We start from the raw sequence: 60,948 nt of genomic DNA on the forward strand, positions 1-60,948 counted from the left end.
CTCATGGGTTTCATGAAATTGCTGCAATTGGGCATTAATTGCTAATTAAACGCGTCACAAATAATTAGGGTTGGAATTTAACAGTGTAGATATCTGTTTAATTGCAAGATTTATGTTGCTGTTTTGCCACTTAACCTCTCCAGCCCAGAAAGGGAACAATTTAAACAATGGAGTCTAATTCTTACAGATAGTAATTTGTTACTGGAGATTTTTAAGATTTAAAATTATACATTTTTTTTTTACTTTTCCTTTCTGTCTCTTTTTTCTCTCTCTTAATCCAATCTTTCTTTCCCTCGTTTTATTTCACTTTCTGTACCTGATGTGACTCTATGTCATTCTATTTCCTTCTACGTCATTCCTCTGTCTCTTTCTTAATCCTTAAATGTCATTGGTTAAGGAGACAGACTGTCGATTCCATCATTCACCAAGGTCCGAGATGTCCCATTGTCCTTGCCGTGTTATCAGCTAACACTTCTAGTAACTTGCAGGGCAAATATTCTTTGAGCTAAAGGGCAAGGGAAAAGTCTAACTAACGGGGCACACCACAAGATATACGCCCCAGCAAAACCTGGGCCCATATCATTTCTGCACTGGAATCTAGCTTTTGCAGAAATTTCTGACTAATTTGCCATCATCAAAAAGCATGTCCATAATCAAACCCAACAAACATTCCATTTTAATAGTCATCATTTACTCATGTACTCCTGAATCCAATTCAACATCAATTCAATATTTTATTATTATGTGTACTATTACTCTAATTCCTTTGCTTCCATGCATACCAGTAATTGTTTCTTATTTCACCAAATGCAGTCATGTAATTTTTTTGAGTGTGGGGTGGGGGGGGGGGGGAAGTACAGTAATCTTTTTAAAATTGTAATTTCAATGCCTTTGATTATACTAGTAGAGCTCCCAATGCTACTCACTCTTCCTCATATTTTTCTTGCTCTATTTCACCATGTTTTAGGTGGGAGCGCTAGCTGCCCATTTCCAAGCTTGTATGAAAATTGTATCAAGCGGCCTTGGATGGCCAATGGACGGGCGATTTATTTTCTCAATTTTCAACTGACCTCCACCCTGTTTTCCAGTATAAATGGGATGGATAGCAGTTCACAATCAACTCCACTATCTTATTAAAGGTCTCAGGTTCTTTGCTGGTATTTCTTGGGCTTATTATTGATTTAATTTCTCAACCTCTATTGCTTTCTTACAAACCAGTAATGGTTTCTTTTCCAAAAGCAGGAGTTTATTCTTCAAATATAAATTATTTTTGACTGCAATTTCAAATTATTCACTTCAATATCACAAATGGTGGTCTTTTAAACTGCAGAGCAGACTTACTTGTTGTCGTTCCTGAATTCCCTATACAATCAGCTCAGTGAAAATAAAATGTGTCCTAAATAGATGGTCTTTATCAGAAAATGATTCCTAATGATAAACACACTGGGATAGAATTTTCCTGGGGTTCTCCTGGTTTTTTTGCTACACTTTTGTGGAAGATCTGCAGGAAGCCCAGGAAAATAGCATAAACAGCAAGAACTTGGGAAAAACCCCACATAAATTGCCGCTGTCTACTATGGCACAGGGCTCTCACCTTTCCTCACAGATCTCCAAGTGTTGATATAGTTCATGTCTATTTTCATTGTTTCTATCATTGATTTGTCTCCTGCACCCTAACACAAATGTAACTTCTGTCCTGTGAATAGAAGCTCTAACAGCACAGTCAGCAGTCCTTTTGTCACAATCTGATTTTGAAGTCTTGAAAAATGATGTTGATTGTTTAGTAGATTTTGTATTGAAACTCTTTCCCTAATTCTCCTCACGGTCAAAAAAAAAGTTCAAGTGCTGTATATCCTACCAGCCAACAGCTTTATTTTAAAATGGCATTGGCTGAGTTTTGTCTCACGCCCTGCTTAGGTTAAAAAAAAAAAGCCGTTGGACAGACGAAAATCTCCTGACGACCAACCTTCCAACTCAATTTTGGAGCAGGTTTTGAAAGGGGTGGGCAGTTCTCCCACCCAAAACAGGCAGGAGCCTAATTTCAATATTTAAATTGGGGTACAATGCAGGTTGGAGAATCCCAATATAGTGAATACCCCTGGTCCCACAAAAATCTTTGGAAAAAGCAATTAGTTTCCTTTCTTGGGAGTGGCCAACAGTAGTCCCTTTGAGAACCGCAGGTTTGGCAGCTCAGTGCTCAATTTCACTGGGTGGAACACGTGCATAAAAAATGTCCTCCCAATTCAGTGGACGTACAATGTGATTGGCATCACGGAGACATGGCTCCAGGGTGACCAAGGCTGGGAACTCAACATCCAAGGGTATTTAGGAAGGATAGACAGAAAGGAAAAGGAGGCGGGGTGGTGTTGCTGGTTAAAGAGGAAATTAATGCAATTGTAAGGAAAGACATTAGCTTGGATGATGTGGAATCGGTATGGGTGGAGCTACGGAATAACAAGGGGCAGAAAACGCTAATGGGAGTTGTGTATAGACCTCCAAACAGTAGTAATAATGTTGGGGAGGGCATCAAACAGGAAATTAGGAGTGCATGCAATAAAGGTGCAGCAGTTATCATGGGTGACTTTAATATGCATATAGATTGGGCTAACCAAACCGGAAACAATATGGTGGAGGAGGATTTCCTGGAATGCATAAGGGATGGTTTTCGAGACCAATATGTCGAGGAACCAACTAGGGGGGAGGCCATCTTAGACTGGGTGTTGTGTAATGAGAGAGGATTAATTAGCAATCTCGTTGTGCGAGGCCCCTTGGGGAAGAGTGACCATAATATGGTGAAATTCTACATTAGGATGGAGAATGAAACAGTTAATTCAGAGACCGTGGTCCAGAACTTAAAGAAGGGTAATTTTGAAGGTATGAGGCGTGAATTGGCTAGGATAGATTGGCAAATGATACTTAAGGGGTTGACAGTGGATGGGCAATGGCAGACATTTAGAGACCGCATGGATGAACTACAACAATTGTACATCCCTGTCTGGCGTAAAAATAAAAAAGGGAAGGTGACTCAACCGTGGCTATCAAGGGAAATCAGGGATAGTATTAAAGCCAAGGAAGTGGCATACAAATTGGCCAGAAATAGCGGCGAACCCAGGAACTGGGAGAAATTTAGAACTCAGCAAAGGAGGACAAAGGGTTTGATTAGGGCAGGGAAAATAGAGTACGAGAGGAAGCTTGCAGGGAACATTAAAATGGACTGCAAAAGCTTCTATAGATATGTAAAGAGAAAAAGTTTGATAAAGACAAATGTAAGTCCACTGCAGTCAGAATCAGGGGAAGTCATAACTGGGAACAAAGAAATGGCAGACCAATTGAACAAGTACTTTGGTTCGGTATTCACTAAGGAGGACACAAACAACCTTCCGGATATAAAAGGGGTCAGAGGGTCGAGTAAGAAGGAGAACTGAGCGAAATCCTTATTAGTCGGGAAACTGTGTTCGGGAAATTGATGGGATTGAAGGCCGATAAATCCCCAGGGCCTGATGGTCTGCATCCCAGAGTACTTAAGGAAGTGGCCTTGGAAATAGCGGATGCATTGACAGTCATTTTCCAACATTCCATAGACTCTGGATCAGTTCCTATGGAGTGGAGGGTAGCCAATGTAACCCCACTTTTTAAAAAAGGAGGGAGAGAAAACAGGGAATTATAGACCGGTCAGTCTGACATCGGTAGTGAGTAAAATGATGGAATCAATTATTAAGAATGTCATAGCAGCGCATTTGGAAAGAGGTGACATGATAGGTCCAAGTCAGCATGAATTTGTGAAAGGGAAATCATGCTTGACAAATCTTTTGGAATTTTTTGAGGATGTTTCCAGTAGAATGGACAAGGGAGAACCAGTTGCTGTGGTGTATTTGGACTTTCAGAAGGCTTTCGACAAGGTCCCACACAAGAGATTAGTGTGCAAAGTTAAAGCACATGGGATTGGGGGTAGTGTGCTGACGTGGATTGAGAACTGGTTGGCAGACAGGAAGCAGAGAGTCGGAGTAAATGGGTACTTTTCAGAATTGCAGGAAGTTACTAGTGGGGTACCGCAAGGTTCTGGGCTGGGGCCCCAGCTGTTTACATTGTACATTAATGATTTAGACGAGGGAATTAAATGTAGTATCTCCAAATTTGCGGATGACACTAAGTTGGGTGGCAGTGTGAGCTGCGAGGAGGATGCTATGAGGCTGCAGAGTGACTTGGATAGGTTAGGTTGATACAATGTGGATTCTTTTCCCTCAATCTGGTTCAGCGAAATTACTGAGTCGAATACCGTTTCTGCCTTAAACAAAGCAAGCTTTTATTTCAAAGCAAGTCTCGATCGAGGACTCTATCAGACAGAAGGAATGCATTCTGATAGATTGCACTCACTTCCTACGGACAAAGTGACGTTACATTGTAAAGGGACGACGGTTATACATTTTCGGTAAAAGATAACAAGGTACAATTAGAGTGACATCCTAGTTCAGCCTATCCCCTTTGATCCCTCTTTCCCTTTGTCCACTCATAAGCTGACCTTAGTATGGTCTGATTTTACACAAAGGCCCATTATGAGCTAATAAGACCTTGAGGTTTTTTTTGCAAGCTGTGGGTTTTGTTTCAAATTGTGTTAGTGTTGTAACAATTTGCAGTCTCGAGTCTGAGATGTCATGGCTATTCCTCCATGAATTCTTTGTTAGCTTATACTGTCCACATATAATTCCCACGATCTCAACTTCTCGACTTTAATGTCTGTATACATTTAATATCCATGTTCAGTATGCATTCTCAAGGTGAGTGGGCAAATGCATGGCAGATGAAGTATAATATGGATAAATATGAGGTTATCCACTTTGGTGGTAAAAACAGAGAGACAGACTATTATCTGAATGGTGACAGATTAGGAAAAGGGGAGGTGCGACGAGACCTGGGTGTCATGGTACATCAGTCATTGAAGGTTGGCATGCAGGTGGTTAAGAAAGCAAATGGCATGTTGGCCTTCATAGTGAGGGGATTTGGGGGGTGACGGGGGGCGGGGGGGCGGTGAAAGAGTTGTTTTTTACAGAAATGCTGATGATTTCAGACAACTGTTCGATTTAAGCGTTTTTTATTTAACAAAACCTTGTTGCGCATTGGCTTAGATAGCTGCACTGTTACACGCTGGTGATTCCTGAACATCAAAGGGTATAATTACCCTTAACTTCAATCATTTTAAAGTTTAACTGTCACCAAGGTGATGCCCACCATTGATGTATGACCTGCACACCCAGCAGTGTGTCAGCCTTGTAAATACCACCAACATTCTATCAGGCAAAGCGCTCATTGATGAGCTCCTGACTTAATGCTCTTGCAGCTATCATGCCACCACGGGCCCTTTCATGCAGTCTACAGGGGGTCAGGGGCATGGCTTCAGCGTCATCCTGATTGTCTGGGCTGATGTTAGCAACCACCTCCTCGTCCTCCTCTTCCTCTCTCTGGTGAGGTGGACTGTCAGACTCATCAGGCAATTCTTGTCGCCTCCTGATAGCCAAGTTGTGCAGCATGGAGCACACCACCACGAATTGAGCTACCTGCTCAGGGTGGTATTGGAGCACGCCTCCTGAGTGGTCCAGGCATCTAAAGCGCTGCTTAAGCACTCTAATGGTTTTCTCCATGATATTGAGAGTGGCTCTGTGGCTCTCATTGTTTCGCCTCTCGGCTTCAGTGTGGGTGTCATGCAGGGGGTCATCAGCCAAGTGGTGAGGCCATATCCTTTGTCACCAAGCATCCAACATTGATCTTGTGGCTGATTGTTACACAAGTCAGATACAGTGCTCTCACGCAGGATGTGAGCATCATGGATGCTGCCCAGAAATTCAGCATTCACTGCCATTATAATTTGCTCGTGGTCGACAACGAGTTGGACATTCAGGGAGTGGAAACCCTTGTGGTTCCTGAAAACCTCTGCAGCCTGAAAAGGTGCCCGCATCACGATGTGCGTACAGTCTATTGCTCACTGCACCTTGGGGCAGTTAGCAATTCTGGAGAATCCTAGAGCCCTCTCACTCTGTGCCTCCCTGGTCATACGGAAGCTGATCAAATCCCTCCTGCATGCGTACAGAGCTTCAATGACCTGCCAATGGAGCAATGTGTGGCATGCTGAGACAGACCGCAAATATTGTCAGCTGAGGCCTGAAAAGAACCCGAGGCGTAGAACGACAGTGCCGCGGTGACTTTGAATTCGACGAACAGTGCAGTACTGATGGTGCTGGCAGGCTGTAGATGTCCCCTGATGAGCTGGCATACCTCAGTGATAACCTCTTTGTGGAAGTGCAGTCTCCGAAGGCAGGTGGTGTCGGGCAAGTCGAGGTAAGACTGCTTCTCCCTGTACTTGCGGGAGGTGTAACATCTGGTCCTCCTCATCAATCTGGCATGTCTTACATTGGGCACGTAATGCTGTGGAGCGTACCTTTGGCCATCTCGAGTCTGCAGCATGTAATTGGTCATCAAGAGAGAGTGAGAAAGGACAGACCCCATTGCAATAGCTCTGTTTTCCACCGATTGGTCACAAACAATGAATGTCCCGACGAAGACACCTATTAAATTCCAATCGGTCACAGTATGGTGAAGATGTTTGTACAGATGTTCACAACGACCTCCAGAGTGCATCCGAACTCCCCCGAGGTTGAAGCACAGCAGTCTTTTAAAGGATGCGATATGTGATGTAGAACATGGCGTCCATAACATAGTTCCGGTTAGTTCCACTTTTTCTGGGCGTTTCTTTTGGGCGAGTGATATTGTGGGCGATATGTGTGCAAGATGGTGAAAGTGACGCTGGGCGATCACATAGCCACTAGTTTTGCCAAATGTGCTTTTTACGACATAAAAAGTTGGCGGGCGGTATTATTTTTTCCCAGCGTTACGCACATGGGGAAAGTAACGCTCGGCAATAAGTTTCCGAAAAATGCCTGTCAGTTTCCCATTTTGTGGCTAAATGGGCGATATATGGGCGTTATACGTCATTTCAGCGGTAAAATGGACGTTAAGTGGGCATTAAGCATGCTAAAAAATGAGGAAATTCTAGCCCTATATCTATACAAAAAGATTCTCTAAGCTGTCTCTCTACCAGTAGCACAAAACATGGTAACAAGGGACTTCTAATTGACAGCGGTAAAAATAAATGTTTTGCATCTAGAATGGATCCATCAATCTTACTGCATCGTGGTACATTAAAAAAATCATAATTGCCTCAAATGCAGGAAACAATCAAAACTCCATTAGAACTCACTTTACTGTCTCTCATTTGTCTCTCAAATTGCTTTCCACATGTTTGCTCAGTTATGGTGTAATTTTTATTGCAACTTGTGGTTGGGCTAGAAACAGTATTTAGGGTTCAAATTAAAAACATGGGAATATACAGCACCAGAAAATAACTTTTCTATCAACTGTATGGCTCCACAATTGAACCAAATACCACAGTATACAGTAGCCTATAAATTGCTGTTATCAATTTATATGATATTCCTCTGTCTGTAATTTTAGTAGAACCATTAACCCATCTATTATATATTACAAATGGTAGGTGCGTCACAACATTCTATTTCTAAATGCAATGAATAATGCTCGGTTAATGTGGTCCGAAAGAAAGTCTCGTCTTTCGGATGAGGCATTAAACCAAGGCCCCATCTGCTTGCTCAAGCGGATGTAAAAGATCCCATGGCACTATTCCGAAGAAGAGCAGGGGAGTTATCGCCGGTGTCCAGGCCAATATTTATCCCTCAATCAACACAACAAAAAAACAGATTATCTGGTCATTATCACACTGCTGTTTGTGGGAGCTTGCTGTGCGTAAATTTGCTGCAGCGTTTCCTACATTATAACAGTGACTACACTCCAAAAGTACTTCATTGGCTGGAAAGTGATTTGAGAGGTCTGGTTGTCGTGAAAGGCGCTATGTAAATGCAAGTCTTTCTTTCTACTTATCGGCAATACCTGTTATGCCTGTAGTTGGCACTGTGATGGGGGTATTAGATGTTAAGCTTTGCAAATATTAGTAACACAGGCGTAGAAATTTGTCTCGGGCGGTGGCCCCAAACGGGCGGTATTGGATCGGTCGCCCGTTATACACAGCGCCTGATATTCAGTTCTAATGGAATTTCCAGGCCATAGTACCTTATACCATAGGAACAAACCTGGAAAAATTGGTGCCTGTTCAGAAATGAAGAAATCTTGCCAGTACAGACATCTTTCATCTTTTTAAAAAATCGAGACCTCTTTAACCATGACATTTTTGAATTTCTTCATTGTTTGAGCAATCAGGAGCTACTTAAAAAAGCATGACATATTAAAAGTAATTAAATAATGTTGAGAACATTATTAAAACCGAAGAATGCTGTGTTCGATTGCTTGTCAGCTAGATTCAAACTTAAATTTTTATTCTTAAAGAAGCACTACCTGTTGTAAGTTTGGCACTTTCTTTGAACCTCGATTGTTTACAATTCTAATTAAATTGGCAGGTAACTGGAGATTGACAGAAAGGGTGTATTGACGGGTCTAACTTCCAGCTTGTGCCCATGGAGGAAATTCCAGGCCCCTGAATTCAACAACACAAAGTTATGAAAGACAAAAAAAATCACCCAGGAAAAAACAATTAGTACATTCATTAATAAAATAATGGCCCGGATTTTCTGGGGCCTGTGACCACGTATACACAGCAGTTTCCGCTTACGATATGCGAAACCCCAGAACTTGTGATCGGTCAAGTTCCAGCTTGGCAGATCATCCGCATGGCCGGGAAATGAACATGTGCTGGTGGAGATTCGGGCTATTTGCCCAACTACTGCCCAGTGAATGCCCACAAAACCCTTAGGCCTGGTAAAAGCTTTTACCAGCCTCAGGGTTTAAAGAGTATTAAAATAGCTTTTTAAAATAATTTAAACTTTTAAAAATCCTCTTAAATTATTTCAGGTTATTTTGGATCTATTAAAAATCTTTAAATTTATTTTTCAAAATATAACATTTTTGTCTGAAATGTTTAATTATATTAATTTTGACCATGTAAAAATGATTTATTTTTATTGAAGTTGTGCGAAATTATATTTTTAGGGGATTGCCATTGTGCGCATGGGGATTCCCTTTGTGATTGGTTGGGCCGGCCCACGTGATCCCAGGGACACTATGAGCCGCATGCGCACACCTGCCGGCCCCGGGAGCACGAGTCATCAGGTGGGTCCGTGCTTTTCACCGCGGCTCGGAGGCGTTGACCCGCGGGAAGCGTCGCACCCCAAACTCTGGCCCCAAGTAATGAGTGGAGGAAACAGTCCAACTCACCAAAGGTTAAGCGGCGTCCTTTCCCGCCTTCCATTGGTCAGAGCTGCTTTTTTGGCGGGCTCCGCGGCAGTGGGGGCTTCTGGTCGGACAGTGTGAAGAAAGGGGGTGGGGCGGGGCGGGGCGGGCCGCGCGCTGCGGCGGTTGGCTGTGTGGGGGTTTTGGCGGGAGGAGCCGTTGGTGCGGCGCGCGGCCTCCATCAACCGCCGGGCGGTGGTGCAGTGTGGGGGTTTTGGCGGGAGGAGCCGTTGGTGCGGCCGCCGGGCGGTGGTGCGGTGTGAACCAGCTGCAGACAGGCGGCCCTCCGGGCATGGCGTGTGTTCAGGAGACGGCAGTGATCCGCCCGCAGGTACCTCGCACACCCACGGCCGAGATCCGCAGTCCATCGTTGATTGGGATGATCCCGGGGTGATACGGGTTTGACGATGGAGTGGCAAATATTGCCTTTTGCAAATGTAATTTGTCTGATGGCGTTGATGAAGTGCCCGAGCTGTCCTCGTTGTCTGTGCAACTCGGTTGTTGCTGAGATTTTATTTTCTCAGCAGTTTTTCTTCCAGCGCCAGACGTTGCCAGAGTGCCCCCCCCCCCCCCCCCCCAAGGAGGGCTGCTTTGAAGCACAGCACACCTTTCTCCAGGACCGAGAGGCTCCTTCAGTGAGGGGCAGGACCAACGCCTTCGCTGCCTGTCATTGTGATATAACCCACTTTTGGGCAACAGCTGCCTTATTTGCACCTGGCATGGCGCGGCTTTGTGTTCAAGGGATACATTTCCAGCAACAATTGGAAGAAAGGAGAGTCCAGATTGGAGCACTAAGTGAGCCCGGCTGACTAGGTCAGAGGACAAGTCGCATGTGGTCACAGTCTGCCTCCTCAATCCCGATCTCCCGCCACCAGTCTGGGCAGGCGATGGGCATCGGGTGAACTTGGTGCTGACCAGTCGTGAGCCCCGGTGCGAATTGTTGGTGCTTATTGAAGCCAATTGGTTCTCCTCCAATGGTAGACCTGTTCCTACCTGCCAGCAGGCATTGGTGGAGTTTCTCGCTTGCGCTGCCCAGTACAGGTTGAACCTCCCTTATCCGGGACCCTTGGGACCTGGTCGGCGAGAGGTGTGTGGAGAGGCGTTGGGCGTTCGTTGGTGAGGCTTATAAAAGGCACAGCAGGGAGTCCGGGGCCCAGCGTCGGTAAGAGGTGCGTGGAGAGGCGTCGGGAGTTCGTTGGTGAGGCCTATAAAAGGCACAGCAGGGAGTCCGGGGCCCAGCGTCGGCGAGAGGTGCGTGGTGAGGCGTCGGGAGTTCGTTGGTGAGGCCTATAAAAGGCACAGCAGGGAGTCCGGGGCCCAGCGTCGGTGAGAGGTGTGTGGAGAGGCGTCGGGAGTTCGTTGGTGAGGCGTACTTGTGCAGCTGTAGGGAGAAGGCAAAAAAGTAGAAAGAAACAAAAAGGTGACGTCACAGCCAAGGGGGTAAGTGATTGGTGAGTAGTTTTTCTTTTTTCTCTTCTATAACAGTGAGTAAACTTTAGCATTATTGTTGCTTATCTAAGGGTTAAGTCATGGCAGGACAGCTCAGTCATGTGTTATGCTCCTCCTGTACCATGTGGGAACTCAGGGACGACACCAGTGTTCCTGACGACGACGCGCGGGAAGTGTATCCGCCTCCAGCTCCTGCCGGTCCGCGTTGCGGAGTTGGAGCTGAGGGTGGATTCACTCTGGAGCATCCACGATGCTGAGAATGATGTGAGTAGCACGTGTAGCGAGTTGGTCGTACCGCAGGGAAAAGGTCCACAGCCAGATAGGGAATGGAAGACCAGCAGGAAGAGCAGTGCAAGGAAGGTAGTGCAGGGGTCCCCTGTGGTCATCCCCCTGCAAAACAGATGCACTGCTTTGGGTACAGTTGGGTGGGGGGGGGGGCAATGACTCATCAGGGGAGGGCAGCAGCAGCCAAGTTCATGGCACCGTGGCTGGCTCTGTTGCACAGGAGGGCAGGAAAAAGAGTGGGAGAGTGATAGTGATAGGGGATTCAATTGTAATGGGAAATAGATAGGCGTTTCTGCGGCCGCAACCGAGACTCCAGGATGGTATGTTGCCTCCCTGGTGCAAGGGTCAAGGATGTCTCGGAGCGGGTGCAGGACATTCTAAAAAGGGAGGGAGAACAGCCAGTTGTCGTGGTGCACATTGGTACCAACGACATAGGTTAAAAAAAAGGGATGAGGTCCTACGAAACGAATTTAAGGAGCTAGGAGCTAAATTAAAAAGTAGGACCTCAAAAGTAGTAATCTTGGGATTGCTACCAGTGCCCCGTGCTAGTCAGAGTAGGAATCGCAGGATAGCGCAGATGAATACGTGGCTTGAGCAGTGGTGCAGCAGGGAAGGATTCAAATTCCTGGGGCATTGGAACCGGTTCTGGGGGAGGTGGGACCAGTACAAACCGGACGGTCTGCATCTGGGCAGGACCGGAACCAATGTCCTAGGGGGAGTGTTTGCTAGTGCTGTTGGGGAGGAGTTAAATTAATATGGCAGGGGGATGGGAACCAATGCAGGGAGACAGAGGGAAACAAAAAGGAGACAAAAGCAAAAGACAGAAAGGAGATGAGGAAAAGGGGAGGGCAGAGAAACCCAAGGCAAAGAACAAAAAGGGCCATTGTACCGCAAAATTCTAAAAGGACTAAGGGTCTTAAAAAAACAAGTTTGAAGGCTTTGTGTCTTAATGCAAGGAGTATCTGTAATAAGGCGGATGAATTAACTGTGCAAATAGATGTTAACAAATATGATGTGATTGGGATTACAGAGATGTGGCTCCAGGATGATCAGGGCTGGGAACTCAACATCCAGGGGTATTCAACATTCAGGAAGGATAGAATAAAAGGAAAAGGAGGTGGGGTAGCATTGCTGGTTAAGGAGGAGATTAATGCAATAGTTAGGAAGGACATTAGCTTGGATGATGTGGAATCTATATGGGTAGAGCTGCAGAACACCAAAGGGCAAAAAACGTTAGTGGGAGTTGTGTACAGACCTCCAAACAGCAGTAGTGATGTTGGGGAGGGCATCAAACATGAAATTAGGGGTGCATGCAATAAAGGTGCAGCAGTTATAATGGGTGACTTTAATATGCACATAGATTGGGCTAACCAAACTGGAAGCAATATGGTGGAGGAGGATTTCCTGGAGTGCATAAGGGATGGTTTTCGAGACCAATATGTCGAGGAACCAACTAGGGTGAAGGCCATCTTAGACTGGGTGTTGTGTAATGAGAGAGGATTAATTAGCAATCTCGTTGTGCGAGGCCCTTGGGGAAGAGTGACCATAATATGGTGGAATTCTGCATTAGGATGGAGAATGAAACAGTTAATTCAGAGACCATGGTCCAGAATTTAAAGAAGGGTAACTTTGAAGGTATGAGGTGTGAATTGGCTAGGATAGACTGGCGAATGATACTTAAGGAGTTGACTGTGGATGGGCAATGGCAGACATTTAGAGACCGCATGGATGAACTACAACAATTGTACATTCCTGTCTGGCGTAAAAATAAAAAAGGTAAGGTGGCTCAACCGTGGCTATCAAGGGAAATCAGGGATAGTATTAAAGCCAAGGAAGTTGCATACAAATTGGCCAGAAATAGCAGCGAATCCGGGGACTGGGAGAAATTTAGACCTCAGCAGAGGAGGACAAAGGGTTTGATTCAGGCAGGGAAAATGGAGTACGAGAAGAAGCTTGCAGGGAACATTAAGACGGATTGCAAAAGTTTCTTTAGATATGTAAAGAGAAAAAGGGTAGTAAAGACAAACGTAGGTCCCCTGCAGTCAGAATCAGGGGAAGTCATAACGGGGAACAAAGAAATGGCGGACCAATTGAACAAGTACTTTGGTTCAGTATTCACCAAGGAGGATACAAACAACCTTCCGGATATAAAAGGGGTCAGAGGGTCTAGTAAGGAGGAGGAACTGAGGGAAATCCTTATTAGTCGGGAAATTGTGTTGTGGAAATTGATGGGATTGAAGGCCGATAAATCCCCAGGGCCTGATGGACTGCATCCCAGAGTACTTAAGAAGGTGGCCTTGGAAATAGCGGATGCATTGACAGTCACTTTTCAACACTCCATTGACTCTGGATCAGTTCTTATCGAGTGGAGGGTAGCCAATGTAACCCCACTTTTTAAAAAAGGAGGGAGAGAGAAAACCGGGAATTATAGACCGGTCAGCCTGACATCAATAGTGGGTAAAATGATGGAATCAATTATTAAGGATGTCATAGCAGTGCATTTGGAAAGAGTAGACATGAATGGGTCCAAGTCAGCATGAATTTGTGAAAGGAAAATCATGCTTGACAAATCTTCTCGAATTTCTTGAGGATGTTTCCAGTAGAGTGGACAAGGGAGAACCAGTTGATGTGGTATATTTAGACTTTCAGAAGGATTTCGACAAGGTCCAACACAAGAGATTTATGTGCAAAGTTAAAGCACATGGGATTGGGGGTCGTGTGTTGACGTGGATTGAGAACTGGTTGTCAGACAGGAAGCAAAGAGTAGGAGTAAATGGGGACTTTTCAGAATGGCAGGCAGTGACTTGTGGGGTACCGCAAGGTTCTGTGCTGGGGCCCCAGCTGTTTACACTGTACATTAATGATTTAGACGAGGGGATTAAATGTAGTATCTCCAAATTTGCGGATGAGACTAAGTTGGGTGGCAGTGTGAGCTGCGAGGAGGTTGCTATGAGGCTGCAGAGCGACTTGGATAGGTTAGGTGAGTGGGCAAATGCATGGCAGATGAAGTATAATGTGGATAAATGTGAGGTTATCCACTTTGGTGGTAAAAACAGAGAGACAGACTATTATCTGAATGGTGACAGATTAGGAAAAGGGGAGGTGCAAAGAGACCTGGGTGTCATGGTACATCAGTCATTGAAGGTTGGCATGCAGGTACAGCAGGCGGTTAAGAAAGCAAATGGCATGTTGGCCTTCATAGCGAGGGGATTTGAGTACAGGGGCAGGGAGGTGTTGCTACAGTTGTACAGGGCCTTGGTGAGGCCACACCTGGAGTATTGTGTGTACAGTTTTGGTCTCCTAACCTGAGGAAGGCCATTCTTGCTATTGAGGGAGTGCAGCGAAGGTTCACCAGACTGATTCCCGGGATGGCGGGACTGACCTATCAAGAAAGACTGGATCAACTGGGCTTGTATTCACTGGAGTTCAGAAGAATGAGAGGGGACCTCATAGAAACGTTTAAAATTCTGACGGGTTTAGACAGGTTAGATGCAGGAAGAATGTTCCCAATGTTGGGGAAGTCCAGAACCAGGGGACACAGTCTAAGGATAAGGGGTAAGCCATTTAGGACCGAGATGAGGAGAAACTTCTTCACCCAGAGAGTGGTGAACCTGTGGAATTCTCTACCACAGAAAGTTGTTGAGGCCAATTTACTAAATATATTCAAAAAGGAGTTAGATGAAGTCCTTACTACTAGGGGGATCAAGGGGTATGGCGAGAAAGCAGGAATGGGGTACTGAAGTTGCATGTTCAGCCATGAACTTATTGAATGGCGGTGCAGGCTAGAAGGGCCGAATGGCCTACTCCTGCACCTATTTTCTATGTTTTGGATAAGGGATTTTTCTGGACGAGGTGTGGTCATGTTAAATTGGAAATTGGACAGTACAAGTACTGAGCAAGGAGATATTGGGGCTGGCTGGCTTGGGGCTGGGAGTGCGGCAGAGAAATCGTGGGGGGAGGACGGTGGATCGCGGGGTCAGATCAGCGATTGCGGGCGTTGGCAGCAAGGAAGGACTTCAATTTGTTCTTGTCGGAGTTCTGTGCATGCGTCACCTGACGGCCGGGGGTGGTTCTGGATGAGAGAGTTTCAACCTGTAATAACCAACCCGTGAAGAGAAAGGTTTCTGCATCAGTTCATGGTGCCAAAGGATATTCTTGGTCACCAATAGCCACTGAGGGCTCCATGCCCCCAAGAGCAGTCTGGAGCTCTTTCTATACCCTCCCAGGAAGTGCATGATTGCTCTTTCCTGGGTCTAGTAATACCGAGTCACCTTCTGGAACGTATAATCTTTGAGCTTCACCAGTGCTGATGGCAGTGATGAGCCTCTCTTTGCAATGTTAGCATCTTGGAAATAGAGGCTTTTTGCTCTTTTTTCTGTTCAGCCCTGTTTTATAGGTTTTGGATGGGCCTTCGATACTGTGGTTGCTATGTGGCCAGAGCAACTTGCATTCAGGAGTGTGCTTGTACTGTCCAATAGCTTGTATGATAGCGTGACCCAGCGGTGGTAACAATACAACAACAACTTTTATTTATATAGCGCCTTTAATGTCGTAAAATGTCCCAAGGCGATTCAGCAGTGTAATACAATATTTGTATGATCTGAACTGGATATCATGTCATTTGCGCATGCCCTGCCATCTGCTTTTCCAAGCATGTGAGAAACATGTTAGTGAAGCAAGGCTTGATGTGAATCATTAAGCTGATTTATTTTACAGACAGCAAGTGTACATAGTAATAGTAATGCTTTTTTACTGAATCTCTCTTTCCTCCTCAAAATATTGGAAAAGTAATAAACCGTGCATTGTCCCTTTCATGGACTGGTTGAATTTTTTGGCATTATCTTTCTTTCTAAATAACTTCGAGCAAAAACTGGCTTCCAGCATTTTAGTTTCCAGCTCTGGACCCATGTCTGTACCTTGGAATTTCCTGTTGAAAATCTCACTGCTATATGTCTCTCCTGTACTCTTGAGTATTCACAGAAAGAGGGCAGACAGAGAGACTCCCATCTCCTTCCCTGTTCATGGATTCGCTTGTGAAGCAAATCAACTATCACCTCTCCTAAGATTGAACTTAATCGCATTTTTTTAAATGAATTACACTAAGTAATTCCTTTGTTAGCATAGTCAGGAACTCTTCCTAAAGTTGCTAGACATTAACCAGCTGCCCTCTCCTACACCCCATGTGATCTAAAGGGCTTGGTTTCCCTCCAATCTCCTGAGTCAAAGTAGCTGATAACCGTGTTTTTCCGAGTCAACAACTGAATAATGGGCCTATTAAAGAGCATCATTCAACTTTATAACTATGAGAGAAAGAGGGCTAGCAATGTTGTGGATAATGCTGCAGTCTAGACTTAGCAGTCAATTGCTCTAAGAATTTTGACTACTGTTTGAGTCAACAGCTTGTTTTTCTGATACTTCACAGCTTTCAAAATAGCATGCAAATTTTCTTCACTGCTGATGCGCTGACAGCAAATTGATATTAAAGGAGAAATATATTTTATTAAATTGCTCATTAGTTCTTAAATGATACAAAGGGATCTGTACATTTACTGCCTGATCTATCATTCCTTATTACATTGTATTATTGTTTAACCATCATTTAGACAGTCTACAAATGTAAGATTTTGTTCACAATTGCCCCTAGTGACATTCCAAAATTATGCTAAAATGAAATCAGGAATAGGATTGTTGCCTAACTAACTGAACATGAGGAATGAAATTGTGAGTAAATAAATAAATAAATAAATCTGCTTTAGCCAGGGGTACTAGATATGCTGGATCGCAGTACAGTATGTGGAAAATGTATGCATCAATACCACGCTGCTGCCACTGAGGGCTCTATGCCCTCAAGAGCAGTCCGGAGCTTTTTCTATACTCTCCCAGGAAGTGCATAGTTGCTCTTTCCTGGGTTTAGTGATGCCAAGTCACCTTCGGGTACATATAATCTTTGAGCTTCACCAGTGCTGAAGGCAGTGATGAGCCTCTTTTCTTTGTAATGTTAGCAATTCAGACCTTTGTTGTAATTAATGAGGTAGCTGCTTTCATAAATTGAGCTTTTGACATGGATAGGGCAGGGACAGCTTGTTCAGTAGTATGGTAATATTTCAAGATACTCACACAATGAAGCAAGATATGTGTTGCAATCTATCTTTTTGTGAGACAAATGACAAGATGATCTGGATGGATTAATGAACCTGGATAAATGAATGTTCAGAAATATCTGCAGATAACATTTCTGAAATTCGTATTGGTCAAACTTGTGAGAAAGAAAAGGTGAAGAAAATAAATTTAAGATGTATTCATTTGTTGATCAACATGAATGGAAAAAAAGGTAAGCAGCAAATATCAGATTACCATCGTTTTCAAGATAATTTTAGGATTTCATGAAAGGAAAGTACTTGACTCTAGAGCTTGTATCTCACTGGCTACTAAAATGGCCTTCAAAAGAAGCAGTAGACTCAAAATACGTTTTTTTTAATTCATTCTCAGGATGTGGGTGTTGCTGGCGAGGCCAGCGTTTATTGCCCATCCCTAATTGTCCTTAAGGTGGTGATGAGCCTCCGCCTTGAACCACTGCAGTCCCTGTGCTGAAGGTTCTCCCACAGTGCTGTTAGGTAGAGAATTCCAGGATTTTGACCCAGCAACGATGAAGAAACAGTGATATATTTCCAAGTCAGGATGGTATGTGACTTGGAGATGCTGGTGTTCCCTATACGCCTGCTACCCTTAACCTTCTACGTGGTAGAAGTCCTGGGTTTGGGAGGTGCAGTTGAAGAAGCTTTGGCGAGTTGCTGCAGCGCATCTTGTAGATGGTACACACTGCAGACATGGTGCACCGGTGGTGGAGGGAGTGAATGTTCAAGTGGGCTACTTTGTCCTGAATGGTAAGCTTCTTGAATGTTGTTGGATGTGCACTTGTTTAAGCAAGTGGGGAGTATTCCATCATACTCCTGACTTGTGCCCTATAGATCGTGGGAAGGCTTTGGGGACTCAGGAGGTGAGTCACTTGCTGCAGAATGCCCAGCCTCTGACCTACTCTTGTAGCCACAGTATTTATGTGGCTGGTCCAGTTAAGTTTCTGGTCAATGGTGATGCCCCCCCCCCTCCCCCTCCAGAATGTTGATGATGAGAGATTCGGTAATGGTAATTCCATTGAATGTCATGGGGAGGTGGTTAGACTTTCTTTTGTTGGAGATGGTCATTGCCTGGCACTTGTGTGGCACAGATGTTACTTGCCACTGATCAATGCAAGCCTGCATGTTGTCCAGGTCTTGCTGTATGCGGACATGGACTGCTTCATGATCTGCGAATGGAACTGAACACTGCAATCATCAGTGAACATCCCCACTTCTAACCTTATGATGGAGGGAAGTTCTATATCAATTAACTGGGAATGAGCAAGGGTTGATATTTCCAGGCTGACCAGAGGTACTGGGAGGGAAGAGAGAATGTACAAGAGTACTTCTGAGGAAACTGTGATTGATCCTTCAGGTGGACATGGCAAGTGGAGGTATCCAACACGTGAATGTTTAGTGAACTCATTTTTACCTGAGTTGTAATAGTACTGAAGCTGAAAGAAACTACTAGTAAATGGGACTGGATGATGAAGCATGTTAACTTTTGCTAGGGAAAGAAAGTCTCATTACGAGGAAGATCACAAAGGGAAGGTTCGTCAGCAGATCAATATAATTTTAGAAACTAGACTTGCACCTGATATTTAGAAACTAGACTTGAAATGATTATACAGAATTTTCCAGAATGGGGAAGGAACTTTGGGAGAAGGCACTGGGCAGGGTTTTTTAATTGGGGCTCTCCTTTCAGTGCCTATTTGATAATGACATTATGACATCACAAGGATGGAGGACGGTGATTAGTTCTTCCATATTAATTGAATCACTGTACAGGGAATGAATCTTAAAGAAAGCTAATAAGTGATTTAATTTGCTTCAATTGCTGATTTTCTAATTTTAACTTAATTTATAATTATGATATATTATTTAATTTTGTTTAATTATAATCTTTATTGTACTGATTTTACTATTGCATGCTCCTTATTGTATTATTTACAATGTAATTTGAATTCTAGTTTTTTCACCTGTCTATCTGCGTCCGCGTTTTGGCTGTCGCTTCAGACCCAAGCCTTTAACCTCTCTTTCACTTCCTTCTCCCGCTTTTTCTCTCTTTCCCTCAATGGTCAATATCTAACATGTTGTAAAATTGTTGTGAAGCACCTTGGGACATTTTACTATGTTGAAGGCGCTATATAAATAAATATTATTATTTCAAATTAGAACTGTGAGGCTGGAATCCTTCGCAGGCACTCAAGTCATATGGAAAGACCTCAAATATAAATTTGTCTTGGGGTCTTAATAAGCCTTGCGTATAGTTTGTCCATTGGCTTTGAGTGCCCTTCACACTAACTGGCTGCATTGGGGCACACTCAGTGCCTCAGGTGCATTGTAGGCTCAAATAATACAGGTAGCAGGCGCCTGATGAATTTCAGTATGTTGTATATCCACCATCATATTAGCAGCCCCAGATATGTTTGCTCGGGAGGAAAATACAGTGCCTTGTGATTTTTATTCACGATTGCTTCCTTGTGACAATTATTTAGAGGTCCCTTTCACCTTGACATGAAATTGCTATACATTGAAATTCTTCAGAACTGAAATAATGTCCATCAGAGTTGTTGCAATTTCTGAAGAACAAATCACAATATTACATTGTTGCTTTGAATAGAGGTAAGTTGTTATGCACAATATATAACCTTGTTTAAAAATATTTGATAAAAATTATTATGCTTAATTTTTTTTTAGATGGCAGAAGCTATACCATGCACTCATGAAGACCTCATAAAATTGCTTGAAGACACACGTATTGAATTGGAAGAAAAGTTAAATGATTCGGAGATGTTGTCAGGTGCAGTTTGTTACTGCCTATGGTTAGATTTTAGTATATTTTGCAAGAAACTAGAAAGATCCATTGAGGGAGTTCCAGTTCTGAGAGGAGAGTTGTAGGAACATGAGTGAGAGGTTCAAGGAATACTGGATCAGGATCCAAGGTGTGGCATCACTGAGGAAGAGGTCCACATCGAGAAGGGAGGTCTCTGGGTCTGAAAGCATTGGGAGCAATCCTGGGGGCATTAGAAATTATGATTGAGGTGTTTGTGAGCATTTAGAGAGTGTCTTAGAATCTGCAAGTGAGGTGGGAGAGTCTGAAGAGGGAATCCTGGGATCTATCAAATGGGAATGGGTGTGTTGGAACTTGGGGGTGGGGTGGTGCAGGGCGGGGTAGAGGGAAGAGACTGGCAATACAGGTTGAACCTCTCTTAGCCGGGACTCCCTTATCTGCCACCATTTCCGGGTGGCGCATGCGCAGAACGCAGCCGGTCAAAATCCTTCCCTGCCAACTCCCGCGATTGTGATTATTTTTCAAAATGATATTTTTCTGTTGTTTATCATTTAGTTGCAGATGCTCCCCTGCGGCCTTCCTTGCTGCCGCACTTCCAGCCTCCAGCCAGCCAGCCCCGATACACCGCCAGACTCTCAGACCACCGGGCCGCATGCTCATGCCGCGCCAACTCTTCGGAGCCCGCCGACACTTCAGGGGCCGCTCGGGCCACCGACCTCCTCCCTTCCCGACCCCCCCCCCCGGACCTTGGGCCGATGATCTCCCCTCATTCGGCACAGACCAGGTCCTGAGGGTGCCGGATAAGGGAGGTTCAACCTGTATTGAGAGTTTTCTGGAATCTGGTATCCTATGGGGAGGGGAACTCAGGTAAATGAGACCAAAAATGTCCTTAGCTTCTTTCAGACAGCAAGGTGCCACTCCCCCACAACCTTTCTCTTCATATAAGGACATAAGAAATCGGAGCAAGAGTAGGCCATACAGCCCCTTGAGCCTGCTCCGCCATTCAATAAGATCATGGCTAATCATCAAGCTCAACTTTACTTTCCCGCCCAATCTTCATATCCCTTGATTCCCTGAGAGTCCAAAAATCTATCTCGGTCTTGAATATACTCGAAGACTCAGCATCTACAGCCCTCTTGATCAGAGAATTCCAAAGATTCACAACCCTCTGAGTGATGAAATTCCTCCTTATCTCAGTCTTAAATGGCCTACCCCTTATCCTGAGACTATGCACCCTAGTTCTAGCTACGTCAGTAAGGGGAAACAACCTCTCAGCATCTACCTTGTCCGATCCCCTTCAGAATCATGTATGTTTCAATGAGATCATCTCTCATTCTTCTAAACTCCAGAGAGTATAGGCCCATTCTGCACAATCTCTCACATAGCACAGCGCTCTCATCCCAGGAATCAATCTGCACTGCCTCCAAGGCATGTTTATCCTTCCTTGGATAAGGAGACCAAAACTGTGCACGGTACTCCAGATGTGGTCTCACCAAGGCCCTGTACAATTGTAGCAAAACTTCCTTACTCTTGTACTCCAACCCCTTTGCAATAATCGCCAACATGCCATTTGCATTCTTTATTGCTTGCTGTACCTGCATGCTAGCTTTCTGTGTTTCTTGCACGAGGACACCCAAATCACTCTGAACACCAACATTTAAAAGTTTCTCATCCTTTTAAAAAAAATATTCTGTTGTTCAGTTCTTCCTATCAAAGTGAATAACCTCATATTTTCTTACATTATACTCCATCTGCCACCTTACTGTCCACTCACTTAGACTCTATATCCCTTTGCAGATTCTTTGTATTCTTCTCATAGCTGACTGTCGCACCTAGCTTTGTATCATCAGCAAACGTGGATACATTACACTCGGTCCCTTCATCTAGGTCATTAATATAGATTGTAAATAGCTGAGGCCACAGCACTGACTGATCCTTGCAGCACCCCACTAGTTACAGCCTGCCAACCTGAAAAAGACCTGTTTATCCCTACTTTGTTTTCTGTCTGTCTAACCAATTCTCTATCTATGCTACTATATTTAACCCCCAACCCCATGAGCCTTTATCTTGTGTAATAACCTTTTATTTAGCATGTTATCGAATGCCGTGGATTAGTAAATCCAAATATACTACATCCACTGGTTCCTCTTTATCAACCCTGCTGGTTACATCCTCAAAAAACTCTTAATAAATTTGTCAAACATGATTTCCCTTTCATAAAACCATGCTGACTCTGCCTAATCATGTTATGATTTTCTAAGTGCCCTGAATGGATTCCAGCATTTTCCCGATGATTAATGTCAGGCTAACTGGCCTGTAGATCCCTGTTTTCTCTCTCCCTCCTTTCTTGAATAGTAGTGTTACATTTGCTACCTTCCAATCCGCTGGGACCATTCTAGAATCTCATCATCATCATAGGCAGTTCCTCGGAATCGAGAAAGACTTGCTTCCACTCCTGAAGTGAGTTCTTTGGTGGCTGAACAGTCCAATACGAGAGCCAAGACTCTGTCACAGGTGGGACAGACATTCGCCGAGGAAGATCAAAACCAATGCATCCACTATCTCTGCAGCCACCTCTTTTAGAACCCTAGGATATAGGCCGTCAGGTTCAGGGGATTTGTCGCCTTTTAGTCCCATAAGTTTCTCTAGTACTTTTTCTCCACTTGCATTAATTTCATTAAGTTCCTCACCATCATTAGACCCTTGGTTCCCCACCATTTTTGGTGTGATTTTTGTGTCTTGCACTGTGAAGACAGATACAAAGTATTCATTTAACATTTCTGCCATTTCTTTATTCCCCATAATAATTTCTCCTGTCTCAGCCTCTAATGTTTACTTTTGCTGCTCTCTTCCTTTTTACATACTTGTAGAAGCTCTTACAATCTGTTTTTATATTTCTTTTTAGTTTTCTCTCATTCTATTTTTTTCCCTTTTTATCAATTTTTTGGTCATCCTTTGCTGGTTTCTGAAACTCTCCCAGTCCTCAGGCTTTCTACTATTCTTTAGAAACATAGAAACACAGAAAATAGGTGCAGGAGTAGGCCATTCAGCCCTTCTAGCCTGCACCGCCATTCAATGAGTTCATGGCTGAACATGAAACTTCAGTACCCCCTTCCTGCTTTCTCGCCATAACCCTTGATCCCCCGAGTAGTAAGGACTTCATCTAACTCCCTTTTGAATATATTTAGTGAATTGGCCTCAACTACTTTCTGTGGTAGAGAATTCCACAGGTTCACCACTCTCTGGGTGAAGAAGTTTCTCCTCATCTCGGTCCTAAATGGCTTACCCCTTATCCTCAGACTGTGACCCCTGGTTCTGGACTTCCCCAACATTGGGAACATTCTTCCTGCATCTAACCTGTCTAAACCCGTCAGAATTTTAAACGTTTCTATGAGGTCCCCTCTCATTCTTCTGAACTCCAGTGAATACAAGCCCAGTTGATCCAGTCTTTCTTGATAGGTCAGTCCCGCCATCCCGGGAATCAGTCTGGTGAATCTTCGCTGCACTCCCTCAACAGCAAGAATGTCCTTCCTCAAGTTAGGAGACCAAAACTGTACACAATACTCCAGGTGTGGCCTCACCAAGGCCCTGTACAACTGTACAACACCTCCCTGCCCCTGTATTCAAATCCCCTCGCTATGAAGGCCAACATGCCATTTGCTTTCTTAACCGCCTGCTGTACCTGCATGCTAACCTTCAATGACTGATGTACCATGACACCCAGGTCTCGTTGCACCTTCCCTTTTCCTAATCTGTCGCCATTCAGATAATAGTCTGTCTCTCTGTTTTTACCACCAAAATGGATAACCTCACATTTATCCACATTATACTTCATCTGCCATGCATTTGCCCACTCACCTAACCTATCCAAGTCACTCTGCAGCCTCATAGCATCCTCCTCGCAGCTCACACTGCCACCCAACTTAGTGTCATCCGCAAATTTGGAGATACTGCATTTAATCCCCTCGTCTAAATCATTAATGTACAATGTAAACAGCTGGAGCCCCAGCACAGAACCTTGCGGCACCCCACTAGTCACTGCCTGCCATTCTGAAAAGTACCCGTTTACTCCTACTCTTTGCTTCCTGTCTGACAACCAGTTCTCAATCCACGTCAGCACACTACCCCCAATCCCATGTGCTTTAACTTTGCACATTAATCTCTTGTGTGGGACCTTGTCGAAAGCCTTCTGAAAGTCCAAATATACCACATCAACTGGTTCTCCTTTGTCCACTTTACTGGAAACATCCTCAAAAAATTCCAGAAGATTTGTCAAGCATGATTTCCCTTTCACAAATCCATGCTAACTTGGACCTATCATGTCACCATTTTCCAGATGCACTGCTATGACATCCTTAATAATTGATTCCATCATTTTACCCACTACTGAGGTCAGACTGACCGGTCTATAATTCCCTGTTTTCTCTCTCCCTCCTTTTTTAAAAAGTGGGGTTACATTGGCTACCCTCCACTCCATAGGAACTGATCCAGAGTCAATGGAATGTTGGAAAATGACTGTCAATGCATCCGCTATTTCCAAGGCCACCTCCTTAAGTACTCTGGGATGCAGTCCATCAGGCCCTGGGGATTTATCGGCCTTCAATCCCATCAATTTCCCCAACACAATTTCCCGACTAATAAAGATTTCCCTCAGCTCCCCCTCCTTACTAGACCCTCTGACCCTTTTTATATCCGGAAGGTTGTTTGTATCCTCCTTAGTGAATACCGAACCAAAGTACTTGTTCAATTGGTCCGCCATTTCTTTGTTCCCCGTTATGACTTCCCCTGATTCTGACTGCAGGGGACCTATGTTTGTCTTTACTAACCTTTTTCTCTTTACATACCTATAGAAACTTTTGCAATCCACCTTAATGTTCCCTGCAAGCTTCTTCTCGTACTCCATTTTCCCTGCCCTAATCAAACCCTTTGTCCTCCTCTGCTGAGTTCTAAATTTCTCCCAGTCCCCAGGTTCGCTGCTATTTCTGGTCAATTTGTATGCAACTTCCTTGGCTTTAATACTATCCCTGATTTCCCTAGATAGCCACGGTTGAGCCACCTTCCCTTTTTTATTTTTACGCCAGACAGGAATGTACAATTGTTGTAGTTCATCCATGCGGTCTCTAAATGTCTGCCATTGCCCATCCACAGTCAACCCCCTAAGTATCATTCGCCAATCTATCCTAGCCAATTCACGCCTCATACCTTCAAAGTTACCCTTCTTTAAGTTCTGGACCATGGTCTCTGAATTAACTGTTTCATTCTCCATCCTAATGCAGAATTCCACCATATTATGGTCACTCTTCCCCAAGGGGCCTTGCACAACGAGATTGCTAACTAATCCTCTCTCATTACACAACAGTCTAAGATGGCCTCCCCCCTAGTTGGTTCCTTGACATATTGATCTAAAAAACCATCCCTTATGCACGCCAGGAAATCCTCCACCGTATTGCTTCCAGTTTGGTTAGCCCAATCTATGCGCATATTAAAGTCACCCATTATAACTGCTGCACCTTTATTGCATGCACCCCTAATTTCCTGTTTGATGCCCTCCCCAACATCACTACTACTGTTTGGAGGTCTGTACACAACTCCCACTAACGTTTTTTGCCCTTTGGTGTTCTGCAGCTCTACCCATATAGATTCCACATCATCCAAGCTAATGTCCTTCCTAACTATTGCATTAATCTCCTCCTTAACCAGCAATGCTACCCCACCTACTTTTCCTTTTATTCTATCCTTCCTGAATGTTGAACACCCCTGGATGTTGAGTTCCCAGCCCTGATCATCCTGGAGCCACATCTCCATAATCCCAATCACATCATATTTGTTAACATCTATTTGCACAGTTAATTCATCCACCTTATTACAGATACTCCTTGCATTAAGACACAAAGCCTTCAGGCTTGTTTTTTAACACCCTTTGTCTTTTTAGAATTTTGCTGTACAATGGCCCTTTTTGTTCTTTGCCTTGGGTTTCTCTGCCCTCCACTTTTCCTCATCTCCTTTCTGTCTTTTGCTTTTGCCTCCTTTTTGTTTCCCTCTGTCTCCCTGCATTGGTTCCCATCCCCCTGCCATATTCGTTTAACTCCTCCCCAATAGCACTGGCAAACACTCCCCCAAGGACATTGGTTCCGGTCCTGCCCAGGTGCAGACTGTCCGGTTTGTACTGGTCCCACCTCCCCCAGAACCGGTTCCAGTGCCCCAGGAATTTGAATCCTTCCCTGCTACACCACTGCTCAAGCCACGTATTCATCTGCGCTATCCTGCAATTCCTACTCTGACTAGCACATGGCACTGGTAGCAATCCCGAGATTACTACTTTTGAGGCACTACTTTTTAATTTAGCTCCTAGCTCCTTAAATTCGTTTCGTAGGACCTCATCCCTTTTTTTACCTATGTCGTTGGTACCAATGTGCACCATGACAACTGGCTGATCTCCCTCCCTTTTTAGAATGTCCTGCACCCACTCCGAGACATCTTTGACCCATGCACCAGGGAGGCAACATACCATCCTGGAGTCTCGGTTGCGGCCGCAGAAACGCCTATCTATTCCCCTTACAATTGAATCCCCTATCACTATCACTCTCCCACTCTTTTTCCTGCCCTCCTGTGCAACAGAGCCAGCCACGGTGCCATGAACTTGGCTGCTGCTGCCCTCCCCTGATGAATCATCCCCCTCCAACTGTACCCAAAGCAGTGTATCTGTTCTGCAGGGGGATGACCACAGGGGACCCCTGCACTACCTTCCTTACACTGCTCTTCCTGCTGGTCTTCAATTCCCTATCTGGCTGTGGACCCTTTCCCTGCGGTACGACCAACTCGCAACACATGCTACTCACGTCATTCTCAGCATCGTGGATGCTCCAGAGTGAATCCACCCTCAGATCCAACTCCGCAACGCGGTCCGTCAGACATAAGGGCACCCCCACAATGGTGGAGTGTGAAAGGAATGGCTTGGGCATTGCAGGGATGCTTTATCGTGCTGGTGTAGGGTGCTGCCAACCTGGCGCATCATGTGGCAGCAAGGGTGTACAGCATCAAGTGAAGTAAATCTGGCCATGGTGAGGCCATCCCCAGCCGCAATGTGGTCGTGTACTGATGTCCTGTGCAGCATCAGGTGATTGCGGAGAAGGTCGGTGGTGTTGTTGGTGATGTTGGTCTTGGGGCTGATCGTGGTGGGAATCTGAGGACCAAGGTGAGATTTTTTTCAAGGGCAGCGATGCTGATGGAATAGATGACAGCTGAAATTGAGATAACAAGCGATCTGTCAGTGGTGAGAGAAGTTGCTCCAAGGAGATAAGTATATTGAGAGCTCACTGCAAACACTTCCAACCTGCATACAGCTCAGAAGTTTCTTCCAAATCCTGAAAGCTTCAGCTTGAGATTGGAAAGTAAACAGCTGTGAAATGGCAGTTTTTATACTACTGCCGCTGTCAACAGGTCAAAGCAATGGACAGTTATTGAGAATCTGACGCACTTATCTGGTGTGTTCCCCATTGGACGTGAATCTTGTTAAAAAAAACTTGGGAAAATGATAAGTATCTGGTAAAATTATTTTGAAATACCCTTAAAGTACCTCTACGATGTTAATTGGCTGGTCTGCCGCTTGGTGTCGGGTCTGTGAACAGCAGCTAGACCCGGCACTTTGAAAACTGACAAAGAGGCGGGTTCCTGTCCCGCTGTCAAATCACAGCCATTTTGACAGCGGGCCTACCTCCAAACCCGCACTCACAGGGCTGGTAAGGTTCCGGCCATTGAGTGAGCTTTAATACCAAGTAAAAGTTGCAACTGCATTAAGCCATCAAGCAATCCGTTCTCCACATCCTCTATGGCCTCCATCTCCATAATTTGTGGGAAGGATTCTTATGGTAGTCACTGTGATGCAGATGGGCTGGGTATCCATGTGTTGGTTCTCTTCTGATTTTTGTGGACAGCCTACTCTTTTGGGGAAAAAAAAGGCTTCAGTACTTCTGTGTTACAGGAGATTCATCCCAATACCCAGCCTACACTCCAATTGTGTGTTTAGCTGATAAAGCATGCAAGTAGTTTGAGGTGCTATATGGACTTGGCAATAAAACATGCAAGTTATGTGAGGCAAAGGGAGCTTTTCCTTTTGATAGTCATCAAGTTGCCTCTACAGCTTTATAAATATGGTAGTTAGGAGACGCAAAATATGAGAGGTAGAGCCAGTGGTTTCCATGCTGCGATCGTGAAGTAGCACCATGTTGCTTTGTGTATTCGTAACACACGCATTCTTTTCAGCTGGCACACTTTAGTCAACTGTATCTTGGCACCCTTCCTCAGTACAGAGACTTCTTTCTGCCCCACTGGATTAGTGTTGCAGAACCATTATGCAAGGCTCCTCTACCCAAGCTACCATCTGCAGAACACTACTTGACATGGTCTCCAATGCCAGTACCAACCCTTGCTCAGAAAAATCATCATCATAGGCAGTCTCTCGAAATCAAGGAAGACTTGCTTCCACTCTAAAAGTGAGTTCTCAGGTGGCTGTACAGTTCAATGCAGGAATTACAGTCTCTGTAACAGGTAGGGCAGTCGGTGGTTGAAGGGTGGGTGGGGAGCCTGGTTTGCCGCACGTTCCTTCCGCTGTCTGCGCTTGGTTTCTGTATGCTCTTGGCGATTAGACTTATGCCTTCTTGCCTTCTAGATGGTGGAAAGACTTTGGGAAGTAAGGAGGTGTGACACTCGCTGCAGAATACCCAGCCTCTGACCTCTTGTCGCCACAGTGTTTATGTGGCTGGTCCAGTTAAGTTTCTGGCCAATAGTTACCCCCATGATGTTGATGGCGGATTTGGCGATGGTGATGCCATTGAATGTCAAGGTGCGGTGGTTAAACTCTCGCTTGCTGGAGATAGTCATTGCCTGACACTTGTGTGGCATGAATGTTACTTGCCACTTATCAGCCCAAGTCTGAATGTCATCCAGGTCTTGCTGCACGTGGGCATGGTCTGCTTCATTGTCTGAGGGGTTGCGAATGGAACTGAATACTGCAGTCATCAGTGAATATCCCAGCTTCTGACCTTCGAGAGAGAAGGTCATTGATAAAGCAGCTGAAGATGGTTTGGCCTAGGACACTACCCTGAGGAACTCCTGCAGCGATGTCCTGGGGCTGAGATGATTGACCTCCAACAACCACAACCATCTTCCTTTGTGCTAGGTATGGCTCCAGCCGGTGGAGAATTTCCCCCCTGATTCCCATTGACTTCAATTTTACTAGAATTCCTTGATGGCACGCTCGGTCAAATGCTATCTTGATGTCAAGGGCAGTCACTCTTGTCTCCCCTCTGGAATTCAGTTCTTAATTGTCCATGTTTGGACTAAGGCTATAATGAAGTCTGGAGCCGAGTGCTCCTGGCGAAACCCAATCTGAGCAACAGTGAGAAGGTTGTTGATAAGTAAGTGCCACTTGATAGCACTGTCGACGACACCTTCCATCACTTTGCTGCTGATTGAGAGTAGACTAGTGGGACGCTAATTGGCCGGATTGGATTTGTTCTACTTTTTGTGAACAGGGCTTATCTGGGCAGTTTTTCACATTGTCTGGTAGATGCCAGTGTTATAGCTGTACTAGAACAGCTTGGCTAGAGGCATGGCTAGTCCTGGAGCACAAGTCTTCAGCATGACAGCCAGGATGTTGACGGGGCCCATAGACTTTCCTCTATCCAGTGCGCTCTCCAGCACTGTCTTTTGCACTGGCGTGCTGGGCTTCGCCATCATTGAGGATGGGGATATTCATGGAGCCTCCCCCTTCCATTAGTTGTTTAATTGCTCACCACCATTCATGACTGGATGTGGCAGGACTGCAGAGATTTAATCTGATCCATTGATTGTAGCATCACTTAGCTCTGTCTATAGCATACTGCTTCTGCTGTTTAGCATGCAAGTAGTCCTGTGTTGTAGCTTCCCTAGGTTGGCACCTCATACGCCTGATGCTGCTCCTGACATGCTCTTCTGCACTCCTCATTGAACCAGGGTTGGTCCCCTGGCTTCATAGTAATGGTAGAGTGAGGGATATGCTGAGCCATGAGGTTACAGATATTTGGTGGAATACAATTGTGCTGCTGCAGATGGTCCACAGTGACTCATGGATACCCAGTTTTGAGCTGCTAGATCTGTTCTGAATCTATCCCATTCAGCATGGTGGTAGTGCCATACAACATGATGGAGGGTGTCCTCAGTGTGAAGACGGGATTTCGTTTCCACAATGACTATGGTGGTTATTGTTACCAATGCTGTCACAGACAGATGCATCTGCGACAGGTAGATTGGTGAGGACGAGGTCAAGTATGTTTTTCCCTCTTGTTGATTCTCTAACAACGTGCCGCAGGTTCAGTCTGGAAGCTATGTCCTTCAGGACTCGGCCAGCTCAGTCAGTAGTGGTGCTACCAAACCACTCTTGATAATGTACATTGAAGTCTCCCACCCAGAGTGTTGTGTATCTGTAATGCATGCACTCCCATGTTCCGCCACCAGGGAGTGCATCCCCTGAAGTCCCAAGGAATCCCAGCATCCCTTGGGAGCACTGTATATAAGCCTGTTCCTCACTCTAGAGAGTCTTAATAAAGACTGAGGTCACTGTTACTTTAGCCTCCCTGTGTGCAGTCTCATCTATGTTAGGAACACAACAACTGACGACGAGTATACGAATCCCAACGCAAAGATGCAGCAAACTGTGGGCATCCTGGAGAAGTTCTCTGAGAGTGAGGACTGGGAAGCCTATGTCGAACGGCTAAACCAGTACTTTGTAGCCAACGAGCTGGACGGAGGAGGAAGCGCTGCAAAAAGGAGAGCGGTCCTCCTCACGGTCTGCGGGGCACTGACCTACAGCCTCATGAAGAATTTTCTGGCTCTGGTGAAACCCACAGATAAGTCGTATGAGGAGCTGTGCACACTGGTTCGGGAGCATCTTAACCCGAGGGAGAGGGTGCTGATGGCGAGGCATCGGTTCTACACGTGCCAGCAATCGGAAGGTCAGGAAGTGGCGAGCTATGTCGCCGAGCTAAGGGGACTTGCAGGACAATGTGAGTTTGATGGCTAACTGGAGCAAATGCTCAGAGACTTTTTTGTTCTGGGCATTGGACACAAAATCATCCTACAGAAACTTTTGACGAGAGACACCGACCCTCAGTAAGGCCATTGCGATAGCACAGGCATTTATGTCCACCAGTGATGACACCAAATAAATCTCTCAGCACACAAGTGTTAGCGATGTTCATAAGTTAACTGGAACTGTGTTTGCGAGCAGAAATGTACAGGGCAGAAACCACGAGTCTGCAACTGCCAACAGGCCTCAGGTGACCCAGGTGACTGAGTCCATTCATGCCGCTTCAAAGGGTATGTTTGCAAGAGCTGTGGAACAATGGGACACCTCCAGTGAGCTTGCAGACGAGCTGCAAGCTCTGCAAAACCTGCTAAACACCACGTGGCAGAGGAAGATCGGTCCATGGTGGATCAAAGCAATTTCGAGCCTCAGAGAGGAGGTAGATGCTGAAGTACACGGAGTGCACATATTTTCGACGAACTGTCCATTTATAATGCTAAATGTAAAATTGAATAGCTTACCTGTAGCCATGGAACTGGACACTGGCGCTAGCTAATCCATCATGAGTAAAAAGATGTTTGAGAGACTGTAGTGCAACAAGGCACTCAGACCAGCCCTGAGCCCCATCCACACGAAACTGAGAACGTACACCAAAGAGCTTATCACTGTCCTGGGCAACACCATGGTCAAGGTCACCTACGAGGGCATGGTGCATGAACTGCCACCCTGATTGTCCCTGGCGATGGCCCACACTGCTTGGAAGGAGCTGGCTGGGCAAAATTCGCTGGAACTGGGATGACATCCAAGTGCTATCACATGTCGATGAGACCTCGTACCCAGGTTCTCAACAAATTTCCTTCCCTTTTTGAGCCAGGCATTTAAAACTTTTCTGGGGCGAAGGTGTGGATCCACTTGGTCCCAGAGGCACGACCCATTCACCACAAGGCACGAGCGGTACCTCACATGATGAGGGGGAGAGTGGAAATCGAGCTGGACAGGCTGCAACGCGAGGACATCATCCCCCCAGTGGAATTTGGCAAGTGGGCCAGCCCGATTGTTCCAGTACTCAAACGTGATGGCACGGTCAGGATTTGCGGCGATTATAAAGTAACCATTAATCGTTTCTCGCTACAGGACCAATACCCGCTACCTAAGGAAACGACCTATTTGCGACGTTGGCAGGAGGCAAGACGTTCACCAAGCTCGACCTGACTTCGGCTTACATGATGCAGGAGCTGGAGGAGTCTTCGAAGGGCCTCACCTGCATCAACACGCATAAGGGACTGTTCATCTACAACAAATGCCCGTTTGGAATTCGGTCGGCTGCAGCGATCTTCCAGAGAAACATGGAGAGCCTAGTCAAGTCAGTAACACGCACGGTGGTTTTTCAGGACGACATATTGGTCATGGGTCGGGACACCGTCGAGCACCTACAAAACCTGGAGGAGGTCCTCCAGCAACTGGATTGCGTAGGGCTGCGGCTGAAGAGATCGAAATGCTTCTTCATGGCAACAGAAGTGGAGTTTTTGGGGAGAAAGATAGTGGCGGACGGCATTCGGCCCACAGACACCAAGACAGAGGCTATCAGGAACACGCCCAGGCCACAGAACATCACGGAGCTGCGGTCGTTCCTGGGACTCCTGAACTATTTTGGTAACTTCCTACCGGGATTAAGCACCCTCCTTAGAGCCCCTACATGTGTTATTGTGTAAAGGTGAGAACTGGGTATGGGAAAAAAAAACAAGTAATTGCTTTTGAGAAAGCCAGAAACATTTTTATGCTCCAACAAGCTGCTTGTATTGTATAACCCATGTAAAAGACGTGTGCTAGCATGTGATGCGTTGTCGTACGGAGTCGGGTGTGTATTACAACAAGCTGACGTTGCGGGGAAGTTGCAACCTGTCGTCTATGCCTCCAGGAGCTTGTCTAAGGCCGAGAGGGCCTACAGCATGATCAAGAAAGAGGCATTAGCATGTGTGTTCGAGGTAAAGAAAATGCATCAGTACTTGTTTGGCCTCAAATTTGAGCTGGCAACTGATCACAAGCCCCTTATATCCCTATTCGCTGAAAACAAGGGGATAAATACTAATACCTCAGCCCGCATACAAAGGTGGGCACTCGCGCTATCAGCGTATAATTACACCATCCGCCACAGGCCAGGCCCAGAGAACTATGCAGATGCTCTTAGTCGGCTACCATTGCCCACCACTGGGATGGAAATGGCGCAGCCTGCAAATTTGTTGATGGTGGCGCAGCCCGCAGACTTGTTGATGGTCATGGAAGCGTTTGAAAATTGATACATCCTTACTATGCAGTATAAATGCACACGAGGCCCATGCTTGAGAGGTCAGTCTGTGAACTGTCCTTTATTCCTTAGCACTCAAGTGATGGAAGTGGGTGGAGCTTCCCCTTTTATACCTGAAGGTCCAGGTTAGGAGTGTCTCCCACAAGTTCACCACCTAGTGGTCATTGTTCTCTCAGTGTACAACTTAGGTCAGTTTATACATGGGTTACAATGCTGGTTGAATACATGACAAAAATGATACGTCACCTGTCACGGCCCGCCAGATTAGGACTTGGACCAGCCAAGATCCTCTGCTGTCCCTAGTAAAAAAAACTGTACTGCATGGGAGCTGGGCCAGCATCCCCGTTGAAATGCAAGAGCTAATCAAGCCATTCCAGCGGCGAAAGAACCAGCTGTCCATTCAGGCAGACTGCCTGTTGTGGGGTAACCACGTAGTGCTACCCAAAAAAGGCAGGGAGACGTTCATCTCAGATCTCCACAGCACACCCAGGTATAGTAATGATGAAAGTGATAGCCAGATCCCACGTGTGGTGGCCCGGTATTGACTCTGACTTACGAGTCCTGTGTACGGCAATGCAGTGTGCGTGCTCAGTTTGTGGTCCTGGCCCTCCAGACCATGATCGAGGATCCATATTCAACTTGGTAAAATGTTCCTGGTGGTGGTGGATGCTTTTTCAAAATGGATTGAATGTGAAATAATGTCGGAAAGCACCGCCACCGCCACCATTGAAACCCTGAGGGCCATGTTTGCCACCCACGGCCTGACTGACATACTGGTCAGTGATAATGGGCCACGTTTCACCAGTGCCGAATTTAAAGAATTCAGGACCCGCAATAGGATCAAACATGTCACCTCGGCCCCGTTTAAATCAGCCTCCAATGGGCAGGCAGAGCGGGCAGTACAAGCAATCAAACAGAGCCTCAAATGAGTCACAGAAGGCTCACTCCAAACCCGCCTGTCCCGAGTACTGCTCAGCTACTGCACGAGACCCCACTCACTCACAGTGGTGCCCCCGGCTGAGCTACTCATGAAAAGGACACTTAAAACTAGACTCTCGCTGGTTCACCCCAACCTGCATGATCAGGTAGAGAGCAGGCGGCAGCACCAAAATGTAAACGATGGCCGTGCCACTGTGTCACGGGAAATTGATCTGAATTACCCTGGGTATGTGCTAAACTATGGACATGGTCTCAAGTGGATCGCGGGCACGGTGATAGCTAAAGAAGGGAGTAGGGTGTTTGTAGTCAAACTAGACAGTGGACAAATTTTCAGAAAGCACCTGGACCAAACAAGGCTGCGGTTCACAGACTGCCCTGAACAACCCACAGCAGACACCACCTTTTTCGAGCCCACAACACACACCCAAAGAATGAACGACACCACCCCGGCCCAGGAAATCGAACCCATCACGCCCAACAGCTCAGCAAGGCCAGGGTCACCCAGCAGCCCTGCAGGGCCAACAACACGCCAGGCCAGCGAGAGCACAGCCAACACACCAGAACAGACATTTGTACCGAGGCGGACCACCAGGAAAAGAAAGGCTCCCGACCGCCTCACCTTGTAAATAGTTCTCACTTTGACTTTTGGGGGGGGCGGGGGCGGAGTGATGTGTATCTGTAAAGCATGCGGTGGGCGTGGAGGGACATTTACAAGCATTAAACACTTCACTTTTACAAATAGAGCCATCATCAATACTAAGTGATAAATAAATCAAGCAATAAATCAAAAAAAAATTTTTAATTTAAAAAAAATGAATCAATAAATAAAAAAATTTAAGTTTTTACTCACCTGCTGAAGCACCGGGAGCCCTCCAACAGCCTGCTGGAACGGGCCCACCCCCCACAGGAGATGCTGGTCGGGCGGGCCTCGCTGCCGACGAGGACTTCGGGTGGGCTCTGCCGCTGAAGACTTCGGGCGGGGCCCGCCCCCAGCAGATGACGGACCGCTGACCAGGACTTTGGGCGGGCCTCGCCGCCGCTGCCGAGGAATTCGGACGGATGCCGGGCAGGCCGCCGCGGAAGAGGTAAGGGCAGTCAGGCGACTCGGCCCAGGATGGGGCAACGTCCCTTCGGCCAGGAATTTGGTCGTCGTCTGGAGACAGGACACACTGGGAGGGCCAGGAGCTACTGCGCACGTGCACAGCTGCCGGCACTGTTTTTGGCGCAGGGCTGCAGCTCCATTCCTTGCAGCTCCTGCTGCGCCGCGCCGAGCTAGAGATACCGGAGAATGGTGAGGTAAGTATTCGTCGCAATTTCTCTTCTACAAATTCGGCGGGCCTCTCCGATGTGCGCCGTTCTGAAACTTGAGCCCATAGAATGGATACAGCACAGAAGGTCATTCGGCCCGTTGAGCCCATGCCAACTCTCAGCTAGTCCCACTGCCCTTGCCCGGTAGCCCTGCAATTTTTTTTCCTTCAGATATTTATCCAACTGCCTTTTGAAAGATAAAATGAGTCTGCTTTTTTGCAGTTTTAACCACACTCTGCGTAAAAAAAAGTTTTTTCTTACATCGCCTTTGGTTCTTTTGCCAATCACCTTAAATCTGTGTCCTCTGGTTCTTGACCCATTTGCCAATGGGAACAGTTTTTCTCTATCTACTCTGTCCAGACCCCCATGATTTTGAACAGCTCTCAATCTTCTCTGCTCTAAGGAGAACAACCCCAGATTCTTATTTTTCAATGATGAGAGTCAAGGGTTATGGGGAGCGGGCAGGGAAGTGGAGTTGAGGTCAAGATCAAATCAACCATGATTTTATTGAATGGTGGAGCAGGCACGAAGGGCTAAATGGCTTGCTCCTATTTATTATGTTCTCCAGTCTATCAACTTAATTGAAGTCCCTCATTCCTGGAATCATTCCCTAAGGCCTTCACATTCTTCTTGAAGTGAGGTACCCAGAATTGGACACAATACTCCAGTTGGGGCCGAACCAGTGTTTTATACAGGTTCATCATAATTTCCAGACTTTGTACTCTACCTCTATTTATGAAGCCCAGGATTCCATAAGCCTTTTTAATGGCTTTCTCAACCTGCCTTGCCACCTTCAATGATTTATATACACATACCCCCAGATCTCTGTTTGTGCACCCCCTTTAGGATTGTACACTTTAGTTTATCCCATCATTCTTTATACCAAAATGCATCACATATTTCTCCGGTTAAATTTCATCTGCCACGTGTCTGCACATTTCACAAGCCTGTCTATATGTCCTCTTGAAGTCTATCACTCCTCTCTTGACTATACACTATACTTCCAAGTTTTGTGTCATCTGCAAATTTTGAAATTGTGCCCTGTTCACCCATGTCCATTAATATATATTGAGGAAAGCAGCAGTCCTAGAACTGACCCCTGGGGGAACACCACTGTATAACTTCCTCCAGTCCAAAAAACAACCGTTCGCCACTACTCTCTCTTTCCTGTCACGAAGTCAATTTCATATCCATGCTGCCATGTCCCTTTTTATTCCATGGGCTTCAATTTTGCTGGCAAGTCGGCACTTGGTCAAACGCCATTTGGAAGTCCATGTACACTACGTCAACTGCATTACTGTCACCAGCCATCTCTGTTACCTCATCAAAAAACTCGATCAAGTTGGTTAAACACGATTTGCCTTTTAACAAATCCATGCTGGATTTCCTTAATTAATCCACCCCTATCCAAGTGACTGTTAATTTTGTCCCGGATCACTGTTTCTAAAAGCTTCCCCACTACCGAGGTTAAACTGACTGGGCTGTAGTTGCTGGGCTTATCTTTACACCTTTTTTGAACAATGGTGTAACATTTGCAATTCTCCAGTCTAGCACCACCCCCATATTTATGGAGGTTTGGAATATGAAATTGCCAGTACCTCTGCGATTTCCACCCTCAGCATCCTAGGATGCATCCCATCCGTTCCTGGTGATTTATCTACTTTTAAGTACAGCCAGCCATTCTAGTACCTTCTCTTTTTTATCAATTTTTACCCTATCAAGTGTCTCCACTACCAACTCCTTCACTATGTCAATGGCAGCATCTTCTTCCTTGGTGAAAACAGATGCTAATTACTCATTTATTACCTCAGCCATACCCTCTGCCTCCATGCGTAGGTCTACTTTTTGGTCCCTAATCGGCCCAAACCCTCCTCTTACTACCCTTTTACTATTTATAGCCCTTGATATAAATAATACACTCCAAACATGGAAAAATGTCCCACTCCACAATATTGATAAGTTTATCCATTTTCACTATTTCCCAACAAAATACAAATTCTTGTCTGAGTGACACTGTAACCGCCATTAATATTATTATAGTACCAGAGCTTCAGGAAAAGTGTCAGCTCATTTGGTAACATTCTTGGTTGTAGATACAAGCCTCAGTCCAGGACTTAAGCACATAAGAACATGCCAAATAGGAGCAGGAGTAGGCCATACGGCCGCTCGAGCCTGCTCTGCCATTTAATACGATCATGGCTGATCCGATCATGGACTCAGGTCCATTTCCCTATCCGCTCCCCATAACCTCTTATTCCCTTATCGGTTAAGAAACTGTCTATCTCTGTCTTAAAATTATTCAGTGACCCAGCTTCCACAGCTCTCGATGAGGCAGCGAATTCCACAGATTTACAACCCTCAGAGAAGAAATTCCTCCTCATCGGCGGCCCCTTATTCTAAGATTATGCCCCCTAGTTCTTGTTTCCCATTCACCTTGTCACGCCCCCTCATAATCTTATACATTTCGATAAGATCACCTCTCATTCTTCTGAATTCCAATGAGTAGAGGCCCAACCTACTCAACCTTTCCTCATAAGTCAACCCCCTCATCTCTGGAATCAACTTGGTGATCCTTCTCTGAACTGCCTCCAAAGCAAGTATATCCTTTCTTAAATATGGAAACCAAAACTGTACGCAGTATTCTAGATGTGGCCTCTGTATAACTAGCAAAACTTCTGTGCTTTTATACTCCATCTCCTTTGCAATAAAGGCCACAATTCCATTGGCCTTCCTGATCACTTTGCTGTACCTGCATACTAACGTTTTGCGTTTCATGAACCAGAACCCCCAGGTCCTGCTGTACTGCAGCACTTTGCAATATTTCTCCATTTAAATAATAACTTGCTCTTTGATTTTTTTTTTCTGCCAAAGTGCATAACCTCACACTTTCCACATTATACTCCCATCTGCCAAATTTTTGCCGACTCACTTTGCTTGTTTATATCCTTTAGCAGGTTTTTTGTGTCCTCACACATTGCTTTTCCTCCCATCTTTGTATCGTCAGCAAACTTGGCTACATTACACTCAGTCCCTTCTTCCAAGTCGTAAATATAGATTGTAAATAGTTGGGCTCCCAGCACTGATCCCTGCAGCACCCCACTAGTTACTGATTGCCAACCTGAGAATGAACCATTTATCCCAACTCTCTGCTTTCTGTTAGTTAGCCAATCCTCTCTCCATGCTAATATATTACCCGCAACCCTGTGAACTTTTATCTTGTGCAGTAACCTTTTATGTGGCACCTTGTCAAATACCTTCTGGAAGTCCAAATACACCACATCCACTGGTTACCCTTTATCCACCCTGTTCGTTACATCCTTAAAGAATTCCAGCAAATTTGTCAAACATGACTTCCCCTTCATAAATCCATGCTGACTCTGCCTGACTGCATTTTGCTTTTCCAAATGTCCTGCTACTGCTTCTTTAATAATGGATTCCAACATTTTCCCAATCACAGATGTTAGGCTAACCGGTCTATCGTATACTGCTTTTTGTCTGCCTCCTTTTTTAAATAGTGGCGTTACATTTGCAGTTTTCCAATCTGCTGGGACTTCCCCAGAATCAGGGAATTTTGGTAAATTACAACCAATGCACCCACTATCCCTGCTGCTACTTCTCTTGAAACCCACATCATTTACACTGACATTTCATTGCTTTCCTTTGGGGTTACTGTCTTGTGTTTTGAATGAGATGTTGAGCCATGCGTTGTTAAGGTGGACATAAATGATCCCATAGCACTATTTGAAGAAGAGCAGGATATTCCTCGGGTTGAGCAACATTCTTTGAACCAGCAACACTACAAACCGATTAACTGGTCATTCATTTTACAAACTGTTTGTTGCACTTTGGTTGTATGCAAATTAGCTGCAATGCTTGTCCGCATAACAATGGCAGCACTTCAAAAGTAATTAATTGGCTATGAAGTGCTTTAGGATGCGGCAAGTGCCCTATAAATGCAAGTTGTTTGGCCCAGAATTTGCGGTGGATAATAAGTGAATGAACAGCATTTACTGTTACTGGAATTGACTTCAGCCTCAGGATGTAGCGCACGCGCCTCCTAATGCACCAATCCTAAAGTAACAGTCAGTCAGTCACTGGTCCGACACTGACTGCGCTGTGCCCCTCTCCCCACCCCAACAGTCGGCAATCAGTGTAATCTATCAAATCATAGAAACTGACAAAAATCTCATCTCTTCTGCATAATACCGCTGTTAAATACCCTATTAAAAGTTAGACCTTTTTGCATTAAGTGTAACTATGGTTTTAACAACATATTGACTGTTAAACAAAGGTTATCCATTTTAATAATTTAAATTTTTAAGAAACTTCAAAAAAGTTTGTTCATTTCAGGATTGCCTTTTCCCCATGTGAAAGCCCTAATCTTTGTTTTGCTCTCTCTAACATTTTTTAAATGTTAGAAACAAAGGAGCTTACCCACTTCCTGGTTTGCTGTCTCAGAATGCTGCTTTATAATTGGCTGCTTAGACAGCTTGTTGATGTCACAGCAGATCACGTTTGGGATTCCCCATTTACTTGCGTTGATTTCAATTATGCATCGGAAGAAACAAACTTCTCGACACAGTGATCGCAAGATCTTTGTCGGAAGCTTAATTCGGGGCCAGTGGCAAATAGTGCTTTGTCACTGACCATAAATGACAGGCCTTTGTTTCTGCACAGCACTGCTGAGATTTGGGTGTAACAGTAAAATGTATTCCAGTATTGTGTTTAGCTATAACACCACCAAGTGCTGGAAGGCAAGAATTACAGCAGCAGAACCATGCATTTTGCTGTTAACTGCATTTATAACTAATAAACATAACTAGATCTACTGTGCATTTGCTTTCTCATACCATGCTATTGCTTAATTACCCTTGGCAGATTTTCTGCGTCACATTTTCAGCTGATTAGTTAATGGACAAATTTATTCCATCACTCTCCCGTTCCTCACCACTGCTGACCAGTGTTCTCGTTAAGTTGCACGGGTGCACTCTGGAGGTCCCGTGCAGCCGGCTTACCGGCTTGTAAAGGTAAAAAATGTTGATGTACCGCGCAGCCTGTTAAAGGTGCCGCGTGGCCCAAAAATAATTAGAGGGAACATTGCTGCAGACCCTTTCCTTTTTCTGTCTCTAACGTATCTTTTTAATCCAAAATGTTCCTTTTTTTGCTATGCATGGCACTTCCTCAAACTCCTACCCTGTCCTTTCATCAGCTTTTGACAGATGGAAGCACTTGCATCACTGCCACCATTTTAGTATTCTTCTAGGTCAGCACTATGTGCACTGGCTTCATCCGCTACCTCCTTCCTTATCCCACATTATTTTCCGCTGCTCCAATTTGCTCACTTTCATCACTTGTATATATAAAAAAATTGAACACTAAGAGGGGAATTTTAACCTAAAAACCGTGTTGGTTTGAAACGTGGGGATAGTTGAATTGTAAAAAATTGGATTCCCGACAACCCACCCACTTCCAGTTTTAACGGGGGCAGGCGACCACCCGCTCCCAGAGGGCGGGACATCAATTTAAATATTATAATGAGGCTGGAAGCCTCTTCTTTCGAACTGCCCGTGTCCTAACTCCTACATTGGCTCCCGGTTAAGTAATGCCTTGATTTCAAAATTCTCATCTTTGTTTTCAAATCCCTCCATGGCCTCACTCCTCCCTTTATCTGTAATCTCCTTCAGCCCCACAATCCCCCAAGATATCTGCGCTCCTCCAATTCTGCCCTCTTGAGCATCCCGGATTATAATTGCTCAACCATTGGTGGCTGTACCTTCTGTTGCCTAGGCCCTAAACTCTGGAATTCCCTGCTTAAACCTCTCTACCTTTCTTTGCTCCTTAAAACATACCTCTTTGGCCAAGCTTTTAATCACCTGCCTTAATATCTCCTTATGTAGCTCAGTATCACATTTTTTGTATTATATAACTCCTGTGAAGAATCTTGGGACGAATTACTATGTTAAAGGTGCTATATAAATGCAAGTTGTTAACTACATGTGGACAGGTTTTACACAATTCGTGAAACCCGGCGGGAACTGCTAGATCCAGGAGATAAGTGCCTTTACACCAACCTCCTGAATCTAGGATTCCTGCCTATCTTCCCCCGCCACCCCCTTCTTGAGTGGAGACCCCCTCACAAAGCCTCCAATCATCCACCAACACCCCCCAGCAATGATGCTGAGGCCAGCCCCGATCCTCTGGTGGTCGGCCACGATCTTCTTTCCCCATCCCCCTACCAAGCGCATGCGCAACTACTTTATTTCATTGGCAGTAGTTCGTGTCCATTTATGAAATATTTTTGCTATAAAATGTTCCAAAATTTCTTGAAGATTCCCTATGTGTTTGTGATGATATAACTCCTTCAATACTAGCTTGGAAGCAGGAGTACTTCAAATGCATGTGTCTTCACTTTCATCTCTGCTACTGTCCACATTGGTATCGAGACAAAATTGGTACTGTTTCCATTTCTTAACACTCCAGAGGTCTTTGCACCTTCTGCCAGAACTTATATTGTTGCCATGGTTTTAATTGCAAAACCAACAGACTGCAACTGTGTGGTAAGCACTTTTTTGTTCTTCCAACGTCTAAAACAAGTTTCTAATTTTATCCACCTAGAAAGGTTGAAAGGCTGAGTGAACCCTATCAGGATCCAAACCCAAGATTTTCTGGCACTGAGTCTGACTCTTAACCAAATGACTTATCTGGCTATCATGATATGAATAAGCAGTTTGTTTTACTTATATTCAGAAAACATGCTTGTTGGTGTGTGGTGTAAGGATCTGAAGAGGAAGATAAAAATAATTAAATATGTGAGGGAAAATATTAATATCTGTACAGATAAAACAAGTACTCAGAAAAAAAGTGGCTTGTGACTTTTTATAATTACGTTAAAAAAAATGAAGATTGAAAACATTACTGCAAATTGTGCAGTAGTAATTATCATTTATTTTGCACAAGTTAAGGAAACTGCAGTATTAGATGAGGATTCCCTTTTTATGCTTTTCTAATTAAATTATGCATTAACATTTTCTAGTACAAGCAACTTGTATGACCTATGACATGGTTACCATCCGTACAGACCCCTCTGTCGTGAAATCAATAATCCGATTAAATGAAGCATATCTGAGCTGCAAAGAGTCAGTAGCAAAGGACTACAAAGAAATACTGACCGAACCCAAAGAAAATGAGTCAGAAACATAAACAGTTTGACACGAAGAATAATTGTAATGTTTTAAAGTTAGGTTACGTGGGCCATAATGTTTGATTAATATGTCTATTGTTCAGAGTGTTACTCTGCTTAGTGGAGCTGCCAGTCGCTTTAATGCTTGGGTAGTATATATCAATGTTTTGTATTGAGCTTACATTTATAATTTATTTTATTAATATTAAAAGCAAAGCTTTACTAATGTTTATTTATTTGTCTCTATATTTTTCTTTGTGAAAGCAATTTTGGGGAGTTGGGAAGTGTATTTAAAGCCGTATGAATGGGACAACAGTCCAGAAATAGCGGAGACCGAAATATTACCACTATTTAGCAGCATAAAGTGAGGGTTGATGGTCAGAAGTACAGCAGGAATTCAACAGTCCGACTGAATGAAGCATATATCCAAATGGAAGATTCTCCACCCATTTCACACTGTCCAACCAATTATGTGAGTCCATGGAGGACGACATGTACTTTTCTGAGCCTGCTGTCTGTAGGTGCATACTAAGTACTTTGTGTGTTCCTTTCTGTTGTGTATTATCATGCTTTTCTTTAGTGGAACTATGATTTATGTACTCTGGAATATTATTGATCACTCTTTCTCTGTATTTCCAGTACCTGAAGTGGCTGTGTGCTCATTGCCAGTTAGACCCTCTTTGGACTGAGGTGGCTCACTATCTGCTTGAACTGGGTTTGAAATGGATGCTAATCACTGCACTACATTCACAGATGCAACCGTTTCCTGGTTCTCTCTGCTCTCTGCCATGTGTACAGTCAGTGGAATGGTGGGAGATTCTGGTAGCAGACCTGATGGCACCTATGTGATCTGTCAATCTGATCTGCCAGTGTCTGGAAACAAGACAAGAGAGCATGTTGTAGAATGGTGGCCTGGTCCTGCGGTGTCTCCACTGCAGAGTTACTTGGAGTTGCCACATACTGCAGGTTACACTGCAGTGTGTCTAGCATCCTTGTACAGGTACTGCCTGTGGCCTCCTCCACAATATCCTTCAGCTGTCCCAGGTTGATAACCACAGTGTCCACTGACTTTATAGTGCTCAGAAAGTAACCTTTTTAAAACAGCCCCTGTGAGGTCTGGATCTCTTGGCTCATCAGATGAAGGAGAATTCAAGTTGGCCTTTCAGACAGCAGTTTCCTGCACCTCCTCCTTAACCATCATCTCCTGCTCACTGTTCTTTGTGAATCATCTGGCGTACCCTCATCACTGTCACTACACAATTCTCTGGGTTTGATGCATTTGAACTGGCCTTGGGTGGTAGGACTGAGAGACATTGCCTGTTGTGTGTCAAGTACTTGGAAGGTTTGGCTCTTCGGCCTGCTGAGATTGCCCATGTTGTAGATCTAGAGAAACTAAATATGAAGATATAGATAGATAATCGTGGTTGAATCGAATGCAAAATGAGTTCCATTAGAATTGACTGGCATACCTTCTTGTATTTCATTGCATGCATTGGTGAGTGAAAATACAAAGGATGATAAAACCATGCAATCTCAAGTTGGTGCGGGTTTGGGGTAGGAGAAGCTTCCTGCTTCCTTAACCTTCACCTGTTGAACAACTATACTAAGTCGCAGGAATGCTATCTCTTCAAAACAACTGAGGGGTTAGTAGATGCATGATCCTTCTGTGCAAGTCCATTATCAGTGCTTATGTGCCACTTTGACCTGGGAAAAGTTTATATTGTGAAGAAGAAATCCATAAATAATGTGTTTATTGTGAAAGCAACAGAATATGTGAATACATGGATTTGTGTTATGCAAATACATTGATCAGCAAGAAAAGTAAAGTGTAGCTTCCCAGCAAGGTTGTAAGTGAATTCATGAGTGCCTAATACAGGCATTACAAACCCCAGGAGCTCACTTCCTTGATAATAAAATAGGCCATAGAATCATAGAATGGTTACAGCACAGAAGAAGGCCATTTGGCCAGTCGAGCCCATGCCGGCTCTCTGCCAGAGCACTTTCGCTAGTACCACTTCCCCGCCCTTTCTCAATAGCCTTGCAAATTTGTTTCTTTCAGATGCTTATCCAACTCCCTTTTGAAAGCTGTGATTGAGTCTGCCTCCACCACCCTTTCAGGCAGTGCATTCCGGAACCCAACAACTCGCTGCATAAAAAAGGTTTTTCTTATGTCGCCTTGGTTCTTTTGGCAATCACCTCTGGTTCTCGACCCTTCTGTCAATGAGAACGGTTTCTCTCCATCTACTCTGTCCAGACCCCTCATGATTTTGAACACCTCTATCAAATCTCCTCTCAATCTTCTCTGCTCTAAGGAGAACAACGCCAGCTTCTCCAGACTATCCATGTAACTGAAGTCCCTCAACCCTGTAATAATTTTCGTAAATCTTTTCTGCACCCTCTCTAAGGCCTTCACACCCTTCCTAACGTTTGGTGCCCAGAATTGCACACAATACTCCAGTTGAGGCCGAACCAGTGTTTTATACAGGTTCTTCATAATTTCCATGCTTTTGTATTCTATACCTCTATCTATGAAACCTAGGATCTCGTAAGCTCTTTGAACCGCTTTCTTAATCTGTCCTGCCACCTTCAATGATTTGTGCACATATACCCTTAGGTCTCTGTTCATGCACCCCTTTAGGATTCTACCCTTTAGTTTATATTGCCTCGTCTCATTCTACCAAAAAAATATTATGGAAGTCTGATCATGACTTGCCTCCAAACAAATCTGAAGGTTTTACAATTGCATAACTTCTCTACTAGTTCACGTCTGGGTCAGAAAATCTCTCCCATGTGTAGACACACTATTCTGTATTATAAGTACAACTACCCTTGGGATTGCAAATATATCAAAGTGTCAAACAAATGATGCACAGCTAACCTGAAATTACTAATTACAAAATGTAGTAGAATCATTGAATGGCACAGAAGCAGACTACTGATATTTGTCTACATGATCCATCTAGTCTAATCCCACTCTTCCACTTGTCACATACCCTCAATATTACTTTTTGAAGTAACTATTGAAGTCTCTTGTAAAGGTATTTATCATCTCTGATTAAACTATAGTTTGTGGCAAAACATTCCCTATTCCAACCACTTTGCCATCTCAATGACCAATGAAAACAATTCAACACTATTTTCCATACTATAACCCTTCATAATCTTGAAGAATTTTATCAAGTCACTAATCAATCTTTTGAGTTCCAGTGGAAAAAAGTCCTAATTTCTGAAATTTCTCTGCATACCTGTAATTCCTCATCCCTGAAAACAGTTTAATGAATCTACACTGCCTTTTCCAGAACTTTTATATACTTATAAATGGGATACCCAAAACTCCAATTGTAGAGATGTTATTAGTGTCAGCTTGGCTAGGTGGTTGCTGTTACATATGGAGAAAGAGTCAGACGGAACACTGTGAGCTCAAAGTAAAGTGTGACCTTAGTCTTTTATTGCAGGTCTCCAAAGTGCCTCTCCAACCTGCGAGGCCTCCTTAAATACCTGTGCACCCAAGGGATTATGGGATCCCTTGGGACTCCAAGGAATGAGCCCTCTGGTGGCTGTACAGAGTGTATATATAAGTTTATATATATAAACAGTTGCACTTTCACCTTTGAGTCAGAAGGTTGTGGGTTGAACAACTTCAATCGATGGCTTCAGCAGTTAATATAGCACTGATGCTGCATTGTCAGAGCTGCTGTCTTCCAGGAGAGATGGTAAACTGAGAGCTGCTTGGACATAAAATGTTCCATATGTTACACTTTCAAAGGGGAACATGAGATTTTCCTGGTTTCCTCCACCAACGCAGGATAACAGGTCTTTTATTTAATTTACTATTTGTGGTGCTTTGTGCACAGATTGGCTGCCACACATGTCTATAGAACAACAGTGACAATACTTCAAAGGTAGTTTATTGGCTATGAAATATTTTGGGGTGTTCTGAAGATGTGAAAGGCATCATGTCAATGCAAGTTCTTTATTGTGCAAGTTCAACATTGCCTCCCTGTTGTATTATAAGCCTCACATTACAAAATACTTTCTTTTATATAGTGCCTTTCACGATCACCCAATATCTCAAAGCTCTTTACAGCCAATGAAGCACTCATTTTTGAAGAGTAGTCACTGTTGTCATGCAAGAAATGCGGCAGCCAATTTGCGCACAGCAAGGTCCCACAAACAGGAATTTGATGATGACCAGATAATCTGTTTTTGTTATGTTGATTGGGGGATAAATATTGGCAAGGACACCAGAGATAACTCCCCTGCTCTTCTTCGAATAGTGCCATGGGATCTTTTACATCCACCTGAGAGAGCAGACAGAGCGTTGGTTTAACGTCTCATCCGAAAGATCTTTTGATGTCTTTGTAATCTGTGCACCTGCACAGCAAGGTTCCAATGCTCCTATGATCAATTTACATTCTTACCATTTAAAGTGTACATCCTTTCTCTACTTCCTTCCAAAATGCATTACTTCACATTTCTCTACATTGAACTAGATCTAATAACTTTCTGGCCATTCTATTATCCTATCTATGTCTTCCTACAGTTTTTATAGGTCTCATCACAATATGCCATATTCCTCAATTTGATTTCATCCATAAATATCAATATTGTTCTCACCATTCTTTAGTTGACGTATGAGGATGCTTCACCATAGTTAAGTCCACCTACGGCCCAAGGCCCCACCCCACTGCTAGCCAAGAATGAGGAGACACTCATTAAGGACACTGAGGCAATCAGGGCCTGCTGGAAGGAGCACTTTGAATATCTCCTTAATGGAGACTTTGCCTTCAACTTGAGTGTCTTCGACTCCATCCCGCAGCATGCTACCACCACCATCTCAGCAAAACCCCAGCCCTGCATGAGGTAGAAAAGACCATCCATCAGCTCAAGAACAACAAGGCATCAGGAGCAGATGGAATCCCCACTGAGGCACTAAAGTATGGCGGAGAAGCACTATTGCCACAAATGCATGTTCTCATCTCTTATCTGGAAAGAGGAGAGCATGCCGGGAGATCTCAGTGATGCCGTAATCGTGACCATCTTCAAAAAAGGGGACAAGCCCAACTGCGGCAAATACAGAGGAATCTCCCTGCTGTCAGCCACTGGGAAAGTCATCACAAGAATCCTCAACTGTCTTCTCCCTGTGGCTGAAGAGCTCCTCTGAGTCACAATGTAGATTTCATCCACTAAGGGATACAACGGACATGATCTTCACCGTGCAACAACTACAAGAGAAATGCAGGGAATAGCACCAACCCTTGTACATGGCCTCCTTTGACCTCATAAAGGTCTTTGACACTGTCAACTGTGAGGGACTATGGAGCGTTCTCCATTTTGGCTACCCCCAAAAGTTTGTCACCCTCTGCCTGCTCAACAACGACATGCAAGCCGTGATCCTGACTAACAGACCCAATCCACATCCAGACCGGGTCAAGCAGGGCTGCGTCATCGTGCCAATGCTCTTCTCGATCTTCCTTGCTGCAATGCTCCACCTCACTCTCAACAAGCTCCTCGCTGGAGTGGAACTAAACTATAGAACCAATGTGAATCTGTTCAACCTTTATCGCCTCCAGGCTAAATCCAAGGTCGTCCCATCCTTTGTCATTGAGCTACAGTACGCGGACGACGCTTGTGTCGACATGCATTCAGAGGACGAACTTCAAGCCATCGTCAACATCTTCACCGAGGCATATGAAAGCATAGGCCTTACACTAAACATCCGTAAGACAAAGGTCCTCCACACAGCACTGCTCCTCAGTCATCAAAATTCACAGCACAGCCTTGGACAACAATGTGGACCATTTTCCATACCTCAGGAGCCTACTATCAGCAAGGGCAGACATCAACAACGAGGTCCAACACTGCCTCCAGTATGCCAGTGCAACCTTCGGTCGCCTGAGGAAAACCAGGACCTCAAATCTGGCACCAAGCTTATGGTCTACAGGGCAGTAGTAATACCCGCCCTCCTATATGGCTCAGAGACATGGACCATATACAGTAGACATTTCAAAGCGCTGGAGAAATACCACCAGTGCTGCCTCGGCAAGATCCTCCAAATCCACTGGAAGGATAGACGCACAACATGAGTTTTCTCGATCAGGCCAATATCCCCAGCATCGAAGCACTGACCACACTTGACCAGCTCCGTTGGGCGGGCCGCATGCCCGACATGAGACTCCCAAAGCAAGTGCTCTACTCTGACCTCCTATCTGGCAAGCGGGCTCGAGGTGGGCAGAGGAAATTCGTAATAAGATGGACGAATTAACTGCGCAGATAGCTGTTAATGGATATGATGTAATTGGCATCACGGAGACATGGCTCCAGAGTAACCAAGACTGGGAAATCAACATCCAGGGTTATTCAACATTCAGGAGGGATAGACAGAAAGGAAAAGGAGGTGGGGTGGCGTTGCTGGTTAAAGAGGAATTTAACGCAATAGTAAGGAAGGACATGAGCTTGCATGATGTGGAATGAGTATGGGTGGAGCTACGGAATACCAAAGAGCAGAAAACGCTAGTGGGAGTTGTGTACAGACCACCAAACAGTAGTAGTGAGTTTGGGGACAGCATCAAACAATAAATTAGGGATGCGTGCACTAAAAGTACAGCAGTTATCATGGGCGACTTTAATCTACATATTGATTGGGCTAACCAAACTGGTAGGTTTGCGGTGGAGGAGAATTTCCTGGAGTGAATTAGGGATGGTTTTCTAGACCAATATGTTGAGGAACCAATTAGAGGACTGGCCATCCTAGACTGGGTGATGTGTAATGAGAAGGGACTCATTAGCAATCTTGTGCGAGGCCCCTTGGGGAAGAGTGACCATAATATGGTAGAATTCCTTATTAAGATGGAGAGTGACACAGTTAATTCGGAAACTAGGGTCCTGAACTTAAGGCAAGGTAACTTCGATGGTATGAGACGTGAATTGGCTAGGATAGACTGGCGAATGATACTTAAAAGGTTGACGGTGGATAGGCAATGGCAGACATTTAAAGATCACATGGATGAACTTCAACAATTGTGCATCCCTGTCTGGCGTAAAAATAAAACTGGGAGGGTGGCTCAACCGTGGCTAACAAGGGAAATTAGGGATAGTGTTAAATCCAAGGAAGAGGCATATAAATTGGCCAGAAAAAGCAGCAAACCTGAGGACTGGAGAATTGTGTAATTCAGCAGAGGAGGACAAAGGGCTTAATTAGGTGGGGGAAAATAGAGTATGAGAGGAAGCTTGCTGGGAACATAAAAACTGACTGCAAAAGCTTCTATAGATATGTGACGAGAAAAGATTAGTGAAGACAAACATAGGTCCCTTGCAGTCAGATTCAGGTGAAATTATAATGGGCAACACAGAAATGGCAGTTGAACAAATACTTTGGTTCTGTCTTCACGAAGAAAGACACAAATAACCTTCCGGAAATACGAGGGGACCGAGGGTCTAGTGAGAAGGAGGAACTGAAGGAAATCCTTAATAGGCAGGAAATTGTGTTAGGGAAATTGATGGGATTGAAGGCCGATAAAACCCCGGGGCCTGATAGTCTGCATCCGAGAGTACTTAAGGAAGTGGCCCTAGAAATATTGGAAGTATTGGTGGTCATTTTCCAACAGTCTATCGACTCTGGATCAGTTCCTATGGACTGGAGGGTAGCTAATGTAACACCACTTTTTAAAAAAGGACGGAGAGAGGAAACGGAGAATTATAGACCGGTTAGCCTGACATCAGTAGTGGGGAAAATGTTGGAATCAATTATTAAAGATGAAATAGCAGCGCATTTGGAAAGCAGTGACCGGATTGGTCCAATCAGCATGGATTTATGAAAGGGAAATCATGCTTGACAAATCTTCGAGAAATTTTTGAGGATGTAACTGGTAGAGTGGACAAGGGAGAGCCAGTGGATGTGGTGTATTTGGACTTTCAAAAGGCTTTTGACAAGGTCCCACACAAGAGATTGGTGTGCAAAATTAAAGCACATGGTATTGGCGGTACTGTACTGACGTGGATAGAGAACTGGTTGGCAGACAGGAAGCAGAGAGTCGGGATAAATAGGTCCTTTTCAGAATGACAGACAGTGACTAGTGGGGTGCCGCAGGGCTCAGTGCTGGGACCCCAGCTATTTACAATATACATTAATAATTTAGATGAAGGAATTGAGTGCAGTTTCTCCAAGTTTGCAGATGGCACTAAGCTGGGTGGTGGTGTGCGCTGTGAGGAGGACGCTAAGAGGCTGCAGGGTGACTTGGACAGGTTAGGTGATTGGGCAAATGCATGGCAGATGCAGTATAATGTGGATAAATGTGAGGTTATCCACTTTGGTGGCAAAAACGTGAAGGCAGAATATTATCTGAATGGCGGCAGATTAGGAAAAGGGGAGGTGCAACGAGACCTGGGTGTCATGGTACATCAGTCATTGAAAGTTGGCATGCAGGTACAGCAGGCGGTGAAGAAGGCAAATGGTATGTTGGCCTTCATAGCTAGGGGATTTGAGTGTAGGAGCAGGGAAGTCTCACTGCAGTTGTACAGGGCCTTAGTGAGGCCTCACCTGGAATATTGTGTTCAGTCTTGGTCTCCTAATCTGAGGAAGGACGTTCTTGCTATGAGGGAGTGCAGCGAAGGTTCACCAGACTGATTCCCGGGATGGCAGGACTGACATATGAGGAGAGACTGGATCGACTGGGCCTGTATTCACTGGAGTTTAGAAGGAGGAGAGGGGATCTCATAGAAACATATAAAATTCTGACGGGACTGGACAGGTTAGATGCAGGAAGAATGTTCCCGATGGTGGGGAAGTCCAGAACCAGGGGACATAGTCTAAGGATAAGGGGTAAGCCATTTAGGACTGAGATGAGGAGAAACTTCTTCACCCAGAGAGTTGTTAACCTATGGAATTCCCTACCGCAAAGAGTTGTTGATGCCAGTTCATTGGATATATTCAAGAGGGAGTTAGATATGGCCCTTACGGCTAAAGGGTTCAAGGGGTATGGAGAGAAAGCAGGAAAGGGGTACTGAGGTGAATGATCAGCCTTGATCTTATTGAATGGTGGTGCAGGCTCAAATGGCTGACTGGCCTACTCCTGCACCTATTTTCTATGTTTCTAAAACCTCCTCAATAAAATGCAACATCCCCACCGACACCTGGGAATCCCTGGCCCAAGGCCACCCTATGTAGAGGAAGAGCATCTGAGAGGACGTAGAGCACCTAGAGTCTCATCGCCGAGAGCATGCAGAAACCAAGCGCAGGCAGCGGAAAGAGCGTGCGGCAAACCAGACTCCCCACCCACCCTTTCCTTCAATCACTGTCTGTCCCACCTGTGACAGAGACTAATTCCCGTAATGGACTGTACAGTCACCTTAGAACTCACTTTTAGAGTGGAAGCAAGTCTTCCTCGATTTCGAGGGACTGCTTATGATGATGAGTTCAGTGCATTGATATTTGTAGTCAGTAAGAGTGGCTACAACACAGATATCCTGGAATACCATTCACAACATCCTTCCTAAGCAGTAGAGGAGATGATCTCATTCCACTCTGATTAGAGTCAGTTTGGGTCTTCATACCCAGTTTTATAATCTAGTTCTGATTGGTGTAAATTATTTGCAGTTTCCTATTACAGTAAACATGTGAAGTCTGAATGCTCTGTTAATAAAAGATCCTTATTCTGAGTGGCAAATTGAATAAAATAACTCAATAAAGCCTTTATAATGCAAAGTTTAACTATTTAAAATAATGGTTGAATTAAATCAGGCCATTTTTACTTGGATTTCAGTCTGGCTCACAGATGCACAGTTGAAAATTTGAGAATCCTCCATCTCGTTTATAATATTCAGGATTTCACTTTTCTCATTAAATTCATAAGATTGATGATCATTAGTCAAAATAATTGGATTCGTTTTTTTGGTAGTAATTTGTATTTTTTTGTTGAATTAGTTGCACAAGGACCCAGCGAGTAATTATTGCATGGCTGAACACCAGAAAATACTTAAGGAAACTATTAAATACTTGGGTACAATGTTAGAAGATATGGATCAACTATATGGTAACTATGATATATTTAACAAAACAATTGATTTGTTAAATTAAATTTAAGACGGCAAATTATATAGGATATAGAATCACTGTGCATATTACTGGGTGAGATGTGTCATTAATTGATAGATTCTCATTTAAATAGCATTTTTTATGCTTGAATTTTTTCTCTTTTTCTATCAATATTCACCCTTCCGTCCACCTCTCTTGAAGTTGTTGACTGCTTGTACAGACATCAGTTGCCTTCCATTATCTAGCCCAAGGCGCAAGTATTTACGTGTGATCCGAATTAGTAAATGCCAGCAGGATATTTAATTACAGGAGCGCATCACAGTCGAGCCCAATTCAATCCTCGCCTAATATCTACAAATAACTGCATCCAACAGGGATGATAGGTAGCACAGGGAAATCTGCTCCCCATGCAAGCTTCTAACACGATGCATTCAGTGGGAGGTCACAATGAATCCACAAACCAACCATGCTTGAGGCAGATTTTCCATATTGAGTAGCAAAATAGACTGACCTAGAAGTATTAGTAGGCGATAGCCCTATTTTCATCTGATGAATAGTTTATGGGTCTTTTTCTGCAAAGCTGTGGATCTGTCTACCCTTTCCTATGCATCTTGAAAATTGATATCAAACAATGAATTTCACTAGGGCTTCTGCTAGTTCAGTGTTGTCCGGGATCTCAGACAATCTATATAAACTAAAAAGGATTTCGACTTATTCTAATTGATAGCAGCTCCCAAATAATAATTGTTCCCCTAATTGATATAGGAAATTATATTCATTTATATACTTTCTTACAAAGTTGCAGTGTATTTTTTAAATGTTGTTCTTAAGGACACATTTATTGCTCATTCCCAGTTGCCTGGAGAAGGTAGTGGTGGGCCTTGTTGAACTGCTGCAATCCTTGTGCTGATGATGCTTCCACAATGGTTTTGGGTAAGGAAGTCCAGAATTTTGACTCAGTGACAATGAAGGATAGTCAGTTTAGTGTGTGACTTAGAGGTGATGATATTCCCACGATCTTGATGCTCATGTCCTTGGTGATCGAGTTCATGAACTTGTAGCTGCTGTTGGAGTGTGCTTGGTGAGTTGCTTCAGTGCATCCTGTAGATAGTATATACTACAAGGAAAGTTAAGGAATGCTTCCAAATGGTATTCCTTTTTGTTGTGGCTTTGGTCAACAACAACATTTTTTTTGTAAACTAATTTTCTAGCCCCCAAATTACAAATTGTTAGTGCTTAAAAATAGTTTAAAAAGTGATTCTTCTGTTAACTGAAAAAACTCATTTCAAGTTTTGCTGTTCTTATTAATTACCTCTTGTAAGAAAGATGGGAAATAGAGAAGAAAATTATTTCTGGGATCCACATGCACCTGGATGTTAGGATTACATAGGATATTACATAGGATATACAGCACAGAAACGGACCATTCGGCTCAACCAGTCCATGCTGGATTCTTAAAATATTAGCAGACCAAAGATTAAATTCTTTTGTCCACTATAAATTACTTAGGGGTCTGTTAAATTAGTTTACATGCAACAAACATAATTTCAAAGCCACAATGTGAACAAAGGGCTCAATTTTCCCCAATTAGCTGCGCTGTTATTTTGGCGCGTGCCGCTTTTTTTGGCCTAAATTAAAATATCCAAGTTTCCCCAAAGTTTGTGCACCAGCAAGTTAGTTACGATTTTTTTAGGTTTGTTTTTTTTACGTCATGGGGGCGTAACCTGATGTCTGCACCAGTTTTTCAGATTTATGCAAGTTTGGCCAACTTACATTTCTCCTAGGATGGCGTATGTGACCACTCCCAAAAAACCTCTGGGCACTTAAGAAAAACCAGCGCAAATAAAAAAAATTGGCGCAGAAAGACGCCATTATTTCTATGCGAAGTTTTGGAGGGAGTCAAGAAGACATTAAATCTGCATCATGAAGCTTAATTTTTTTCAAAATTAAAAGGGAGAAAGTGGAACTCTAATGCAATTCTTTAATTTTAGATTTTTTTCAAAGTGCTACATCACCACCGAACGTCTCCTCACCGGGCTCGAGGTTCGGAGCGTCGGCCAGCAGAATGGTTCCTTTGCATGGACACTCTGAGCTCGGTTTCAAAAGAAGCTCGGTGGGGGCAATGCGGGGTGGAAGCCGAACTGAAGGAATGAGAAGCCTTACACAATGCAGCAGCTTCAAAAGAAGCCTGGGGGGCGGGGGCCGATTCACTTGGTTGCCCAAAATGTCCTTGTTTGAATGCCTAGCTTCCCGTTCTAAGCAAGCTTATTGCGCATACGCAGACCAGACTAGGGCAACAACCTTGGGAAGAGAGAGTAGAGAAACTTCAACTCCTTGTCCTGCTGTTTTGAGCTTCTTGCAAAGGTACAATTTAATTATGGGGGCAATATTGACAATGCCATACCTCGTGCAAGCCTTCTACATGATGGTGCTGTGTAGGAGACGATTGATTCGACATCATCCCTCAGAGCACGTAGGATGATAGGCAGGAAGCCTTACCTACATTTGGTATATCAAGACAGGAGTTCATACCTGCACCTGAGTGATGCAGACTGTGTGAGAAGGTCGCATTTCCGCAAAGAAGTTATAATCGAGATCTGTGAGTTGATAAAAGCAGACCTGCAACCTAGAAGCGTCAGGAGGACTTCTTTGTCAGTTGAAGTGAAGGTTACAGTTGCACATTCATTTTATGCATCTGGATCATTCCAGGCCACAACCGGGGATGTGTGCTCCATTTTTCAACATGCAACACATATCTGCAATCGGCAGGTGACAGCTGCACTATATGCCCGGAGGAATGACTACATAAAGTTCCCCATGACCGCCCAGGCAATGCGTGAAAGGGTTGTGGGCTTCTAGATTGCTGGCTTCCCAAAGGTACAGAGCTGCATTGAGTATACCCACATTGCCTTGCGAGCACCGTTGTAGGATTCCGAGATGTATAGGAACAGAAAAGTGTTAATGTGCAGCTCATGTGTGACGACATGCATCGCATCACGTCTGTTGATGCGAGATACCTTGGGAACACCCATGATGCGTTCATCCGAACGCGAGAGTGTTATATCTTCCATGTTTCAGCAGCAGCCAGAAGGGCAGAGCTGGTTGCTGGGAGACAAAGGGTACAGCCTCGCCACCTGGCTCATGACGCCGCTATGCGTAACCCGGACGGAAGCTGACTGGGAATACAACATGTCGCACATTATGATGCGCAGCATAATAGAGAGGACCATTGGCATCTTGAAGCAGCGTTTCCGATGCCTGGACTATTCCGGAGGTTACTTGCAATACTCCCCTGACATTGTCGGTCAGTTCACTGTTGTGTGCTGCATGCTGCATAACTTAGCCATCGTGAGGACACAGCAGCTGGTAGTCGAAGACCAACCTGAGGTGATAGTGGCTGATGATGAGGAGGAAGAGGCAGATGACGAGGAGGAGGAGAACGAGGAAGCCATGCAACTACCTGCACCCGGAGCATGATGGCGGAGGAGGGTGGGCCGTCGTGCCCTTTTAACGATTGCTCGAGCCTTGTGCCAGCAGCTCATCCGTAAACGTTTGCTGCCTGAAGGCTCAGCGGCAACTATTCCAAATGGACCATGTTTACCATTTGTACCTGTTCTGTAATTTTGTGTTTTGTTAATGGAACAAATAATGGAAATGATTATTCTTTAGTTCAAAAAGTTGTGTTAATAATGGAACAAATAATGGAAATGATTCAGTTATAATATAAAATATATTTTATTCAAAGGTTTAACACTTGTTTGCACTTAATTTAAATAAAAATATTCTTGTATCAAACTTTGAAGTTTTTAGGTAAGATCACTTACAAACTTTTAAACTTCTAAATTTACATAACTTAGAAAAAACTTTTAATTTGGGAACAGTTACAACAGTAACAACAATAATAATAACAACAGCAGCAGCAAAGAAAGGCAGCATCCATCTCTCCTCCATGTTATTCTAAGACCGCCCACTGCGTTTAGTCTTGTTGACTCCACCCCTGCCCGCAGGTGGTGGCACAGTGTTTCTCGGGTTGGTACCAAGCTTATTCTTTCGAACATCTCGAGTAATGCGCACTTCTTGATGGGGGGTGTGGGCAGGCGGTTATGTGGAAGGCCCGGTTTGGGCCTCTTCAGAGGCTGGTCTGGGGAATGGAGTGGGAGTGGCAGTTGATTCTGTCAATAGGCGCGGGGTCTGGATGCGTTCCCTTATTGCAGCAGCTAACTCCGACATTCCCTCCGTCATATGCCCTGACAGTGGCTCAACTACCTGCAACATTCTCTCCCTCATGTTCACCAATAGTGTCTCAACTACTTGCGACATTCCCTCCCTCACGTTCACCGACAATATCAACTACTTGCGACATTCCCTCCCTCATGTGCACCGACATTGTATCAGCTGCCTGCCACATTCCCTCCCTCATGTGCCCGGACAGTGTTTCCATTTCTTTTGAGAGTATTGTTACTTCTCCCGACAGTCCCGATACCTCATCATCCCCCCACGGATGGTGCCCAGGAGTGATCGTGTAAGGTCAATGTTCTCCACACTCATTGCCATCATCTGAACCATATCTGTTAGATCCTGTACCTGAGTAGAGCGTTGTCGAGCTCTCCTTCCCCTCCTCATCCTGGGTGTGGCTCACTGCATCCCACTGGGACCCGCAGCCTTGGACAGTGAAGCCCTGGGTGTGCCTCGCTGCACCCCACTGGAATCCCCAGCCTCGGAGTGTGAGAATCCGTGGAATGTCCCAACACTCATACCACTAAGGAAAGGGCTTTGCACTTCAATGGGCGGCACCTGCACCTCCTCCAGAGTGAGTACAACAGTGGAGGCTTCATCCATCCCCTCCCCCTGCCCCCCCCCCACTCACCACCATGCTCTTGGTCTGGAAGATGGGATTGGAAAATATTCTCCTCTTCAGGCTCGTCCGCATCTGAATCTTCTTCTGCATTGGCTTCAGCCTTGATAAGATTGGCCTCAAGTTCGATAAAATATAACAGAACAGACAAATGGTTAGCAGCAGAGGAGGGGGCAGGATGGCATGAGTAGGCTCACACAGCGCAGGCAGCAGGCTCATTTAAAGGACCATGATGAATGATAGCACATTGTATGAACCAAAGCGTAGCTGACGGAGACATTCCCATGAACTGAAGCATAGCTAGCTCGTGCAGTAATTAATTTTTAGCAAAGCCAGAGTGTGGGCCCAGCTTGTGCAGTGGTGGTTGCTTTACTCTAGGCAAGGCCCATCAAAGCAGCGACCCTCTCTTTGAAGGGTGTCAGTGGGTGCAGATTTGCCGGGCCTCCTCCTGTTCGAGTTCTTACCCCTTTGTTGTGTGCCATCTTCCTCTGCAAATGTGAACATATAACTTTTTAGAGGGGGTGTCTTTCTGCTGGCTGGAACATATACAGATGGTCACATTTACAATTGCAATTACAGTGAATAAATGAAAATATTACTTACACTTACTACTTGACCAAAGTCCTGCCACTTTTTTGCACTGGTCTCCAGACCTCGGGGTGGTCACCATTGCATAGTAATCTTCTGCAAGTTGATTCCAGAGGAACTTTTAGGTGACCTCTGCTGGGTGTCCAGCTCGTGCCATCTGGCTTCAATTACAGTAACTCGTGTCTCCACTTCATCCTGTGAGAAATTCTTGGTCTTTTCAGCCGCGTTGCTCCTTGTATTGCAGATCCGATTTTTCCACTGAGAATTACAGGCTATTTAAAAATGGCCGAATGCAGACCGGGAGCTGTACTGGGCATGCATACCCATAGCAGTCAAGTCAAAAACTTCCTTTTTTTTCGCGCCTGCGCAGAAGGGGAGGGCATCATTTTTTTCGGCGCAGACATTAGGCTCCACCCTTTGAAGCTAAAGGACAGGCTGCGCGGCGCCAATTTCAAAAAATAGAAAGGGGAAACTTGCAAGTTATTTTTTTGGTGTAGTTAGGGCCAAAAAAAATGGGCATAACTCTGGCAATACGCTAAAAAGCAGCACTGGGGAAAATTGAACCCAAAGAGTTAACCGAGGGCCTGTTGTTACCCTTCTGTAGCATGGTCCAGTTATCCATGATAACAGCCATTCCAGTGCTATCACACAATAGACATACTTCTGTGTTTTACACTGGATGGCAAAGGATGACCTTGTCCTTACACTAGACTGTCACAATTGAATATGTGCTTCCCATAACTCGGCTGCCCGTGTCCTAACTCACACCAAGTCCAGGTCATCCCTCACCCCTGTGTTCGCTGACCTACATTGGCTTCCAGTTAAGCAACGCCTCTATTTCAAAATTCTCATCCTTATTTTCAAATCCCTCCATGGCCTCGCCCCTCCCTATCTCTAGAATCTCCTCCAGCCCCACAAACCCCGAGATGGCTGCTCTCCTCTAATTCTTCCTTCTTGAGCATCCCTGATTATAATCGCTCAACCATTGGTGGCCGTGCCTTCTGTGGCCTCGGCTCCAAGTTCTGGAACTCCCTGCAGAAACCTCGCCAACTCTTTAACTCTCTTTCCTCTTTTAAAACCCTCCTTAAAACATACCTCTTTGACCAAGCTTTTGGTCACCTGCGCTAATTTTTACTTATACGGTTCGATGTCAATTTTTTAAAAAACTCATAAGACTGCTGTGAAGAGCTTTGGGACTACGTTAAAGGTGCTATATAAATGAAAGTTGTTGTCGTAAATACTTTATTCAATAAAATCTCAAAAATAAAAAAGAATTACATATTTTCATTGTTACTGAAAATTTAGAGTTTCCAGAATTCTGTTGAAAGTATTCAAAATAGTAACAATAAAAATCAGAACTACAAGCACAAATAACCATTGGTATTTTTCACAATCAAAATGAATAAACACAACTTTATGCTAACCTACTGAATTGATATCATTCTCCTATCAGATGCTTAATATTTTTGATATCTTGTTTCCATTTCAGTGCAGACACAGCTTCTCCTGTGTGACTTGACTATATGCTTCAATTCTCCTGCAAAGATGGAAGCAGTCAAACGTGGTGAAGAAAGTTACAAGCATCATAGAGAAATATTTGACCACAACCAATATTTAAAAAATGGAGTTTATCATAGCCCGAATTTTGAATATAAACGGCATTAAGCGATCATTTCTTGTGGTGGTGTTGGGCTTGTGTTTGTCTTCTGTATGTTCTTTCTGCTGTAATGTTATCTATTCAGGTGTGATTCCAGAATAAAAGTGAGTCAGGTTTTATTTTAAGTGTTTTCGTTATTGCCCTGTGTTTACAGGCTGTTGAACCTTAAGAACAAGTATAGTAAGAGTAAAACAAAAGCTGAAAATGCTGGAAACACTGAGCAGGTCAGACAGTATCACTAGAGAGAACAGATGAGTTAAGGTTTCAGGTGTGGACACTGTCAAAATTGGAGGATATTACAGATGAACAGCATTTAAAAAGGAACAGAACAACAGGAAGGTAAAGGAAAAACACAGACACACAACTCACGACAAAAGAAATAGACTGACCTGTAACATGCTTAATTGGAAAACAAGAGATAGTTAAATAGCAGAAGTGATATTAACATAAGGCAATAATGAGAAAAATCAAGAAATGTAAGATATTTAGTGTCATGTATTTCACCATCTTGCAATGACTATAAGTATGTAACTAACTCATGCATACTGTACCTATACCCTTGTAATGCACACCCTGACCACAGGGAGTGAGCTCCTCACCTGGGCTTCCAGGTATAAAAGGGGAGGTCCCACCCAAGATCAGCACTCTTCAGTCCTGGAAATAAAGTGAAGGTCACAGAGTGACCGTGTCTCATATATCCATGCTTTGTGTGAGTTTGTAACAAGGTGTAGACTCACTACATCTGGCGCGAGAATCGGGAATCACCGAACCATGAGAATGGCCGCCGGTGGCACAGAGGAACGCTACTGTGTGGGTGAGGCCTGGGACAACTTTGTGGAAAGATTCCAGCAGAGCTTTGTCACAAAGGACTGGCTGGGAGAGGCAACGGCTGACAAGTGGAGGGCGCATCTACTGACCAGCTGTGGTCCACAGACATATGCGCTGATGAAAGACCTGCTCGCACCCCAAAAGCCAGCGGACAAGTCCTTCAAAGAGCTCAGCCAGCTGATCAGTGAGCATCTCAAGCCGGCAAGTAGTGTACACATGGCCCGGTATCGGTTCCACTCTCAC

At 44.6% G+C, this 60,948-nt stretch overlaps 1 protein-coding gene across 4 annotated transcripts; it reads left to right on the forward strand.

The window, feature by feature from the left end:
* Positions 1-9,145: 9,145 nt before the first annotated feature.
* syce3 (synaptonemal complex central element protein 3) lies at positions 9,146-60,572 on the forward strand. 4 transcript variants are annotated; one of them, XR_011592920.1, is made up of 4 exons: positions 9,146-9,186; positions 19,857-19,959; positions 52,667-52,775; positions 59,710-60,572. XR_011592920.1 is itself a non-coding variant. In XM_070877304.1 (3 exons), exons 1-3 carry the CDS (start codon positions 9,599-9,601, stop codon positions 42,762-42,764), a joined length of 309 nt encoding a protein of 102 aa, XP_070733405.1. In that variant the 5' UTR covers positions 9,469-9,598; the 3' UTR covers positions 42,765-42,974. The 4 variants fall into 4 exon arrangements, 2 of the variants coding, with proteins under 2 accessions (XP_070733405.1, XP_070733404.1); XR_011592921.1 differs by lacking the exon at positions 9,146-9,186 and adding an exon at positions 9,194-9,296; XM_070877304.1 differs by lacking the exons at positions 9,146-9,186; positions 52,667-52,775; positions 59,710-60,572 and adding exons at positions 9,469-9,637; positions 42,598-42,974.
* Positions 60,573-60,948: the final 376 nt, after the last annotated feature.

This window comes from Pristiophorus japonicus, chromosome 4, assembly GCF_044704955.1.
Source record: "Pristiophorus japonicus isolate sPriJap1 chromosome 4, sPriJap1.hap1, whole genome shotgun sequence".
Lineage (NCBI taxonomy): Eukaryota > Metazoa > Chordata > Chondrichthyes > Pristiophoridae > Pristiophorus > Pristiophorus japonicus.

Bases quoted from the DNA above. Each gene is read 5' to 3' on its own strand.
- syce3 (XM_070877303.1), top strand. From the start codon at position 9,599: ATGGCGTGTGTTCAGGAGACGGCAGTGATCCGCCCGCAG. The intron at 9,638-52,666 runs GTACCTCGCACA...TTGTTGAATTAG, and splicing joins CGGCAGTGATCCGCCCGCAG to TTGCACAAGGACCCAGCGAG. The intron at 52,776-59,709 runs GTAACTATGATA...TTTCCATTTCAG, and splicing joins AGATATGGATCAACTATATG to TGCAGACACAGCTTCTCCTG.